The following is a 72089-nucleotide window of genomic DNA, read 5'->3' on the forward strand; positions in this document are numbered from 1 at the left end:
GAATGAACGCAGAGATGAAAAACTAAACCCGAAGTTCTGGATTGGCTTGAGGAACACGCGATGAAGATAAATTGTATACTAGTTAAAGGACAACAAAGCCGATGGGATCGGTTTGAAATGATTTGTGAGCGTAGTGGAACCGGCGCTAGCAAGGTTAAAAAGGGTACTGTATACGTTGGGAAGACCGGGAGAAAGAATAGGACGAAGACGAAGAAATAAATTTCCCTTTCAAGATCGTTTTCAACCTCAAGAATAAGTCCTTGAACAAAGAAGATCAATACTGGATAATGAATAAAGATATGGATTGTCGTCATAACCACCCACGTCCCAAAGACCTGCATGGACATGCAAAAGTAGCGCGACTCAAACCCGGTGAGATGCTAGAAATGGATAAAATGACACGAGCACGTTTGCCACCTTCTAGGATTCTTAGCAAATTGAAGGCGGACAACAAGAATAAAAAGTCGACTATGCAAACTATCTACAATGCAAGACAAAAGATTAGAAGACTCAATTTGCAAGGTAGGATGGTGATACAACTGATGAGTGCCAAATATTGTATATATTTATCCCTTTTTGTTGGCATTTAACTCATCTTTTGTGCATTAATTCTACATTTTATCCCATATTCTGTATTTTCATTGTTTTCAAGAATAAATATTTTTATTAATTAATTTTGCATTTTTAGGTAATAAATAAAGTTCGGATGAGTCGCGGAGCGAAAAGAGAAGAAAAGTAGTGAAAAGCCGGGAGAAATTACGCAAGGAAGCCGCGAAGAATGGTGCGCACAACCTCATTTTCTACACACAAAAGCGCCTCCGTTCTCAGCCATCAGATCAGTTCTCAGAAGCATCCGATGGTCGCTCCTTCATAGAGCATCAAAATCTGAAGTCTCTGCCAAGCACCACAGCGCTGAAATTCCAAGCCTTCAGATTAGATGGTAGTTGAATCCAACGGTTGCTCCCTTGCTGTTCATCAACGTTTGATATCTCCGCCTTACACTACAACACCTAACCCCATCTAGAGCAGTTAACTTCGTTGTATCAAAAAATCTGACGGTCGCTACCAACCTCTTCAGGAGGAACCATCCGATCCACCTACCAGCTTCACATCCCACGGCCCATCTCACGAAACATCACAATTTGATGAAGCCGCCTAACACCCTAGCAACCGAACCCTACCACCTAACCAAACACCCCCCTTCTCTCCCAAACCATCGAGCCCCTCTCCTCCATCACCTCCCCTCTGCAGCTCTGTAGACACCATGTCCGCCACCATCTCCTCCACCTGCTATCCCATCTGCTCCACCATCACCTCCACAGCAGAGAACCACCTTCTTCCCCTGCAACCGTACCACCACCTTCTTCACCTTCACTGCCACCACCACACCTCCACCAACTCTCTGTCACCACGTCCATCAAAGCAACCAATACCATCTGTTCCCTTCTCCTTAGCCACCTATTTTCTCAATTTTTGCACGTTCTCTATCAGAAACCCTAGCGTGCAAAATTGGTAAATTAGGTCGAAAGTGAGAAGCAATTGAAGGCATAGAGAGGTAGAGAAGGACAAATAGAAGCATGGGTCGACATCAAAATGGAGTGATTGTATCAAATTGGGTGAGTAATCACCAACCCTAGCTACTGATATTTTGGGTGAAAATGGGTAGAACCTTAATTGTCTGTGGGTATAAATAGGTAGTGTGGGAGTGATGTAAAAACTATGCTTGGATTAGCCGGCATCTAGGACTTTCATGTCCTGTTAATTTTCAATTTCAGCTCAAACTCATTTCTGTTCATGTGTGTTAATTTTAATTTCATTTATTTTCATATCCTGTTTAAGTTCCTGTTAATATGTTTGGACTAGCCTACATCCAGGACTCTCATGTCCTGTTAATTTTCAGTTTACAGCTCAATTTCAGTTCATGTTCTTGATTACTATTTTTCTGTTAATGTTGTTTCTTTTTAGTTCAATTTGCTGCTCTGTTAATGCTCCTGTTATTTATGTTAATGTTCATGTTCTGTTAATTCCTGTTTAGTCTGATGTTTCTGTTAATGTTTTTACTTTCATCTCCTGTTAACATGTGTCCTGTTTAGGTGTTGTTCATTGTTAGTTCAGTTAGTTATGTTCATGTTTGTTGTTGCTCACTGTTAGTTAAATGTTCCTGTCATGTTTAAGTTTGCTGTCACAATTGATGGAATGCTAGGCTAGGTATCTGTGAAGCTTTGAACTAATTGTGCAATGGAAGAAATCAGTGCTTATAGCAAGCTGATTTTCTTGCCATTCCTTGTGTATGCTTGTATGCAATGTGCTGATTGTGCAATGGAAGAAATCAGTGCTTATAGCAAGCTGATTATCTTACCATTCTATGTGTGATTGCCTGTATTTTGCCTTAGCCTAGCCTTGCTTCATTTCAGTTTCTTTATCACCCCTGCCCTTGGCTTAGGACTTGGTTCATCTTGTTTTGTTCTTTGCTTTTGCCATGTGTTGCCCTGTTTGTGTTTCCTTTTGTTTATTTTGTTAGCCATCTTCTTATTGCATTGTCTTTGCTTCCACTGCCCTGCAACTCTGTTGCTTCTCTTATTCCACTGCCCTGCAACTCTGTTGCTTCTCTATTTTCTTCCTCTTGTCTTGTTTTGCCCTGCTATTGCTTCCCCTGCTGTTGCTGCATTCATTGCTTATGCTGCTGCTGCTACTTGCACTGCTTGTGCAGCTGCTGTGCAGTCTTGCTACTGCTGCTGCCCTTCTGCTGCTGCTGTTGTCGCTGTTGTCTGCTGCTGCACCACTGCTGCATTGCTTTCTTTGCTCTGCTGCTGCTGCTTCCTCCCCAAGCCCACAGTTCACTAAGTCCAGCCACAGTTCACTAAGCCCAAAGGCCTAGCTAAACCAAGCCAACTGAATCCAAAGCCCAGTTCACATCAAAAGACATTGAGCCCAATTCACAAGTGAACTGTTGAGCCCAAGTTCAGTTCCCTGTAAGGCCAAAGCCCAGTGCAACTCTAAAGACCAAAAGCCCATAAGTTCACATTTAATCCAAACAAACCCACTAAGCCCAAAGCACAATTAGAAGCCCAATAGCAACTAGAAACCCAATTAGCTAGAAACACTCCAAACACACCCGATCTCTGTGGATCGACCCGTACTTGCACGAGCTACAACCGACGACCGTGCACTTGCGGTATTACTGTAGGCCCCCATTTTTATTGCGCTTAATTTATACATATCTCCGGGCCCACCAAGTTTTTGGCCGGGGATAATTTTTAGGAACTTTTCCAAGCCTACCAAGTTTTTGGCGCCGCTGCCGGGGATTGGTGATGTGTTTTTCTAGTAGTTTTATTAGCTATTTTTGCATTTCACTGCATAGCATTTGCATCTGCATCTGCTTCACTTCATTTGCTGTTGGACCTGCTGTTCTGAACCTGTTTTTCCTCTGCTGGGACGCCACCAAGGAAAAGAACCAAAGCCCAACTGGGTTTTTGCAACAATATCAGAGCAGCTGGGCTGTGCTAAAACGGTAAGCCTAAACCCATTCAATTGAGAGAACCCAACCTGTGGGCTTCCAAATTTATTTAATTGTGGGCTTGTAATAATTAACCCAATTTTTTTGGGCTTTTTATTTTTCTATTTTGGGTTTGTAATAATTTATTTTTGGGCTTGTTTGTTTAATTTGTGGGCTTGTATTTATTTTGTGTGGGCTTGTTTAAATTCTTTCATTGGACTTGTATTTTGGACTCTGGGTTTAAATCCAGCTGAGCTTGTAACCGATTGTGGGCTTGTTTCCACTCAAGAGTGGACCTCGAAACCAAAGTTTTAAAACAAACGTCGGGCCTTAACCAACTGGGCCAAATTAAACTTTCAAAATTAAAACTTAGTGTTTCGTGGGCTGCAGCCTTCCTTCCATTCCATTAGAGGACAACAGTGGGCTTGCTCCCATTCAAAAACCAAATTTTATTTTGTTAAAAAAGAAAAAAAAAGAAAAAAAAAAAAAAATTTACTTTTTTCTCCCATTCAAAAAAAAAAAAAAAAAAAAAAAAAAATTATTTTTCTCTCATTTCAGTCCAATTTTAGTGTTTTGAAACTTTCCATGTCTCTACACTTTTTCTTCTGGGTTGATCCTCAACTCTTTAGATTGTTAGTGTATGGTGAATTTTTTGTATATAATCCAGTAGATAAAATTTTTTTAAAAAAACCCTTTTGTTCCTTTTGTATATATTTTGCTAATCCAATATGATCTCGGCTGAAATATGTTGGATTTTTGCCTTGAATAACGGAGTTTTAATTCTGCTTTCGCCGAAATCGGGTATTCTCTCCTTTTACTCTACTCAGCATGTTCCTCTTCATATTGTTTTAAATTCTTTCCATATTTTGAAACATTGAGGACAATGTTTAGTTTAGGTTTGGGGTATAGAGTAGATACCATGAAATATGCCATAATTGAAAACGAACTCCTTCTTTTTTGAAAAAATTGAAAAATTCCAAAAAAATTGAAAAATCAAATTCAAAAAAATTAAAAATTAAAAAAATCATAAAAATGGAGCTCATTTACCTTGAAATGTTGACTCTTGTGCAAATATGTATTTTTATTAGGAGTCTTAGTCTAGATATTTAGGCACCCTGATTCTAGCACAATTCACATAGTGATAAGAAATTTGCACGCGCACGATCTACCAATACATGTATGGCCTCGATCTTCAAGGTGTTTGATAGGAAGTTACGATTTCCAATCACTTTAGAATACTGAACGAAACTTGACTAGCTTGTTCTTTGGTTGGTTGGGATAGAAGGTGGAGGTTACATTAAGAAAGACAACCATCGAATTTAACTGGGTGCATCAAAAAGGGCTACCTCTTGCAAAGTGTCATGTAATCTTTTATTTCCTTTTGTATTTGTATCAAAAGTGTTTCCTTGTTCTAAAAAAAAAAAAAAAAAAAAAAAAAAAAAAAAAAAAAAAACGATGTGTATATTCAGAAAAAAAAAAAAAAAAAATCAAAGAAAAATACAAAAAAAAAAATCAAGTATTTATCAATTCCATCATCTCTTGTTCCAAAAATAAAAGAGAGTAGTCAATGTAAATAAGAGTCATGTTAAAGAGTTATTTTTGTTGTTTCATTTAATAAGCAAGGAGGGTGTATGTATGCCATTGATGTACAACGCGAGAAATTGTGAAATACCTCCAACTCATTCACAATTCTCGTAAAGTCCGGACAGCTAGCTAGATTTCGACCTCAGTTCTTAGCCTGAGAAACTATCTCTTGGTGATTAGTAGTCATGACTTCAGATCTTTCTTTACACATGTGTAGATACACTTTACACTCTTATCACATGTCTTTTTTTGTTATCAGTGCTAGGATTGTGCCTTCGATAGCTAGATTGACATCTCCATTTGCTGTGAGCTTAAACTGTTTGAACATGTCACATTGATGGAATATGAGCTTATATTTTGTCTTAGGTTTGTAGGCACACCTCTGTAAACCTTCACGAGACTTCACTCGTCCTAGGGACACTTAGTGGTTTAAAAGGCTTAGTGCATACGCTAAATGCATTCGAGAGACCAGCGACAGTGGTATAGTTAGGATTTCCTTAGTTTTGTTTTACTTGAGGACAAAGTAAAATTCAGGTTTGGGGGTATTTGCTGAGTGCCAAATATTGTATAATTTATCCCTTTTTGTTGGCATTTACTCATCTTTTGTGCATTAATTCACATTTTATCCCATATTCTGTATTTTCATTGTTTTCAAGAATAAATATTTTTATTAATTAATTTTGCATTTTTAGGTAATAAATAAAGTTCGGATGAGTCGCGGAGCGAAAAGAGCAGAAAAGTAGTGAAAAGCCGGGAGAAATTACGCAAGGAAGCCGCGAAGAATGGTGCGCACAACCTCATTTTCTACACACAAAGCGCCTCGTTCTCAGCCATCAGATCAGTTCTCAGAAGCATCCGATGGTCGCTCCTTCATAGAGCATCAAAATCTGAAGTCTCTGCCAAGCACCACAGCGCTGAAATTCCAAGCCTTCAGATTAGATGGTAGTTGAATCCAACGTTGCTCCCTTGCTGTTCATCAACGTTTGATATCTCCGCCTTACACTACAACACCTAACCCCATCTAGAGCAGTTAACTTCGTTGTATCAAAAAATCTGACGGTCGCTACCAACCTCTTCAGGAGGAACCATCCGATCCACCTACCAGCTTCACATCCCACGGCCCATCTCACGAAACATCACAATTTGATGAAGCCTCCTAACACCCTAGCAACCGAACCCTACCACCTAACCAAACACCCCCCTTCTCTCCCAAACCATCGAGCCCTCTCCTCCATCACACCTCCCCTCTGCAGCTCTGCAGACACCATGTCCGCCACCATCTCCTCCACCTGCTATCCCATCTGCTCCACCATCACCTCCACAGCAGAGAACCACCTTCTTCCCCTGCAACCGTACCACCACCTTCTTCACCTTCACTGCCACCACCACACCTCCACCAACTCTCTGTCACCACGTCCATCAAAGCAACCAATACCATCTGTTCCCTTCTCCTTAGCCACCTATTTTCTCAATTTTTGCACGTTCTCTATCAGAAACCCTAGCGTGCAAAATTGGTAAATTAGGTCGAAAGTGAGAAGCAATTGAAGGCATGGAGAGGTAGAGAAGGACAAATAGAAGCATGGGTCGACATCAAAATGGAGTGATTGTATCAAATTGGGTGATAATCACCAACCCTAGCTACTGATATTTTGGGTGAAAATGGGTAGAACCCTAATTGTCTGTGGGTATAAATAGGTAGTGTGGGAGTGATGTAAAAACTATGCTTGGATTAGCCGGCATCCAGGACTTTCATGTCCTGTTAATTTTCAATTTCAGCTCAAACTCATTTCTGTTCATGTGTGTTAGTTTTAATTTCATTTATTTTCATATCCTGTTTAAGTTCCTGTTAATATGTTTGGACTAGCCTACATCCAGGACTCTCATGTCCTGTTAATTTTCAGTTTACAGCTCAATTTCAGTTCATGTTCTTGATTACTATTTTTCTGTTAATGTTGTTTCTTTTTAGTTCAATTTGCTGCTCTGTTAATGCTCCTGTTATTTATGTTAATGTTCATGTTCTGTTAATTCCTGTTTAGTCTGATGTTTGTTAATGTTTTTACTTTCATCTCCTGTTAACATGTGTCCTGTTTAGGTGTTGTTCATTGTTAGTTCAGTTAGTTATGTTCATGTTTGTTGTTGCTCACTGTTAGTTAAATGTTCCTGTCATGTTTAAGTTTGCTGTCACAATTGATGGAATGCTAGGCTAGGTATCTGTGAAGCTTTGAACTAATTGTGCAATGGAAGAAATCAGTGCTTATAGCAAGCTGATTTCTTGCCATTCCTTGTGTATGCTGTATGCAATGTGCTGATTGTGCAATGGAAGAAATCAGTGCTTATAGCAAGCTGATTATCTTACCATTCTATGTGTGATTGCCTTGTATTTTGCCTTAGCCTAGCCTTGCTTCATTTCAGTTCTTTATCACCCTGCCCTTGGCTTAGGACTTGGTTCATCTTGTTTTGTTCTTTGCTTTTGCCATGTGTTGCCCTGTTTGTGTTTCCTTTTGTTTATTTTGTTAGCCATCTTCTTATTGCATTGTCTTTGCTTCCACTGCCCTGCAACTCTGTTGCTTCTATTCCACTGCCCTGCAACTCGTTGCTTCTCTATTTTCTCCTCTGTCTTGTTTGCCCTGCTATTGCTTCCCCTGCTGTTGCTGCATTCATTGCTTATGCTGCTGCTGCTACTTGCACTGCTTGTGCAGCTGCTGTGCAGTCTTGCTACTGCTGCTGCCCTTCTGCTGCTGCTGTTGTCGCTGTTGTCTGCTGCTGCACCACTGCTGCATTGCTTTCTTTGCTCTGCTGCTGCTGCTTCCTCCCCAAGCCCACAGTTCACTAAGTCCAGCCACAGTTCACTAAGCCCAAAGGCCTAGCTAAACCAAGCCAACTGAATCCAAAGCCCAGTTCACATCAAAAGACATTGAGCCCAATTCACAAGTGAACTGTTGAGCCCAAGTTCAGTTCCCTGTAAGGCCAAAGCCCAGTGCAACTCTAAAGACCAAAAGCCCATAAGTTCACATTTAATCCAAACAAACCCACTAAGCCCAAAGCACAATTAGAAGCCCAATAGCAACTAGGAACCCAATTAGCTAGAAACACTCCAAACACACCCGATCTCTGTGGATCGACCCGTACTTGCACGAGCTACAACCGACGACCGTGCACTTGCGGTATTACTGTAGGCCCCCATTTTTATTGCGCTTAATTTATACATATCTCCGGGCCCACCAAGTTTTTGGCCGGGGATAATTTTTAGGACCTTTTAGAAGCCTACCAACAACAAGGAATGTGGTTAGGGGTGAAGAATAACTACGCTTTCCAAAAGAAGTTGGATGAGTTCGGTTAAGTCACACACCTTTTCCTTGCCCACCCGGAATGCGTCCAATTGGCTCTATGCTTCCCACAAGTTATTATATTGGATTGCACTTACAAGACTAATAAATATGAGATGCCGTTGATGAACATTGTGGGGAATACTTCGACAAAGGCACCGTTCACCGTGGCTTTTTGTTTCTTGAAAAACGAGAAGAAAGAGAGTTATGTTTGGGCGTTAGAACAATTGAAGTTAATCTTCCGGGAGGGTGCTCTTCCTAAAGTGTTCATTTCCGATCAAGATTCATCGTTGATGTATGGTATTAAGAAGGTATTTCCGGATGCATTCAATTTTCTTTGTACGTTTCACATATGGTGCAATGTGAGGAAAAAATGCCAATCGAAAATTCAACCACTTAAGTTGAAGGAATTAGAGAATATTGCTAAAATCCAACCGGAGGAGACACGAGTAAAGAAAAAGAAGGAATTCTTGAAAGAATATGAACATAATGAGATGTTGTGGGCTTCTTTCCAAGGTGAATGGGAAGCTTTGGTATGGTCAATCACCGAGGATGTCTACGAAGAAATTTTTAAAATGCTTATTAAGCATTGGAAGACTGGCTACCCCGATGTCATTACTTACTTGGTCAAAGATGTGTTGGAACCTGATAAAGAAAGGTTCGTGTTTTGTTTTACAAATCGGCACAAACACTTCGACAACCAAGCCACAAGTATGGCAGAGTCGGCTCATTATCGGTTAAAGAAGAACCTTTTTGGATGTGTTGACACTTTTGTCACGGTTTTTTATGCAATTGATGAATATTTCAAAAGTGATGTTGTGAGAATTAAAGCCGCCTTCGAGCATATCTTATGTTCAGACACAAGAATTATGGTAGTAAATGGCTACGGGAATTAACTTATAGAGTCTCACATCTATGCATCGACTTGTTGATGGAAGAAGTGGATTTGATTAAGACATTAGGCGCCAACTTGGAGGAAGAGTGTGTTTGTAAAATGAAGACATCTATGGGACTTCCATGCCGCCACGACCTACTTCAGTACAAGGATGGTATCATACCATTTGAGGATATTGATCATTTTTGGAAACAATTAAGCTTCGATCCTCTCCCAACCGAAGACGAAGAAGATGATCTAGAGATATGGGAGACGACAAATGGCAAAAAGTTGGCGGAGATGTATAGGAATATGGGACGAGGTAAAAAGAAATTCCTATGGGACAACTTGATGCCGGTCATGTATCCTTTTGTTGTAATAATTCGATTTGCGGTAAATACGGATTCGATGCTCGGACTTGAAAAGATTTTTAAAACAAAAATATATACACAATATGTCACAAGATCAAGAGGAACCAGGACTCAGGATTCCAATGTGTTTCATATTCAAGTGGCTCAGAAAATAATTCTAGGCGATTATAGCTCAAAATAAAACAAGTATTAACTCTATCTTTGCCAAATTAGATTCCATAAAATATTACTTGTATATGATAAGCATGGAACATCAAGAATCCCTAGGACTAAGCATGTTCCATCAAACAAAATCACAAGTAATTAATTGAAATCATAAATCAATTAAAATCGGTGCAAAAAGTGAATTAAGAATTATTTAAATAACCACATGGCTGAAAAACAGCTTCCTCCATCATCCCAGTATTGGGGTTTAGCTACTCATAATAATCATGTTCTTAAAATACATACTTGATGCTCAAAATATGATTAAAAGAGTGAAAAATATAATATAGTGAAACTACGACCCTCTTTAAGCGTCCAGAGAAGAACGATAGAATACCACTGCTGTAAAAACGATACCTCACGGCTGCTGTTGACGCTGTTGTTTTAAGACCCTCGGATGCTAGTCGTTGACACTGTTGATAAACGACTGTCTATGCTGGCGTGTTCTTCGTGTTCTTCGAGCTTTGTTAATGGCAGCAGCAGCAGCAGGTACAATTCCTGCAACTCCTCCTGCGCCTCTCTGCTGGCCTCCCAATCGATCCCTAACTCTTGATAAAACTTTCTCTCACTTCCCACCAGCCTTTATATACCAATAGGGTCCAAATAACTCGATTAAATCCGAGTTTATCTCCCTTTTTTCTTCACGTGCAGTTGAGAGAGAAATCTCTTTTCTGTTGCTTTGTACGCGTCTTCTGGAAATTTCTTACGCTCCAAAATTCTCCTAATCCTTAAACAAGACTAGATACTCTTTACTTCAACGTAAAACTCTCCCAGAATCTCTAAATATATTTGAAAACTTCACAGAGAACACATATTCTTTTTGGACTTTGATCGCTTCTCACGGCCATTCCAGCCCAATTCGATCAGCCCAATCACTTGCATAGGGTCTGTTTAGGTCTAACAGGATTATCCCAACTGATTTCCGGTGTTTAATCGCATTAAAACTCCTCCAATAATCGAACCAAAATCTGCCAGACGATGCATGCATTTTCCCGCCAAAATTTGTTTTTAAATTTGAGAAGTTGACCTCCCCTTATCTGTGGCTGGTCTCCCTTTAGCAGCTGCCTGGAAATGGGTCACCCCTTAGTAATTAGGTTACCCCTTATCCAAAATCAAGGATCCGTATAGCAAGTGTCCTCTGGGGCATTTTCCGCACTTTTTCCGGGGTTCCTCCGGGGTATTTCTGGGGTACTTCCGGTACACTTCTGGGGCGCTTCCGGTACTCTATCAACAGAGGTCCAAACGCCGCATTTTCAGCCAATTTCGCCGCAAATCCTTATTCTTCTAAAAACACCTACAAATAAATAAAATAACCAAATAAGTACAAAATTGAGCACTAACAATATATACAAATGAGCTATATTAGACACATAAATGCGTCTATCAAATACCCCCAAACTTATTATTTGCTAGTCCCGAGCAAATCAAAACTACAAAATAAAATCCTAACTCACTGTCGCAGGCATCGTCGATTGCATTTAGCGTATGCAATAAGCCTTTAAACCCCTAGGTGGCCCTAGTGGCCGAGTTATAGTCTCGGGAGGGCTTACCAGAGATATACCCACAAAACCTGTACTCCAGACCTTAGCTATCTACGCAGAACCTTGGAAGGCACTAAAGAATCTCCTTGGTTGGCATACTTATTGACTACAGGAAGAAGTACCCTGATGCGAAATTCCAATTGCTGTACACGAGTTTGCACTCAAGCATACTAAAATTCATAAAGTGACAGAGCTCTACTCAGATAGTTGCACTATGGACATCATATTCGGAGTCAAAACTAATCACATGGATAGATCAAGAAGATGGATATAGAAAAACATAGATGGTTTTGATGTTTACTAAGTGAACGGCGTTTCCCATATCTGTCTGAAGGCCTCCGCCAAAATGAACCTATCCTAATGGATTGAGATACTAGTCTGACTAATATCAACACATTGGCATATACAAGGGTACCAGTGGTCGATAACCTAACTCTAGGTCAACACAACTGGCATATACAAGGGTACCAGTGGTCGACTTTATTGAATTTATTCCTTTTGGTCAAATGGTCTGGTCTCAATTTTTTTTTTTTTTTTTTTTTTTTTTTTTTTTTTTTTGGCTGAAGGTATCTCAATCACTCTAATTCACCCAAGAAAATATTTTGGAGCCGGAGAAGAGTGAACCGAAAGGTAGGAAGAGTAAGAAAATGAATAATTTTCAAACTAGACAAGCCAACAAGGAACTATTGGGTAATAAGAGGGATCCATCCGGCGTTGACTACCATGATGCAAGGATTGAAAAGGCAAAAAAGGAAATTGAGAAGTTGATGAAGGAGGAAGAAGTCAAAGTTCCAAAAAAATGAGGTCGTCCAAGTATTCAAAAAGCTGAAACAAGTAACAAAGAGGTGAATAATAATGATTGTTCGACAGAAGCAAAGGATAGTAAAGAGGATGTCAATAGGAAGGCTAAGATGTATCCTTCACAAACTAAGATAAAGGAGAAAAGGACCGTACATGAAATTGGTAGGATGAGAGGACCTAGAAGAGATCAGTCCGGTAAGTATTTGAGGCCTATCAATTTTATATACGCTAACTACTTGGAAGATCTATCGCCAATAATTCATGAGCATATTGTAGCAATGGACGACGTGCAAGGTGATGGAAATTGTGGATATCACGTCACGGCGGAACAACTTGGTACTTTTAAGGAAGAGAACAATCCCGTGCCCCCTGAAAATGAAGTTAACTATATTCGGCAACGAATGTTACAAACCCTACATAAAAACAAAGATTTCTATAAGACAATGATGAGAACAGGTGCAAGAGGAGATGCAGGGGTGGAAACGGAGTACATTGCATTCAAACGTCGTTTGCATGGGGATTTTATCATTACCGAAGAACATTGGATGTCAATGCCCATTTGTGGGTTTTTAATAGCGGAGACATTAGATTGCGTCGTACATTGTTTCTCATGGACGGGTAGTAGCTTTACTTACGCGCCTCCAAAGAAACCTTGCAATGAAGGTGTAAAGGATAGAAGACTTGTTCTTGGATTTGTTCAAAATTGTCATTTTATCGGCCTCAAACTTAGACCCGCTTTCCCATTACCACCCTTGATGAGTGCAGCCTTTTGGCCTAGATTTGAAAATAATTTTGCGATGGATTGGTGTGAAAATTATGCGACGGAAATGGATATTTGGATATATTTGAATGTGCAGCCTCCAAGTGGACAAGTAATTACGTTTTCAAGTGATGAGGATGAAGATGATAAGCAAGAGGTCAGTGAAGATGATGAGAATGAGGTCAGTGAAGAGGATGAGAAAGAGGTCAGTGAAGAGGATGAGATTCGTTTAGGATCTCCATAAAAATGTTTTATGGATTTATCCCCATATTTTGTGTCTTTTGATTTTCGTGTATGATGAGGATGATCTTTTGACTAGAATTGCAATTACATGTACCCATCAAAACAAAATACTTGAATGATTTACTTTTTGGTTATGGAACGTGTTGTTTTCTAGAAACTGGAACCATGAACACATGAGATGGTTCGTGTTGTAACTTTAGTTCAAGGAAAGCCGAACCCGACAGAGTGATGAAAATCCAGAGTTTTTCTGTCAGGTTCGGCTTAGAGTATTATTTTGATGAAAGCCGAACCTGACAAAAAGAAAAAACCAGAGTTTTTTTGTCAGGTTCGGCTTATAATATTATTTCACTGCAAGCCGAACCTGACCAAAAAAAAAACCTGAGTTACTCGGCTAGGTTCGGTTTGTATTATATTTTTTAAGAAAGCCGAACAATGGATTTCAACATTCGGAACATAACTGGAATTACAGGATAAGCCGAACCTTTCATGATTCATGAACACAAAAAATATTATATCATTCCAAATATACTTTTCAAATTCATAGAAAATGTGGAATACACACCCGTTACATAATAGCGTTACAATAAATTTCTAATCGAATTCTTCTAATATCCTAAACGGGTAATGAGAAACCTTCTAGTAGTGATCTTTGTATTTGAAATTCTTTCCTTTCCATCTTCGCCATTCCTCTAGAGCTCGATCTTCAATCTCAGAGTTTGTTTCACCCTTGAGACGATATAGACTCACAATCCGAACTAAAACTATAAAGTCTTTCACCGTTTCTTTAATAGTTCTAATTCGGCAAAACAAGGCCGCACTATCCCGGTTGTGAGGATTACCCGTTTCGGTGCTGAAGGATTCATGAATTCTAACCAAGTAGTACATACTCATCAATCCCTTCACTCGTCGTTCTTCACCCTTCTTTGAATAGTATGCTACGTAATTAGTGCAAAGAGACAAATCTTCTTCTAAAGTAAACTCATGAGTTGAGGGTGCCATTTTTTTTAGTATATTCTCTGAAGATTATGAAAAACCATGTATGCCTATATATAATACAGGTTACAACGGCTATATATTTCAAAAAAGAGTTGTTCATAGATTTTTGTGCAAAAATAGACAATGTTCGGCTCATAAGAAGGTTTGAACATAAGCCGAATCCGTTTATGTAACGATTAGAATTTCAAATTTTAAAACTTCTTACAGATTCGGCTTATACGATTTTGAAGATCTAAGCCGAACCTGAAGGACAAAGGATTCGGCGCGTAACTAACATTACAAGATACGCCGAACCAGAGTTAAAACATGAAATCCAAGGTGTCCATAACACAATCCCAGCACCATTAAAAACAAAGTTCAGCACCTAAAACCAAAGGTGTTTGCAACATCATAAAAGTGTACTTAAAACTTAAGAAAACATTAAAAGGAACTTGGAAACATAAAAGGGCATTTAACCACGACCCCTCTTCTTAGTTGCACGACTACCTCTTCTTCCACCTTGTTCTTCATCTTCCGACGCATCATTACCGGGTTGGACGGTAGCACCATCTTGGTTTGTACCTTCACCAACTTGTCGAGACCTCTTAGTGGTAGGCTTTTGTGTGGGTTCCTCGGGTCCTTCTCCTTTGTTGATGATTGTCCACGGTCATTGGTGTTTTGCAACCAAGTTTGGCCTTCATTTTTTTCAACATCTCCCTACCCGCGAAAACCTATTTTTTCATTTGTCAACAACTTATAACCGTGAGGTTGAATACATTTTTACCATAACTAATATATGAAAATAGTATAAAGTGAAGTCATTCTTACCATTATCTTGAAAGCGTTGATTACATCTTCGTAAGTAGAAATGTTGGTGATCTTGATTGCCTTCGCCTTCCCCTTATCAACTACCTTTTGACTTTTCTTATTGATAATGAAGGGATGAGAAATTTGGTTATACCAATCCATATAGCCCGGATCCTCTTCACATGGATCATCAAGTAAAGGTGCTAACTTGGACGCATCTAATGTGTGATCTTCTAAGTTATTCCAGAACTCAAGGGTGGGATCAGGATCATACTTTGGTTCCCAAGATGAAGTGGTGCTTTTAGTTCCAGTACCACTCTTTGGTAAAAACCTGAATTTCTCATCAAACAAAGGAACCTTTTGCACACATCCTAATTGACGGAGTACTCGTCGAGGATCTTATATAACATAACCATCGGGATACCACAATGGCCCATGATACATACCTACCGGCATATTCTCATCTTCAACAACTTCATCTTCTTCATCTTCCTTCTCATATGGTTGAAAAATGACATCATCAACACCCAGTAGGTCTAACGTCTCTCTCAAACTTGCCACCAAGTGTTTTTTGTTCCTTTTCTTCGAGTCCTCGTACTCGTACCGTGTTGCAGTTGGCTCTGTATCAACATAATCGACATCCTTCTCAAATACTTTGTCCAAGTTCAAAATTTGGAAATTGTCATATATCCACACCTACATCCAAAGAACCACATTCAAAAATCAAAGGAATTGAAATGATAGAAACAATTTTTACTTGGAAACATCAAAGTAAGAATAAAGTTTACAAACTTAGAGAACTGTTCGGCTTATATGGATCAAGTAGTACAAGCCGAACCAAATAAATTACAAGTTCGACTTATACGATTTTATGGTTATAAGCCGAACCATACTCTGAACTCCCAAAAGTTACCTGGAGTAAAGTGAAGTTCCCTCCGATGTTTGTACTTGTCAACCTAGACGCGGTGTCAAGTTGTTCCATCAGGTAAGAGAGCGTAGCCGTTCCCCAATCATACTTGTTACAAGTTTCAAGATTCTTTACCAATTGGAGATAATTAGCATTTACCTTGTTTCCGGTTGTGTCGGGAAAGATGTCTCTACCAAGAGTATAAAGCAAGTAGGAAGTTCCAGCTTGCTTCACTTTGACGGGATCCATTACTCTTTGCTTTATGTTCTCAAACTCCTTTTTCAAGTTAGTCAGCTTGATCTTCTTATTCTTCTTATTTCTGCCATTGGGAGTGCATACGAAATTGACATCTTTAACGGATCTAAAAAACTCCAACTCAGTTTTGTTTGAATCCCAACCAAGACTTTCCTCGAACAAATTGTAGAGCTCATCCCAATTCATGTCATAAAAATCAGCATCCACACTTCTATCCCTTGCCTTAAGGCATGTAATCTTTCTAGCTTCATCAGGAGTGATTAACATCTCTCCAAAAGGTAATTGAAATATGTAAGTTTCTGGACAAAAGCGCTCGGTAAAGGCAGAGGTCGACACACTATCATATTCCTTATGTCCATAATTGATAGCAGGCCATAAAGCACTGGCTTGTACGTAAGCAACCACCTCAGGAACCTCTTCAGAAAGTTTCCATTCCGCTTCCCTCTGGTGTCTCAATACTCGGACTGCACGGTTGTGATCAGGAGTCTCATAAATTCTCCTCGCCCAAGATTCGGCATAACCAATCAACACATTTCCTCCATCTTCCGGAAGACCACGAGGCAAACCATCTGATCGAGGTGTAATTACGTCATCTTCATCTGGAATGTGTAAACCAGTGATCCGTCGATCATCATCGTCCTTCTCTTTCTCGGGTTCTGCCACCTTCTTACCTTTCTTGTCTTTCTTGGGTTTTCCTTGGGGTTGTGTTTCTTGATGAACTTCTTGATTATCATCTCCAGCTATTCCTTCTAGTTCTTCATCTTCAGCTATTCCTTCTTCTTGTCTTTCAACTCTTACTTGTTCAACTTACTCTTCTAAAATGCCTCCTCTACCTCCCGCTCCCAATTTTTTCTTACCTCCTCCTCGAGGATCGGGAGTTTTAGAAGTAGAAGGTGTTACCTCCATCTTCTTCCTCTTTTTAGCTACATCAGTCCTGTCACAAGTATGAAAGTTATAAAACTACTTCGAACAAGAAAGGGATACAAATTATACGAAATGTGGATTTCAAATGCCAAAAACTTGTCAACAAATAAGAAGGCTCGGCTTACCCGAAATAACACATATGAGCCGAACTATGTCTTAGAATTTTCAATAGCTTACACAGAGAGTGGTTCGGCTCATACCACAAACTATTAATAAGCCGATCTCATTTGTTCGTCTCACAACCAATACTATCGAATAAGCCGAACCTAAAATTATGAATTCAAATATTTATTCGGCGCAAAACTAGTACTACCATATCAGCCGATCCTATACACATGCAGAACTTATGAAACTGAAACAACATTTATTCGGCGCAAAACTACCATACAAGACGATCCCATACACATGCAAATTTTTTTGAAATTTCCACAACACAAATTCGGCGCAAATCTAATGCCATCGAATAAGCCGATCCTAAATACAAGGCTCTATGTCACTAGGTTCGGCGCAAAACTGATATGCATTTTAAGCCGAATCGTTCATATGCAGTTTCAGGGTTGGGTTTGAAGAACAGTTCGGCGAAAATCTAAACTTGATTTTACGCCGAACCCAACCCTGTAACCGCTGCACAAACCATGTTTTTGACGAATTAAACCAATCATACCAACCAAAAACATCAAATACGAGATGGGTTTGTAGAACTAACCTTCTTATTCTCATTTCAGGAGTTGGTTCTTCTTCAATCTCTTCCTCCGGTTGCATTTGTGGTTGATTTTCAGTTTCTTCTTCACTCTCTAAATCTTCTTTTTCTTCAACAGGTTGTTCAATTGATCGATTAGAACGAGATACTTGCTTACGACGACCCATTATATAGATGAGTTTAATCGTCGATTAACTTTTCACGAATCGAGGATCAAATTTCGGCGATGATGCGATGAATTTTTTTTTGGAGAAGATGAACGGGTTCGGCTGTTATGGAGAGAGGAAGAAGAAGGTGAATGAAACTGATTTTAGGTTTTTGTATTAGGATTAGGGATAGATTAGTAATTTAAAAGATTTAAGGGCATATAGGTAATTGAACTACCCATAGGGTACCCCTTATAAGGTCACCCAAATTAGGACTATTGCTTTGTATGCCTAGAAAGATTTAGGTATGCCCAAAATCAGGAGGTTCTTCGGAATAAGTATGGCCGAGTTAAATATGGCCCAATTAAGCGGTGCTTCCTAGCTCTCCCCAAAAGCCCAAAGACTACTCAAAGTACTCTTATTTCGGAGAAACCAAACAGCCACTCGAAACAAGAAGAGAGAAGAGACAGAGTCGGAGTAAGATAGTACATGAACTCTCTTTCAAGAACCAAAACTCACAATTAAAACCCTAACTTCATTCAACTCAAAAATTAAAAACCCTAGCTTGAATCAACATAACCAGATTATTGATTTGTAAAGTAACCCTAAGCTTCCTAAACTTTTAAAGGTTTGTAATATCATTTCCCATTTTCAATCAATTTCATTTTCCGTATCAATTTCACTCTCCTTCACAGTCTAATTGTCTTTGCTGTTTTCAAATTATTACCAATCAGTTTTTACCCTTTCTTAATTTGTGTTTTAGGGTTTATGAAAATTAGACCTGTTGTTGTTTGGGAGAAGAAAATTTGATATTTGTATGATTTATTGTTACAGATGACTCGCAAGTCTACTAGAGTAAAGCCTCCAATGAAGCAGCAAGTTGCAGCTAAGGTAGGTTGGTTCAATTTACAGTGTTTTATTTTGTTTTGAAAATTGTTGAAATTGAGATATAAATCTTTTATACAATGTAGGCTGCACCACATAAGCCTGCACGATCCACTGGAGTAGTGACGAAGCCCCACAGATACCGCCGTCCTGGTATTGCTGCTCCTCGGTATGTTCTTCCTTCAAATACCTGACTATGTTCTTTTCCTTAATTGTATTTTGTTATTCGGTGATGCATATGTAGATGATTTTTGAGGTACTTGTTGAGAGTGACTCTCTTGAGACTGTCAGATTTTAGGAAACACATGAAAATTAGTTTGTGGAGACTAAATACACTGCTTACCTTTTAAAAGCAGGATGGGCAATATCATGGAACACGGTGCAAAGGTAACTTGTTATTCGAGACCAAACTGTATTAAAGACTACACAAGAGAATTGGATGGAATATATCTTAAACTGCTGGAAGAGAGTTGCTTTGGGCGTCTTATACACTTACCAAATCTTAGCTTCTGTCCAAATGTCGTCCACAATGTATTGTTGAGGATATAGGATACTCCTAAAAAGGACAAGGAGGAGGAAGAGGAGAATGCCATGTCGTTTATTATTGGCAATCAGGAAATATGTTTTGGCGAACGAGAGTTTGCAATGATGTCGGGATTAAAGTTTCAGGGTAGTGAAGAAATAGACCAGAATCCTAAAAGGATACCTCTCATGGAAGCCCATTTTCCAGGTCAGGATAATGTTAAGTTCGGAGATTTGGTAGAGAAATTCTATCAACTGCAAAACAGTGAGGACAAACTAAAGCTAGGCTTGCTTTTGATCGCCGAGGGTGTAATTATGGGCCATGGGTTACACAAGAGCTTAAATAAAGGTCATTTTCTCCTAGTTGACAACCTTGAGGAGTTCAACAGCTATCCTTGGGGAAAGCTGTCGTACAAAGCGACAATAAGTTCTCTCATCAAAGCGTCGGAACATAAACATGTTTCCAACGCAAAACACACACTTGGCAAAATGGTTTATAACCTATATGGATTCCCGCATGTTTTCCAGGTATGGATAAGAACTCCAATTAGTTAGTGTAACCGTAGGAGGAAGATTATGTTGTTCAATTTTTATTTTTACTGTATTTTCTTTTTGAGCCGTCTAGATGTGACGAAATCTCTCTTCTCCCCTTGCATCTTACATTGTTGGTCACCTATTTATTATGAAGTTATGTAGCTTATTTAAGTGAAGTAATCTGAGACCTGAGCTCTGAGCTCTGTACTCTTTCTTTTTTTGCAGATTAAGGTTTTGTCACCGTTACACCCTACACAAGAAGAACTAAAAGAATGCTACATGACTGGACTTTTAAGTGAGGGTGAGGATTCGGGAGTAAGAGGACATGAAAGTGATTCAGGCATTAAAGAGCTAAATGGTGAAGCTGAAGCTAATGCACAATGGGAAGCGAATCATTATTCCATCCCCACGAATTCCTCGGTAAGATCACATCACAAGAAAGCTCTTTGCCAGTATGTACGTCTCTTAATGTAAAATTTATCATAATGGTGAACCAAAACTCACGTTTTTCAAATCCTAACTTGAATCTCAACTTAATCATACAGTCATTCATTGGATGTACTAACTCAACCACAACTTCTAACAACTGCTCTAGGAAACAGGTAAGTAATTGCGTGTTCTTTCTTATTTACAATTCTATAGTAAGTAGTAACCATGATTCTAATAAGAGAATCTGTCTGGATCAACAGAAAAAGAAGCAAAAAAGTAACTCTCAACTTCTAAAGGTCTGTAATATCATCATCTCCATTTTCAGTCAATTTCATTTCATCAGTTTTTCGCTGTCTTGTTTTTTTTTTTCCTTCATTTTCTCTCTGTGTCTGTAGAAGGTTGATAAGAAAATTGGCACCAACACCAAAGAATATATAACTTTATCAAATGATGAGGATGAAGATGTTGAGTCTCTAGAGAACTTGAAGTTGAAACTTCGAAGCGAAATTGAAATCCCTAAGAAAGAAAGGTCTGCAGTGGAAAGTGATGTCAGATTAATCAACAAAAAAAGGGAGGAATTGGAGACCCATCGTTATAAGCTCATAGAAGAGAAGGCTATACTTAACAAGGAGAAATTGAAACTCGGAAGAGATATTGAATCACTCAACATAAAGAAGACTAAATTGGCTACTGATACTGACTTGCTCAATAAGGAGAAGGAAAAATTGCAAAGTGATTTTGATATTCTCAACCAAGAGAAGACTACAGTGGAAACTGATCTCAGGTTACGCTGCGAACAGCAGAAGAAATTGCAATGGGGTTTTGAGATTCTCGTCAAAGAGAAGACTAAGTTGGTGAGTGATACTGAGTTACTCAAAAAAGAAAAAAACTACAGTGGAAAGTGATATTGAATTACTCAACAAAAAGAAAACCACACTAGGAAATGATATTGAGTTGCTTAGATTGGTGAAGTCTGAAATGGAAACTAGTTTTCAATATCTCAAAGATGAGAATAATAAACTGTGTGGTGGTATTGTAATTCTGAACAGAGAGAAGATTTTACTAGGAAATGATATCGAACTACTCAACAAGGAGAAGACTAAAATGTATAGTGACATTGATTCACTTAACAATGAGAAGACTATATTGGGAGCTGATATTCGTTTGCTCAATGGAGAGAAGACTATTGCACAAGATGATATTTGTTCACTCAATGAAAAAAAGACTGCGGGACAAGATGATATTTGGTTGCTGAATGAAAAGAAGACTATGGTACAAGATGATATTTGTTCGCTCAATGAAAAGAAGACTACTGCACAAGATGATATTTGTTCGCTCTATGAAAAGAACACTATGGTACACGAAGAGAAAACTAAACTGGGAATGGATGTTGTGCTACTCAAGAAAAGAAAGTGTGAAGTGGAAACTGATTTAGGACTCAGCAACAAAGAGAAGGATAAGCTGCAAAATGAAGTTGAACTTCTCAATATGAGAAGGTTAAATTGCAATCTGACATTGAATTTTTCAATGGAGAAAAGGCTGAATTTATTCGTTCTGTGACGGCTGATGTTAGCAAATCTTTTTATGAACATGAGAAAACATTGTTTGAGAATGAAAAAATGTTCATAGAGTTTAAAGAGATGAACCAAACATTGGTGGCCAAGGAAAGGTGTTACACTGAAGAGCTTCGGGAAGCTTGCCAAGAACTTATCAAGGTATATCTATATAATTGTGTTCTATTTCTGAAGCTTTGTTTTCTTCTCTGTAATTGTGTTTTATAAACTAGTTTGTGTTAGCTTAACTTTTCTCTCTCCTTTTTTCTCTCCTCTCTCCTTTTTCTCTCTCCGATTAACTTTTTACTCGGAAACTAAATGTCTACCTGAATTCTGTATGGTTTTTGACCGTTATAAGACCGTTGGACCTTAGCACCGGAAGTGCACCGGAATTTTAGAAGACCGGATTCTTATTGATGAATTGAGCGCTTCTTTCAATTGTTTATGAAGACTCAAAGAAGTCAATCTGAATTCCATAGATGAAACACAATTACATAGATATCTATCTGAATTATATATGTATATATATTTTTTGAAGCATGTCAAGACATATCTATCTGTATTGTTATGATTGCCAAATCTTTTTCCTTTTTTTAACTTTTGGTTAATCGAAACATAAGATTCTGATCGATGTAAATGTATGTGATAACTATAGGTAATGGTGTCAGAGAAAGTCACCAGAAATACAGTGATTGGAGTGAAAAAGAGAAAGAGAGGAGATCCAGTGTTGTGGAATTTCAGAGAGCAGAAGAGAGCCACGCTGAAAGAAGTGATTAGTTTTCAACTGAACCGCACAGATAAGTTGAAGAGACCAACTTTTACATGAGATTTATGCAAGTATTCCTTTAAACGGGCCGAGAATATTCAGCTGTACAGTAAGAATGTGGTATAATGTCTAGTTTTAGAGGTTTTCTGGGTGCACTAGTGGGAGGATGCTAACATATAAATGTGTACGTAAGAATTAGATGATGAGAAATTGATACCACATGACATGGAAGGATAGCATAGAGATATTAACGGTCTGTCCATGTTGACAAGCTGAATTTCTAACTTGTAAATGTTTTGAATTAGAAAGATAAAACTACTGCGGAATTAGCCTTTTGCAGAATATGCTTCATCCTGTCCTATGTTGGGGGTGTTCTTATGCAGTTGTTAAGTTTTACTTAAGAAGGATCATTTTTCATCTGTTTGTTTGGACACATGTCTCTTTCGTGTGGATCAGTAAACTGGTGGATAATCCTGCCCTGGTTCAATGTTTTAGTATCAGTATATTTTCTGTTAGAATGTCATGTCTTTTGCTCATTTCAACTAGCAATCGTTGCACTTTTGAGCTTAAGATTTATAGCAGCTGATTCTCTTTAAAATATTATGCTTATCATTTGGGCTAGATTCAGTTTACATATTCCCTCTATACTTTTCAATGTATTGTTTCTTCTTAGTCGATATTGAGAGCCTAAAAATTCCAGCTTACAAGCTACTCGTTTCGAAGTTCATTGAAATAGCACACTTTGTTTCTTTATTGTATGCATTGCCACTGAATTGTAGGGATTTGGAGAAAGTTCAAATTGCCTGAGTTAAATTGGGGATTTAGAAAATGGGAGAGTTAGATTCGGAACTGTTTGGTTATTCATTTAAAGACATTTGTAGATCATCTTTGATGGATAAAGTTTCTAATCACTCTGTCCTGCTTTGCTGCTATTTTGGAGGAAATTCTCGAAGACCAAGCCTTTTAAATTACCTTGGGTGATGGGGAACATCAGGTAACATCTCTGTCTGTTGCTCTCTCTTGCTACTAACTTCTTAGTTGAGTTTTAGAATTGGTGAGGATGCTAACATAATATAAGATAGCAAATATGTATGAAAGAATTAGGTGACGAGATATTGATAGATAGGGAGTGACACAGTAGAGATGTTAACAGTCTGCTCATAATGTGAAGCTGAACTTCGGAACTTGTTCACGTTTCGAATTTGAACTGTGGAAACTGTTGACGAATTAGCCATTTTCAGAAAATGTTTCTTCTTGTCCTATGTTGGGGTGTGCTTATTCAGTTGTTACCTGTGGCAAATAGAATCCTCTAGAATCCTCGTGTCTGTTTAATTTCCTTAAATTTGTGCACTTGACTGTGAACCCATCTGATGGATATTTTTCTGATCAATTTGATTATACACATCGATTTAGAGTTTCTCTTGTTTAATTTGGATCAAGGACAGTGCCGCAGCCAAATTATCCAGATGAAGTTATGTTGGGGGAAGAAGGGCTGTGACAAAATCAAAAGTGACTCCTGCTGGGATTCCTATCAGTATTACCAGGTGTGCATAATTTGATTGCTTATTCGAGTGCATGGTCAATATATCACGAGTGACTCGTCTTTCTATCTTGAAATGCACAATTCTTTCATACTTGGGTACCATTTCACAAACAAACCTTAAATCTAGCAATGGATACGTTGAGTTTATAAATTTTTTTTGATCAGTCTGGAAGTATGTTGCGATCTGTGAACGTTCACTATCAATTATTCAATAGCAAGAGGTTGTTTTGGTTAAACCGCTATGAGACACGTGGTTTACAGCAGATTAATTTATACAACCATAATTGTTGAATCCTTGTTGCTTTAAATATGCAACGATAATAGTGCCACAAGTAGAACGTAACTTTTGCTATAACATGTTTTCTGCACCCATTAGCAGTTTTCCCACTTTGATGCCAGAGCTGCAAGTATTTGACATTACAAGTTGGGATGCATATACCAAACAACCAACAAAGAAATTACTACCCAACAGAAATATTTGCCAAATAGAAAAACCTAACAAGATCTTTTCATTCTAAACATATTCCTCAAACTTCCATGTTATCACCTCCAATGCTGTTACCGTTACCAGATTTTTTCCCATCAAGATGATCATACAAAGCCTTTATATCAATCACGTCATTGTGGTACCTCCTGCACACATAATACAAAACGCTTTGGCCCGTCAACCATACGAAATTTATCCCGGTCATTATGATCACACAGCACACGATCAACAAAATTCTAACTACGATATAATTATCATAGTCCATGACCATAGCCAAGCCTTCAGTAAATTGAATTACTGAAACAGCAAGCAAGTAGTGTGCTGCAAAAAGAATTGCAATGACAGTTTTCCGACGTAAGAGTAGTTTGCTCATTTTCAGAGCTGATACCGCATGAACATTTGGTTCAAGAAATGAAATTACGTTGGCTAAGTTCCATATTGCCATGATATATGCATTGACAACTGTGACGAAAAGACCATAGATGATAGCAAAAATGAAAGCTACAACATCTTTGGGTATTGCATTTATCAGATACAGTAAAGCAAAGTTGGCAATGTAGGCACCGATCATGAGAGGTAAAGCGTCAAGGAAGGTGATGAAAAGATGTTTTGATATACGGGGAATAGCGAAAAGAGTTGAAACACAAGAGACGGGTTTGGAAACGTAATGGGAAGCCATGGTGAAGATCATAGCTGAGGTAGAGAGAAGATAGAAGGTGAGGAAGAAAACCAGATAGACGAAGTTATAGAAGAAGTATGTGCAAACATCCTGTTTATGAGAAGGTTGAGAAGGTAGTGATTTCGAATATGGATATTCAGGTGATGAAATCACTGATATGTCACTTAGATTACTAACGAGGATAACGAGCTCAAGTAGATTATATTCGAACAACATCTGGAATAACGAAAGTGGAAGTATTAAGATGAAGGTAATGAACAAGAAGTTCCTCAGAGATGATTTTGCTATGGCTTTTACTGTCTCTTTCATAGACAACTCCATTTGCTTGCTTAGTAATTTCACTAATGATAATATGAGAACAGATTATGAGAAGTTGATGCATCTATTGGCTGCATATATATAGCGGACTGAGAAATACAAGAAAGGCTCTTGCTTGATTTTTCCGCAACTTAAAGAGTACTTGAAATGCCATACTGTATAAAATACTACTTCATGGTTAAGTTAATTTGATCTGTTAGCTGGATTTGCGTGTAATGGCCATTAATAACAAAGGTAGTGGTGGCTGTTGAGGCATGAGTTGGTTTACTAAAAAGACATGAAATCTTGAATTATGGTATGAGAGAAAAGAGAAAGAGAGTGAAGTGTACAATTAATCTTCCCAAAGCTAATTGAATGATTAATCATCTACAACTCATAAAGTGGAATTTTCAGTTATGTCTTTTTTAGCCTATAAGAACAAAACAAGGTTGTGATTAAGCATGAGACATTTTTCAACTCAACTGCCAATAAAATTGTTAGGCGTCATGGGTTGCTTGTCATTTTCTAACTCAACTGCGTCGTCTCTAACTTAAGAGTGCGACTTTGTTACCCATTTGACGTGGTTTAAATTTCTACTTAAATTCATTATGACTGCTACTAGTAGTGCTCATGTTTCAGACTTTCAGTAGGACTCGTGCTACTCACCAGCCTATAATACAGGGAGGAATGTGCATTTCTGGTTAAAAAGGGGTGTAAATAATTAAATCTGACTCTTACTTGAAGCTAAATCTGACAAATAAATGATTACTATATAATAGTTATAAACGATGTTCGAAATATGTGCCCACCAAGTTAAGCACAAAACTGAAAAAAAAATGAAAAACGAGGTAAACTTGAAACTATTCAACATCGAACTTTTTCATTTGCTCTGGAATATATAAACTTGAAATTGTTCAACCCCGAGTTTCTTGATAAAGACTAGCCATTATTACAAACGTAGTGGTGGCAGTTGAGGCTTGAGTAGGTTTACTAAAAAGAGATGAACCCTTGGATTATGGTAGAAAAGAGAAGCGAGTGAAGTATGCAAATAGGTCTGATGGTAGCTATTTAAATGATCGTAAATGTGGATTCTTCAATTGTGCATGCCACCGTTCTGGTTTAACATTAGACTTTTCCATAAGTACTTTTTCCACATGTGTACCTTAATAGCTATAGAGCCGATAATATTTTTCTAAAACATGACATTGACATAGTCGTAGAGTCTACAATGTAGACTTGCCTCCTGCAGATCTGAACCGATTGACCTCATACAATTATTAGGCATCAACGTTGACGGTCAAGACTAAATTCAAATTGTCCAGCAAGAATAATATAGTGTTTTACGGGATTACCAAATTTCACTGGAAATACCAGTTTTAATGAGAAAAGTGTTATGGACATCGAACTCAAAACCAATTGACAATGAATGGCATCAACGTTAACCATCTAGAGTTTTACGGGGTTACGACCGTCCAGACTAAACCCAAATTCCACTGGAAATACCATTTTAATGAGAAAAGTGTTATGGGTATCGAACTCAAAACCAATTGGCAATGAGTGGCATCAAGGTTAACCATCTAGAGTTTTACGAGGTTACGAATATGGACATCCAACTCAAAACCAATTGGAAATGAGTGACATCTAACCGTCCCGACTAAACTCAAATAATCCAAAAAGAACATTAGTGTTTTATGGGGTTACCAGATTTCACTGGAAATATTACGGGGTTACGAATATGGGCGTCCAACTCAAAACCAGTTGGCAATGAGTGACATCTAACCATCTATACTAAACTCAAAAAATAATCCAGCAAGAACAATAGCAATAGTGTTTTACGGGGTTAACAAATTTCACTGGAAATACCTGTTAATACCAGCTTTAATGAGAAATGTGTTACAATACGGGTATCCAACTCAAAACCAATTGGCAATGAGTAGAGAGGCCAAGAGAATTATAAACCGCAGGATCTTAGATAACCCAGACAATGTGGGACTAATAATCTCAACAAAAAGTTATTATTAGAGACCTTGTACAACACCCGTTTTGCAAAAGAGAGGTTCCGGGTTCAGATGTGAGTAAATCCAGCATCTTCAGGAAGTTAATAACAACATTTGAACAACAACAACAAGATTACTTAGCTTCACTGATGTAAATATGTCCAAACTCTAAACTTCTACATCAAATCCGTTCTTATCTACTGAAGTGTAGTTTATCCCATTCCTCCCAAATTCTTCAGACTAAACAAACTCCTTGTGCCAAACTGAGCAATCATCTTTTCGCGAGAACTCATCAGACTATTCTCATCATGTAGTCTCAATCGGACGAACATATTATGCATACTGCAAATGCTTGTAAGATTATATCTACCTGTGTATTTATCACCCTATTTTTCTCCTATACAGGACATTTTACAGAACGCATACGAGATAGCGTACTTTTTGTAGATTTGGGTTAGTAAATGATTGAATTTTACTAACAAACAGGTTACGTTGGTTCAAACCTGCTTTAGTTGTAGTGCCTTTGCTCAGTTATTCGTCCAAGCATTGAAGCTTGTGGATGTTCTTAAAACTGGGAGAGAACTCACAGCTATGGGTATTATACAAGGCAAATCCATAGTTTCGCCCCAGCTAAAATAACCACGAGCACGAAGAAGAGAAAATTAGGCGAAGAGTAATTATGCGACAACAAGAAAGAAACGCGAGGATCAGTTACACAACGCCTACCACACGACATTCATCAAGAAGAACACGAAACAACAACTCGAGAGACAGTGACATTTCCCCAAAGCCTGACGAATAAGACATACTGAAATACAGCCAACAAAGATTTTGCATGTGATCCTCAATTTTCTTCTACTGATGTATTTTAAGGATTCAAATGGTAAAGATAGAGAGAGAATTCATTCAAGTAAGAGATCTAAAAAAACACTTAAAGAGAAAAGAGATAAGCCATTTAAGTTCAACCTTAGCTTTAGTTCTTCCATTATTGTGTATCAAACACCCTTGTAATCGTTGTAAGAACATCATACAATCAATACAAAGAGTTCAAGAAAGATCATACCAGTGGCAAAGTGATGTATAATATCATTAATGTTTGAGTTATTTTCCATGACTTAGGCTTTGTGTTATTATCATTTCAAGAGGTATAGTTATGGGATTTTCGACAACTACATTTTGGCGCTAGAAACAGGGAGGGTTTATCCTCATTGCTAATCTGCTAGTATTCAACAAGAAATCATCATTTGTTATTTTCACTACTACCATTCTTCTGTCCACTGCGAGAATTCGCTTGTTGGCCGTTTGGAGTCATCATTGTTCTGAAACCCCTATTTTTACACCACTCTCCTCCCCTGACACATCACGAAATATCAACCAAATATCGTTGCGACTTTGCAAAACTTCTAGTAAACTCAGCTTTACTTTCTCTCTCTATCGTAAAACTGTGATAGACACAACACAATTTCCTTACTTCGCTCAGAAAAGTCCTTAAAGATCGTTCATCATTCAAGGCGCTATACCTCCCCTCCCTTCGAAAGTTGAAGATTCTAGTGATGCAAAGAGGCAACTTTAACAGTAGATGCGGAAAGGAATTGGCAGCTGTCACGGAAAATCCGCAATACTGGACGGAATGGGTCAAACCGTATGATCCGGAAAGGCCAATGCTAGATGTCGATATAGGTAGCCAGAGAAAAGAATACCATTTCTGTTACCAAAATCAGAACGAACAGATTTTTGCTCTCCAGCACGAATATGAAGCAAGGCTCGCACAACGGAAAGAAACAGAAAAAATGCTGGTAAAAGAACGAATCAATCTCGCTCAAGAGAATGGGAGGTTAATGATGGAAAACCATAACCTGAAAATAAATGTGCGAGAGCACGAGTTGGGGATAGAATACGACGAAAGTTACAAAAGAACCCTTAGGGAAAGGAACATCGAAAGAAAAGAAAGGGCGAAACTAATAAATGAACAACCGTGGAGCGAAGTGCATCAGCACGAACGAAGAGGAAATAAGATGACCAGAAGAATGTTGTACCAGAATGAACGATGGGAAAAGGCGGCTCAACGTGAGAGTCGCATTCAAGCCAGGACAAGGGAAAACCAATGAACCAGCGGTGCGTTTCAAACCACATCTACACTAAGAGAGGTTGAAGAATCGCATAATGGAATGCTAAGACAAACCAAAAAGTGCGACAACAAAAAAAAAAATCCGCTGAAAGACAAATATTTTCCCAACTCTGAAGAGGGGAAAAAAGGAAAGCGGAAAAGGTCATCTGTTGCACCCACTCATCGCGCGAAAACTATGTGTGAAGGAACATCATTTAAAATGCTGAAATGAAGAAATCAATTCATGTATCGATTCAAGGAAACTTTACTATGAGGCAAATTTCTTTCTATAAGAAAGCAAACAAAAGGCGAAAACAAAGTCTACCCGATAAAGATACAAAATGTTCTCGTAAGACCTCAATAGGGGAAGTAAGTTACTATTACAAAATCTCTAACTAGGGAGGCTGGGACTACGATTGTGGCGCGTTAACTTAGTTCGCGTGGTCGTGCAACAACATTTTAGCACGATCACGTAAGAGGCGACCATAAGCCCTAACGAGCGTCGCAATTGGGGCATCCTGGAGAAGTCACTGTAGGGGCGAAATGAAAGCCTATCCGCGGGGAGGAACTGAGACCTCAATGGGGTGCAGAAACATAGCCAGTGGAGATAGCAGATGGACTGGCATGTTCCTCACTCGGTCTAAAGAAACCCCACTTAGGGTGTGATCTCGCGCCCAGAGCCACATAGGCGAAAGACAACATGTCACGACAACATTTTTCATTGAATAACTGGATGGGAGGAGCCTAACTGAAATGGTTAGGGTGACTTCCTTGAAAGGGCGATTCAGGGGGAATATAAATGGAAGGTGCCTTCTATTAAGGTTGTGCCGAAGACGGCAATGTGTTGGGGCTTTCTTACTCACGGGAGTATCAAAGGCCTGGTTTATTGTAGCATAAATAACCTGAGGAGGTAAAAATACTAACAAAGATAAGGCGGGATCGATGGAAAATGACTTGCAAGAGCACATGGAACTGAGATTTCGTCGCCCAATGATGAAGACCCTACCCAAGGCGACCATAAGTCCTTTAAGTTCTCTATGTGGGGAGGCAATAAGACCTTACTTAGGAGGCACATAAGACCTACAAAAGTTCATGTGAATGCCAGCACTAAAGGAGAGCGAAGGAAGCTGAGGCAAAAAAAGATCGCGCCAGGACAATGAAAGTCGCACTGAGGCACAAACAAGCATGGAGCGAACACATCTTTATTCAACTAAGTATTGTTGAAACTCAAAACAAGTCTTAAAATTTATTATTCAACAGAACATGATTAGCATAACTTCATAAAATTCGACCTTAAAATACACCTCCTACCGCATATCTGTATACGTCGCGAGAAACAATATGGACATCTGCCATAAATTTACAGAAAATCAAGGATAGTATTTAGGGTTAATATCTTCCTTCAAAGATGGAAAGCAGAGGTAAGTATGGGGATGTTAAAATTTATGAGTGACACAAAATATTAAATGATAATAAGGCATTTATCCGCATATATACACCTGCATTGTTTTAAAATGGTAATAACTGGAAGAAGAACACAGATCGAAAATCATTCCCCCCAAGCTTGGGAGCGCCCAGAAATAATCATGCAACCATGTAGTAATACTATGACATTGTATAACAATGATCAAGAGCTTTTGTTTTCTCATTGTTATGTCTACGAAACTTCAACAACTATGATGCGGAATTGAACATCTATGATATCATGGGAGTACTTGGAAAAGACAAAGTTTTCGAGTAATGTTGAAGGACCAAGAGGATCAAGCATGTGGATAAGAATCTACAAAGTTTATTTATTTTGTAATCCATATGTATTGATAGTTTTGCCACTAAAATTGACAAAGGGGAGATTGTTAGAGCATTGATCGGTCGAACTCTCATGCGTATCTCAAGCATGTTTGTCAAGTTTATTTGTCAAAACTATATGTCTTGATTTCTAGACTACTTAAAGCTAAGTCTCGGTTAGGACAAGTTAGTGCAATTGAGCTCCAGACTCCATGGCGATTATCTTGTGAAGACGAAGAACTACTCAAGGAACCAGTGGAACTTCATCCGACCAAAAAGGTATGTGAGACTTGAAATTAGCTATCACTCAAATGTCCACTCTATCTCCTACTCTTGAGACAAAGTTTTATAAGTATGATAGTTTTCATACAAACACATTTGATATTTCGAGCCGAGTTTACTCGTCTATCTTTTATCTCGAAATAAGTGTTGGTAAAGCTTTCGCTTTAGCCGTTGTTCATCTTTATACCGTGACGCAAGTCATGAAGACATTTAGATATTGAAAATAGCTTTGATGACGATAGTCGTGATTAACGATTATTATAACATTATAGAAGAATGTTTCAATGATTGAAATGTAGAGTTGAGAATACGTAATCAACTATGGGTATAAGCATATATAGTGTGTTCGCGCATTAGTGTATAAACCCATGTGCCAGAAACCAAGTGTGTGCATTCGTGCATACGTATTGGCGAAGGACACAGGTTGGGTACGCGTACCCGCGGAAGTTTTCTAACCGAAAATTTCTGCTGAGGTTTGTGAACTTTGCAAACTGGAAAACCGTCACCTTAGGTATGCGTACCCAAGCTGGTTATATCTCAAATCGGTAGCTCATGAACTAAAACCAATAAATCAATTAGGAATACAATCTTTGCAAACCGTGGCTATATTGTTCATGATTTATTCAAGTGAATCAAACCGATTTCGTTTCAATTGTGTCTATTATAAAGATCTAAGCAATTGAACAACTCTTGAACTAGTTCTTTTGAAGTCATTGGAACTAGTTATTGAAGAAGATGAATATGGTTAATAAGAGATTTTAGTTTAGGTACGGTTACTCAAACCTAAATGAAATACATTTCATTTGTGTGACAAGCTAAGTTTCGATCTAACGGTTGAAAGATATTATCTTGGAAAAAATCAGGTTGATCATCTAACGGTGAATATTGAATGCTTTGTTACTAAGATAACTTAGATTGCAAACCCTGATGTGAAAACTATATAAGGAGGACTCTAACATCTGTGCAAAACTAATCCACACACCTCCTATGTGCTACTAGTTAGGTTTGCTAGAGTCGTTTCTCCTTTAAACGTAGGTTTCTTCTCGAGACCTAGTCGGTTAAACAACTGAAATACTTCATTGGGATTGTGAAGCCAGGCGATACTACTTCTCTTATAGTTTGCGATCTGATCTTGCCATTTTCTATCGTACGAGTTCAATTGTAAGATTGGCCTGAGATTTATCTCCGATAGGGCAAGATAAAAATAAATCACAAACATCTTCGTCTCATCGTTTGTGATTCCGCAACATCCAGTTTCGCTATCATACGATTTAGATTGTTGTGAGGTGATTGATAACTCTAGGATGTTCTTCCGGAATATAAGACCGGATTATCAATTGGTTCCTGTTCACCTTGATTTATTAAAAGACGGAACAAGTTTTATTAGGTTTATCTGTGGGCGACAGATTTATCTATCAGGTATACTTATCTTGTGTGATACATATTTGTCTATTCAAGTCTTTGACTTTGGGTCGTAGCAATTCTTAGTTGTGGGTGAGATCAGCTAAGGGAATCAAGTACGTAGTATCCTGCTGGGATCAGAGACGTAAGGAGCACAACTGTACCTTGGATCAGTGTAATATTGATTAGGGTTCAACTACAATCCAGACCTAAGTTATTTTGTAGTAGCCTAGTGTCTGTAGCGGCTTAATACAGTGTGTGTTCAATCTGGACTAGGTCCCGGGGTTTTTCTGCATTTGCGGTTTCCTCGTTAACAAAATTTCTGGTGTTTGTGTTATTTAAATTTCCACATTATATCGTTTTATCTTTATAATTGAAATAATACAGTTGGTGCGTTGAAGATCATCAATTAGAATATCCGACCTTTGGTTGTTGATTTAAATTGATTGATCCTTGGATACTGGTCTTTGGTACCATCCAAGTTATTCCTTGTATTTGATAAAGACTCGCTGATTATTTTTATCTTGAGTAAAGATCAAATCAAGATAAGAGATATTAACTCCTTGATATACTTTTATCTAGATTGAGTCTGACTGTCTGGTTGATTCTCTAAAAAGCATATCGGAGTTAGTCCATAAAGATTTCTAAGCGAAATATTCGGTGGTGTTGTTAAACCCCCGCTTTTTCACCACTATCGAACATCTCCAACTCTCGTTGTGACTTCTCAAGTTTTTCCGTCAGAGAACTCAACTCAGCCTTCAAATTCTCCTCGTTTTCTGCGAAGAATAAAAATAAATCAGAACGTTTAAAGGAAAGGGTAAGTTGCAAATTTAAGATGGCCTATCAGGGATACCTTCTTTATGTATAATCACAGAACCTAACGGTACCCAACTTACATACTTAGTCGCTGCGACCCTATTCTCCTCAATTTCACCTAAGGCCTTATAAAAGTCATCATTGGCTTCGTTTCTAAGACGATTTCGAATCCTCTCGAGAATCACGCGAAGCTCATGGTTCTCCTCTTGGAAATCTCGGAGAGCCTCCGCTCCCTCTTCAATATCCTCATTATTTTCATCGATCAAAGTTGCCTTCCCATCTTTCAATTACCTGATGATACCCCGAAAACGTCGAGCACGATACTTAGAAGATCCTACAACTGCCAATAACTTCCTCAACTCAATCTTAAGATGCTCATACTTCTTATTATAATCCACAATATCCTCTTCAACATCATCTTCTTCATTCTCAGCCAACAAAAAATCTTCCCTAAGAGAATTAAAATGCACCAAAAGAGCTTCCGTATCTACGTTCGCGGCAACGGAAACGTCAGACAGGCCAAAGACTTCTGCAAGGAACCTCACGACCCTCAACTGAAATAATGATCCCTATAAAAAGAATAAAGGGCAGAATGGAAGAAAAAGAACGCGAAAACACACCTGCTAACAAGTCGTTGCGAACTCGGGCAACATTCACCGCGCTCACGCTGGCAGAAAGCTCATCATTAAGTCTGTTGAGATCCTTCTGAAGCAATAAAACCTCGCTTTCGAGACTTGCAACTTCGGATTTAAGACAAGAAATCTGGGCAGACTGAACACGAACCAAGTTCACCACCTTGCGATAGTCCTCGACCTGAGAGATTATGCGACACATATTCTAAAAAGCAATACGAATAACATTAGTCGGACGACAGAATCAGTCGAGGGAAAAATCACAAAGTATTGGACCTACCAAGTAATCAAACGCAAGATGTTAGTCAAAAGAAAGTTCAGAGTTAAAATCCCATCCAGACTGAGAGGCACCATCAAAAGATTGTGGAACAAGGTTCAGTGCTAAATAGGGAACATGAGCAAGACTAGGATCGGACATGGAGAATTGATCAACTTAGGTTATCTTGGAAGCAAAATTCGCAGCAACGCCCTCAAGGGAAGATTCTCCAGATTGAGTTGCGCGAGAAGAATGAGTGAAGCCACTCGAGCCCATGCCCTTATCAACATCTGCAGTTGAATACTTCACAATAGAAGACGTCACAACAAAATCATCAACCATGGCTGAGGCAGACACCTGAGCAGACCCCGGGGTCTAAGGATTAACCATGTTGATGAGGGGCTTACCATTTGACACGCCCCTGGACTTGTTTCTACTATGACTAAACTTATTGATCTTCGCATTCTTATATTTGTGCGAAGTTGGTGAATCTTCGCGATCGAACTCCCTATCTTCACCCTCAAAACCTTCACCTCCCTCTTCCTCTCCCTCATCCCCGGTCTCTTCCTCGTCAGAAAAAGACTAAAAGAAAAAAGGTTAAATTAATGGGCGAAAGCAATGAAACTCGTCTACAAAGCGATGGTTCACGCTACCTTTTTTGAAAGCGAAGGCCTTTTCCCCGATTTTGCCTCTGCAAGCTCCTCCTTCTTCTTCTCAGCAGCAATATTCGCTTTATTCTCAAGCGAAGTAAGTTCTTTCGCCATATACAAAATTCAAAGGAAATACATGAGAAAGAGTCATGAAACGAAATGGAATAGAGGACAGAAAAGAAAACATACACAATCTTCTCGGTCAGGCCAATTGAACTCCAAAGAATGGTACGCAAGAGCATATTGCCCAACAAATGACACGTCTGGAGCGGCACGAGGACTCCCACCTGGATTACGACCCCACAAAAGAGGACCCTCAACAATAAGATAAAAATTCATCCAACTAGGGTTACTGGAGTGACGAAGAAGGCTGTTCGTGTTACTATGATGATCCACATGATCCAACAATTTCTTTACACTATCCTCCAACTTCGCCCTACTCAAGAGAACACCACAACGCGAACCATCTTTCATAACCGAATTCACATTATACTGCTGAAAGAAGGACTCAACGGTGTAATCCGCGGGATCATATGGGTCCACTATATCCGGACAGAGAGACTTTCCTATACCAGTAGCGCGAAGCGCAAATTCAAGGATAATACGAATCGCGTCACCACTTAGTTGATACGCAACACGAAAAAATCCTGCGAGGATCTGATAGAATAAAGGTACTTCCGGATCAAAAAAGGAAAGAGGAAGACCAGCCTTTAGTTGTCCCAGCGCGACAGGCATACGATTCGCGCTCCATGTCTCTCCTAATATCTTTTCCTCACTTAGAGGAATGGTATAAGACGAACCATGGGGAACAAATATCTTGAAGCCTTTATCCTTCAGCGTCGCCTGGAAACCTTTGACAACATCATCCCATTTTTCACAGGTTTGCGCTTTATGATGCAAGAATTTTATGGGGATGTTAGAATTATAAAAATCCAAAAGACAGTAACAATGGCGGAAGAAAGACCATAATCATACCATGGAAAGAACAAAATGATAACCAAGGAAAAACTTACCGAGAAGATGATGAAACAACATCAGCAGGAGCAGGTATGTCTTGATCCGCCATGAAACAAGAAACGAAGAAGCTGAAAAGAAGATTTCGAAAGAAGAAGACGAACAAAGAAGAGATTTCGAAAGAAGAAGACGAACAGAGAAGAGAGAAGGAGGAGTAAAAAAAATAATAAAAACTTTCTTCTTTTTTACCTCTATCCTAGATATTTATCCGAAGGAAAGCAGTAAAGACGTGCCTCTTAAAGAGTTAGAAACCGCTAACACGTGTGACAGTTACGGGGAAATTACGGCAGCATGTCGGGTAAGAGAAAGAAAACGAAAAGACAGGCCTGACACGAAGCATTGACCAGGGATTCTCGCATTATTCCACTTGCAGAAGAACAACGAGAGAAGAGGCAAAATGTAGGGGCGAAATACCGCACAAGGAAAATCCGTAGTTTCGCCCCAGCTAAAATAACCACGAGCACGAAGAAGAGAAAATTAGGCGAAGAGTAATTATGCGACAACAAGAAAGAAACGTGAGGATCAGTTACACAACGACTACCACACGACATTCATCAAGAAGAACACGAAGCAGCAGCTCGAGAGACAGTGACATTTCCCCGAAGCCTGGCGAATAAGACACACTGAAATAAGATCAGCCAGAAGAGATTTTGCATGTGATCCTCAATTTTCTTCTATGGATGTATTTACCTATATAAGGATTCAAATGATTAAGAAAGAGAGAGAATTCATTCAAGTAAGAGAGCTAAGAAACACTTATAAAGAAAAGAGACAAGCCATTTAAGTTCAACCTTAGCTTTACTTCTTCCATTATTATGTATCAAACACCCTTGTAACCGTGGTAAGAACATCATACAATCAATACAAAGAGTTCAAGAAAGATCATACTAGTGTCAAAGTGGTATATATCATTAATGTTTGAGTTATTTTCCATGACTCAGGCTCTGTGTTATTATCATTTCAAGGGGTGTAGTTGTGGGATTTTCCGCAACTACATTATAGACAGGATGTTGAGTTGTCCGGATGATTTCCTCCCTGTGCCAGAGTTTGTTATCCATATGGATCCTGCTGTTGCTGCTTTGAAAGAGCCATGGGCTAATGACTATAAGTGTGAACGCTCCAAGCCGAGTAGCAAAAAGCAAGTCCAGCTCAGGGCGGCTAGGCTACTACGGGCATATACGGCGACTACCTAACCCAGGCGGTAAATACCAGGTTACTTTCCAGTCAATTTACAAGTAGTAAATTAAACACCGAAAAACCCTGAAAGTTCATAGAAAGCCAAGTAAAAATTAGGGCAAAGCTTCAATGGCGACGGATATTTCAGATGAAATCGTTGCTTATAACATCATAATAAGGTTACCAGGGAAATCGATATCACGATTCAGGTGTGTATGTAAATCATGGTGTAACATATTGAAAGAACCTATATTTGTTCTATTGATGAAACGGGAGCAACATGTAATCAAAAGAAATCGCTTGGAAATCGAACTGAAATCGTTGGAAATCGAACTGCATTCGTTAAAAGAAAAAGAAAACGAACAGCTGCAGGTAATGTATATATATATATCGTACGACATGTTTTGCATGATGCTTTGAACCTCTTGATGATTTTTGTGTATAGATCATTGGGTGATGATACTGACGACTTGAATTGAAAACTTGTCATTATTTAAATCCTACTGAACATTTAAAAAAATGCAGAAAAAGACACTTCCGTATATATTGATTATGCTTTATAAATATTTTGGATGCAGAAAGTGATTCGTACAGAGATTGAGATAATAAAGCTGGAGGTGTTAGAGAGTTTGCTTCGGATGAGAAAGCTTCGCACTACTATGGATAGCTAGCTACATTGGCTAGTTATTATTCAGAAATTAGGATGTTCGTTTTGACTTGAAAGAGTTTACAACCAACGATATCAGAGGGCCGAGAAAATGACTATATATTGTTCTTTTAGTTAATAGGATGTTCGTTTTGCTGATTAGCTAGTAATTTGGCGAATAGTATATTTTCTTGATGATTCACCCTTTGTGTATTTTGTTTTATGTAATTGCAACGAGGAACAATTCACTTGAGCATGTTTAGGAATGTATTCATGTTTGTGGAATTGGAGCTGCAATTTTTGAAACAAACTAATAAAAAGGCAGTAAAATTCAGAAATAGTTTATTTCGATGAGAAAGCTGTAAGCATTCGACACTACAAACTAGGATGCATATACCAAACAACAACCAAAAGAAACTACTAGCCAACAAAAATGTTGGCAACATTGTCAAACCTAACAATATCACTTCATTTTAAACCCATTCCTCAAGCTTCCATGTTATCACCTTCAGTGCTGTTACTGTTACCAGATTCTTTCCCATCAAGATGGGCACACAAAACCTCTTTATCGATCACACAGAAAGCAAACAAAAGAATCCTAACTATGATATGAATGTTGGTGACCTAATCAAGCCTGCAATAAACAGAATTACAAAAGTAGCAAGCAGGTAGACAAGTACAAGAAAAATTGGAACGAGAGTTTTCCCCTGCAAGAGTTGTTTACTCCTTTTCATGGCTGATAAACCATGAACATTTGGTTCGAGAGCCGAAATCACGTTGGCTAAGTTCCAGAATGCTATAATATACACATCAACACCAGTGACGAAGAAAATGTAGATGATAGCAAACATGATAGCTATAACGTTATTCAATTTGGGTACTGTATCTATCAGATAAAAGAAAGCAAAGTTGGCTACATAGGCACCGATCATAAGAGGTAATGCGTAAAGGAAGGTGATTCAAATACGTTTTGATAAACCGGGAATAGCGAAAAGAATGAAAACACAAGAAATAGGTTTGGAAACGTAATGAGAAGCTATAGTGAAGATCATTGCTGTGTTAGAGAGAAGATAGAAGATCAGGAAGAAAACCAGATAGATGAAATTATAGATAAAGCACGTGCGAACATAATGGTTAAGCAAAGGTAGTGATTTTTCATATCGATCGGTAACGAGGATAACAAGCACCATTAGATTAGATATGAACATCATCTGTTATAATGAAAGGAGGAGTATAAAGATGAGGGTTATGAACAAAAATTCTCTCAAAGATGATTTCACTATAGTTTTCACTGACAGCTCCATTTTGATTGCTTAGTTTCACGAGTAAGTGATCGATAGATAACAAGAGAACAAAGTGATAATGACAACTCTCTTTATTGATGTTTAGAAAATATCTCAAAACTAAACACAAGCTCTAATCTTGCTTATATTATCAACCACAACTTTGGTGATCATATATATATATATAGAACTATGAATTCCTTTTTCTAGTCCTATTACCTTATTACATGTCTTTCCTTTTCTTAGAACTAGATGACTTCTAATTCCCTTAGGATTACATCAATTTCCTAATCTTGTCCTAACCAGCTTGTTAGTGACTTCTATGTTGAAGTTAATCCAACATTCTCCCCGTTAAGCTTCAACCTTACCCGTGACATATCTTGTACTCCAATCAATTGTCTCATTTCTTCAAACTTGATCCGAGCTAATGCCTTTGTCAATATATCTGCTTTCTGCTCAGTTCCTGGTATGTGTTCAACGTTGATGATCTCCTTCTCGATACATTCTCGTATGAAATGATACCTTTTGTGAATGTGTTTCGTCTTCCCATGAAACACTGGATTTTTAGTGAGTGCAATTGTAGACTTATTATCAATCTTGATGAGAACTTTTTCAGGTTCTCTTCCTTTGATTTCACCCAACAGTTCTTCAAGCCATATTGATTTTTTAGCTGCTTCTGTTGCAGCCATAAACTCAGCTTCACAGGATGAGAGGGCTACAGTGTCTTGCTTCTGTGAACACCATGTAATAGATGCTTCTCCTAGATAAAATATATGACCAGTTGTATGTTTTCCATTATCTAGGTCAATATTATTTATGCTGTCACTATACCCAACAATTTCTTTTGATCCTCCTCGACCATACTTCAATCCATAGCTGATTGTTCCTCTTAGATATCTCAATATCTGCTTTATTACATCACCATGAGACTTGTGTGGACTCTGCATATAACGGCTTGCTACTCCCACAGAGAAAGCCAAGTCTGGTCTTGTGTGTAACAAGTATCTAAGGCATCCAACATTTCTTCTATAACTCGTTGGATCAATCTCAGCTTCTTCTTGTGCCTTTGAAACTTTAAGTCCAAACTCCATTGGTATCTTAGTTGGATTACAAGTTTCAAGTCCTGCTTCTTTCAGAATTCTCCTTGCATAAGCTTCTTGTTTAATCTGAATCCCATCTACTCCTTGATGGACTTCTATGCCAAGATAATAAGTGAGTTTTCCGAGGTCTGACATCTCAAACTTTGATGACATTTCTCTCTTGAACTCATTGATCACCTTAAGGGAGTTGCTAGTCAAAAATATCATCTACATAGACTGCAATCACAAGAAGCGTTCCCTTTTCTTCTCTTCTGTATACTGATGTTTCTTTAGAGCACTTAACAAATCTGATTTCTCTTAAGATTTGATCTAACTTTGTATTCCAGGCTCGAGGAGCTTGTCTTAGACCATATAGAGCTTTTGATAACTTATAAACCTTATGCTCTTGTCCTTTTACTTCAAAACCTTCTGGTTGTTCAACATACACATCTTCTCGCAATTCACCATGTAAGAATGTTGTCTTAACGTCTAAGTGGTGAATTTCCCATGAGTTTGATGTGCTTTGCTATTAAGAGACGAATTGTCTCTAGTCTAGCAACTGGTGCGAAAACTTCATCAAAGTCTATGCCTGATTCTTGAACGTATCCCTTAGCTACAAGTCTTGCCTTATATTTGTTACAGTTCCATCAGCATTCTTTTATTGAAGATCCACTTGACCAATCACTTTTACCCCACCTGGCTTATCAACTAGAAACCAAGTCTTGTTTCTGTTGATTGAAATAATTTCTTCTCTACATGCTTGTGTCCATTTAGTCGAGACCTTTGCTTCCTGAAAATTCCTTGGTTCCATTAACAGAAAGTAGCATAATCTCACATTCTTCTGCAGCTTGAAGAACATAATCCTCCAGATACTGTGGCTTTTGTATCTGTCTTGTTGATTTTCGCAGTGGAATGGGTTGAGTTATTTCATCGATCTCTCTTCTTCTTCTTCTTCTTCGTTATTCTCAGTGTTTTCATTATTCTCTTCTTCTTCTTGATTAACATCATTGTTTCCATTGGTATTGATGATTATGGGTCCTTCGCCTTCATCAATTACTTGACCCCATCTCATGTGAAACATTCCTGGATCCCTACTTGGTCCATCATTAGTTTCTTTCCAGTTCCAGTTTGCTTTTTCATCGAATACCACATCTCGACTCACTATCACTCTTTTCGTTGTTGGATTGAATAATCTGTAAGCTTTGGATCCAGGCTCAATTCCTAGATTCACAAGAGTCTGAGATCGATCATCCAGTTTCTTAAGAGTTGCAGAATCAACTTTTGCGTATGCTTTGCAACCAAACACTCTTAAATGATCTATGTTTGGTTTTCTCTTTCGCAAACTTTCATATGGAGTCATTCTTTCAGAGATTTCGTAGGTATCCTGTTTATCAGGTATGTGGAGTGTCGTACAACTTCTCCCCATAGATAATTAGGTACCTGCATAGCCTTTAAAGAACTTCTTGTCATCTCCATTAGAGTCCTGTTTCTCCTCTCCACCACTCCGTTTTGTTGTGGTAGCCCTCGAACCATCTTGTTCTGAGACATAGTTTTTAAGGTTCTGAAACTTATGTGTCCCAACCTTGCGTGCCACTTCCATGTCTGATATTCCAGTCTCATATTCAGACACAATGGCCTTCCAATCATGAGACTTATCTTGTAGAGTCTATTCTGTGAGCGTGAAACTCTAACTAAAAGTCTTCCACTTGGGTCATGAACTGTTAGATAATCTTGTCGCATTCTAACATTACATCCAACTTCTATAGCTTGTCCTAAACTTGGAATGTTGCTTTGTAAGTTTGGGATGAAGTAGATGTTTGTGACAAGCTTCTGTTCTCCGGTCTTTCTATGAAATAAAATTGATCCTTTCCCTTCAATTTCTACAGAAGATCCATCCCCAAACTTCACTTGTCCTTTGATTTTCTCATTGAGTTCAGAAAAGTAATGTCTCTTACCAGTCATGTGATTGCTGGCTCTATTATCTAAATACCATATTCCTTCTTCTCCATCCTTTGATTCGTAGTTCTTTGGTATTAGTTTCCCTTTGTTTAAGAATACAACTTCGTGCATGAAAAGAGATGTATCTGCTTCCCTTGTTTCATTCTTGTTTGCTTCTTACATCTTTTGTATTCTTTCAGGGCATACAGAGGAGAAATGTCCTGGTTTATCACATCTGTAACAAATAATGTTTGATCTATCCTTCTTTTCTTTCCCTTGGTTTTGATCATTCTGACTTGTTGTTCTATCTTGTGAGTTAAACCTTCCTCCCCTTCCTCGGCCTCTGTTTACTCTACCACCTCTTCCACGACCTCTTCCTCTTGTCGAAGAGTTTTGTTGATAAGAGTTTGTGTACAAGAGTTTTCCTTGAGTTTCTCCATTGTTTTCTTCATCAAGGATTCTCTCTTCATATGCTTTCAATATTCCAATTATATCTTCATAGCTAGTCTTCTTTAAATCTAAGACTTGTTCGAGAGAGGCTATGATATGAATATACTTGGATCTTGGTAAACTATTGAGAAACTTCTTTACCAGTTTATCTTCATCAATGGATTGTCCAAGTGACGCAGCTTTTGAAGCTTTCCTACAAAGCTATCAATAGTATTAGTGTCTTTCATCTTCACTCTTTCAAATTTAGACATTAAGGTTTGCAAACGGGCTTCTTTAACTTGATCAGCTCCGAGATTACGTGCCTTTATTGCATCCCAAATTTTCTTTGAAGTTTCCTGTTCACCAACTTGTAGAACAAGACATTCTGGTATTGCTTGAAAGAGTAATCCAATGGCAACATTGTTTTTGTATGGGTCCAATGTACCAGGATCAATTGTTTCCCAAACTTTGTAGATTTTCATCTGTACCTTCATTCTCATGGCCCATACTGTGTAGTATGTGGCGTTGAGGATTGGAACTTGTATTGATGGTGGCATGAACTGCTTTGCACCCACAATGGTGGTTTCGTTTTCCATGGGTCAGAAACAAGCTCTGATACCAATTAATGACAACTGCAAGATGAAACTTAGCTTATATAAAGACAACTCTCTTTATTGATGTTTAGAAAATCTCTCAAAACTAAACACAATCTCTAATTTTGCTCATATTATCAACCACAATTTTGGTGATCATATAATATAGAACTATGAATTCCTTTTCGTAATCCTATTACCTTATTACATATCTTTCCTTTTCTTAGAACTAGATGACTTCTAATTCCCTTAGGATTACATCAATTTCCTAATCTTGTCCTAATCAGCTTGTTAGTGACTTCTATGTTGAAATTAATCCAACAAGTGAGTACAATGCATCTATCTGCATGTATATATATTAGATTATTGGTTGGGAATAATTGTAAGATAAAGCCTCTTGCTTAATTCTCCCGCAACTTAAAAGACTTCATGAAAATGCGCCCTATAGAGTAGTATAGCTACTTCATTCTTAAGTTTTATGGGTTAGCTAGATTTGCAAAAATGTAATTGCCATTAATACAAAGGTAGTGGAAGCAGTTGAACTAAAAGGAGATAAATTCTTAAATTTTGGTGGATGGAAAAGAGAAGAGAGTGAACTGAGTCATGGAGTACAACTGTTCTTCTCAAAGCTATTTGGAAGAACAGTCATCTACAAGTCATACATGTGGATTTTTCATAGTGCATGCCAACCAATGTAGCCTACAACCAGCTAGTCTTTTCAATAGCTTACTATATATAGGAAAATAAAACAATGTTGTAGTCAGCATGAGACTTTTACATAATATTCCCGGCCCTTAATAGAATAAAGCCAATAAAACTTGAAACGTATGTCTAAAACAAACAGTGATTTGTTTGTAAAAAAAATGATGGATGCAGGAACTTAAACGAATCTTCATTTCATGTTGCTGAAACATACAAATTGAAGAAGGTGGGTCATGAGTTATATTGTTCGATTGAGAAGCTTCACGCTATTAAGTCTGCATTAGCTAGTGTATCTGCAGTCTTCCCTTTACAACCAATGCTCCCAGTACCAAAGCGCCTAGAGAAGAACATTACATTTCACAAACAGAAAACTATTTTGGTAAAGCATTTCGTTTAACAGAAAGCTAAGGTCGTTCGTTTTAGCTTATTAGAAATATACTGTTTTTTTTTATTGGTAGTTTCTGAGTGCAATGAGGATTAGACTCAATTGAGCAGGTTGAGGATTTATTGAGGGTATTATTTAGAGCAGTAATTTTGAAACAAATGAATGAAACTGCAATAGAATTCAGATTTATTTTACCAACAGTTTCACGTGGTGACATGTTTTAACCATTTGCTTCTCTAACGCATTATTGTCATTAATCTCAACCAGGGACGGATCCAGGAGGGTTAAAAATGAAAGTCATGTCCCATATTCACATGTAAGCCATATATTTATGGCTTGTGAAAACTACAGACAAACCCATTCTTCATATTTTCTCTATTGTGAAATCCACGCCCAGAAATCTAAAGGCACGTACCGATTTTCCCAATGAAAATTTCTCCTGCACCCAGATTTTCTAAAATTATGTTATTCCGAGATTTCTTTTCTTTGTTCATAAAATGAGAGGCAAAAAGAGGAACTACGAGATCAGAGATAATCATCTAATGTTAATTTTGAAGATTCAATCTTTGGAACAAGAAATATGACGACGAAGACACCATTAACAATATGTTTATTTTGATATCTTTCTATCTTATTCAATCAAAACTCTTGAAGGCATAACCTAAAACTCAATTCAATCTTTATTTTGTTGATTCATATTTTGATGATTTGATTGAATCTTTTGGGCTTCCACTGAAACCCAATGTCGTGAGCAAAGCCAGATAAGAATTGTGTCTCTCTGCCGCAGCTGTTGTTGATGCTTCAAATCTTGTTGCCGTCATTAGCCAAGGTTCGATGTGTATTTGACATGGGTGCAGTTGTTCTATTCAGGGTCAGGGTCTCTATTTCAGACTGAGAAGCAAGGAAATGGATCTGTTGCGATGTGGATGGAATTTAGGTGAATTTGTATGTGAAATGATATGAATGAAGGGGGATCTAAGGCTGTGTGGATGAATTAGATGGTTTGCAGTGGATGTTCTTGGAAAGATAGAAGGATGTTAACATTCAAGACATGGAAGAAAATTGAGTCAAGACGAAGACGCAATAGAGGGCACAACTTTCTTCCTCTCTTCTTTGTCCGTACATATACGAGAGGCATTGTTGTGGTTGATTGTGGCAGGAAATGGTGCAAATTCATGAAGATTTGAAGTCCTTGATGGAATTTGAGTTATGGGTTTGTGATTGAACTTGAATGTGCAGGAATTGGAGAGCTGGAGATGGGGGTTTCTTGATGCACAACAACAACAACATCAGTTTCTGCTCAAGAGGTGTTTGAGAAAATGCTTGAATGTTTTTGATATTAAAGATAGAATTTAGGGGTTGATTGTTGGTTACTGAGAGTTGCAGGAATCAGTTGGTGTTCTTGTAGTTGCTATAGTGCTACTAATGGAGTTGTTGTTGACAGTGGTTTGATGGATGTTAATGAAGCGGTGATCCTGTTATGACTGTATAACATGTCATGCAGTCGAGAAAATGTCTGCATAAACTATTATGCAGTCAAGAAAATGGATGCATAACACATTATCCGACATCTTTTTTATTAGGTATGAAATCAAAAATTGTTGCATAACTTGTTATGCAGTCAAGAAAATGGATGCATAACTTGATATGCATCCAAAATATGAATGCATTATGCATCGAGAAAATGGATGCATAACATGATATGCATCCGTAAATATGGTTGCATAACGCATTATGCATCAATCTTTTCAGTATGCACTAAAATCAACCAAAACAATGGTTGCATAACTTGTTATAGATGCATAAAAAATTTATGCAGATGCATAACTTATTATGCAGTCGAGAAAATGGTTGCATAATTTGTTATGCTTCTGTTTTTTCTGTTGGATTTAGGCATATACAACATTTTAGTGGTTGTATAACCAAAATAATTGATGTATGAATAAAAATATGGTTGCATAACGTGTTATGCATCTTTTGTGGTGTATGCATATTGTGTTATGCATCCTTTTTGGAGTCTGCATAATGAATATGTAGTTAATTTTCGAATTTCTTCCTTAAAATGATGATCACCTCCGATTTTTTTATGAAAAACAAAAATTTGATATTTTTATTTGTACTCGTTGTGTAGCTTTCTTTAAAAGATTTCCAACGATATAAAAATTGTAAAATTTCAAGGCGCGGTTTTTCAGATATGTTATATCCAAGTTGCGTTGCCAATTATACTCCTAAAAAATTAGGAAATATAATCCGTCGTGCAGACATATAATTATGGGCATCACGGTATCTAAAATTAATTATGGCCCTGACAATGAGAATATTTTTTTTCTTTTGGGCTTGCGCCTAATTTTCTCGTATGGTTCTTGTGTTACTTTTGTTTTGATGGGTTTTTTGTAATTGGATAGTGACACCTTTGGGTTATAACTCATGGCCCGGTTAGGTAATTCTGAAATCTCAACGCTTATAAATAGAAAGCAATGCGATAAAAGACATTAAAAATCTAAAACCCTAAAAGCAGCTAACAAGCAAGTAAAATCAGGGGAAAGCTTCAATGCCGACCTATATTCTAGATGATATCGCTGGTAGCATCATGTCAAGGTTACCAGGGAAATCAATATCACAATACAGGTGTGTATGCAAGTCATGATTGATCTTATTGAAAGAACCAATGTTTGTTAAACTGGTGGAGTTGGAGCTACGAAAGATATTGGAGCTACAAAACATTGAATGTACGCGCTTGAAAAACGAACTCAAGCAGGTAATATAAGTTTAAAATTTGGCAGACATGTTTTGCATGATTTCTACTAAATCCCACTGTCAAATATCCTACTATAGTTCTTTCTAAATATATGTCGGATGCAGGAAGTAGGCCTGCACAGAACCTAATCGATAACCACAACTGAACCGATAACCGCACTAACCGAATCGTAACCGTACCGAAATGATAATCCAACGGTCGGTGTCGATTTTAATTTTGGTAACCATTGGATATTCGGTTCGGCTATCGGTTCCACTACTAACTGCACCCTAACCGAACGGATAACCGATTATTATAGGCCGTTGATTTATTTCTATTCGGATTAATCCTAGCTGTGGCTAACCCTAGAGTATAAAAACTGGAAACCCTAAACTATTTCTGCAGCCATTTCATTTCTTCTTCTCTTCCTCTCCGACTCCGTCTCTCTCCGGTCACCTCCATTACCAAAATCTTCTCTTCCTGCATATAGTCGCCTGATTCGCCTCCTCCACTTCCATCATGATTCAAGACTTAAGAGCACCACCACCTCTATGATCTAGTGAGTTGTTTTATCTTTGATTTATTTTTCTTAATCAATTTCTAGAGTTTTTTATTTTTATTTTAGGGTTTCTTTTGATACTCGAGATGGTTTGAAATACGTTTAATCAATCGATTTGTTTAGTCAATCGATTATTGTTTATCAATCAATTTAGGGTTATAATTTTTGTTTTTTGTTTTTTTTGGTTTTATGTTCTCAGAACTTGAAGAGTATTGAATTACCAGCAGCTGGAGTTCTTCATTAAAAGAGTATTGTCAGATCAAACAAGTAAAACCCTTCACTTGACTTGTTCTGTTTGATTTGAGTTCAATCTTCAGTGTTGATTATGTAAAAGGTTTTTTTAATGTAAAACCCTTGAAGTGATTTATGATCTGTGAGTTTGTGACTATGAATCTATGAGCATAAGGGTTTTAATGGGTGTTTAAATCTATGAGGTATTGTTGTTATATGAATTACTCTTTGAGAAATTGTTGTTGGAACTGTTTGTGTAATACTGTGAAGTGAGATTTTGGTAACTGAGTTATTAGAGTTACAAATTATAATGCTGATTAGTTTAGTGGCTAGGGTTTGATGATAAAATCCATGATTGTAATGCTGATTGGTTCCCAAATTGTTGCCTGAGCTTAAGTAGAATCCTTTGTTCTTCCTTATATATCTTCTTGAGTAGTGATATGTGTGCTTGTATTGTTGCTTCTTGAATTTAATGTTGGAAATGATGTTTGTTGCAGGTGTTAATGCTTGTATCAAGTTCAATTTCATTATCGAGCTGCAAGATGGAAGGTGCATCTCCAGCCTCTCAATCCCCTGCAGCTGAGTCTACTCAAGTGACAGCTTCTGCAACACCAACACCTCAAGAGAATCATCTTGTTCTACCAGATCAAGGGTCATACTGGAGTGGATATTGGGTAAACACTTGAAAAATGTTTGTTGGATTGGGGGATAAAAGATCTTTTTGGTGTGACTTTGGACAATGTCAGTGCAAATAATGTGGCGATCGAGTATCTTCAAACCAATGTCATTAATTAGACTGGATCAACAGTTAGAGATGAATACATGCAGGTTAGATTGCTTTTCTTCTTGCTGTTAGTTTAATTGTTTCATTTAGCCATTTGAGTACTGCTCGTTTCAACCATGAAATGTATTAATTATGTAAAGTTGTAGAGTATTTTTTCATCTTTTGATGCTATTTTGCTTAGTCATGTTGTATGGAATGAAGAATATGTTTGAATTTGTACTTAAGTTGTAGTGTTATTTTATTCTAAATGTAGCTTTAGAAAGCATGAGTACTTGGATAATCAGTATGCAACATGTTTATATTACTGTTACAAATTATCAATAACATTGGTTGTACACTTGTATTTCATTGTTTCATGCTTTTTGTATATGCAACATGTTTATATTTCCTTGTTTCATTCTTTTATCAGGTAAGGTGTGCTGCGCATGTTCTTGCACTTGTTGTTAGAGATGCTGTGTTGCTGTATCACAAGTCAGTTACCAGAATCAGATCAGTTTTCAAGTATGTCACTGGATCTCCCTCTAGGTTGACCAAATTCAAAGAATGTGATGCTCTTGAGAAGATTGATTGTAAGAAGATGGTTTTCTTGGATGTGAAGACCCGGTGGAATGCTACATATTTAATGCTTGAAGATGCCATTCCATATGAGAATGTATTTAAGAGGTTAGAAAGAGAAGACAGGAGCTTTCGAGATAAGTATATTTTTAAAGAATCTGAATGTGAAGCTTTACCTAATCCTGATGATGACACTGTTGTAATTGATGATGAAGCTTATTTTCTTAAATCTAGTGAATCTGAAAGTGAATGTGATGTAACTAAAAAGAGGAATACGAAGAAAAACAACAAGCCCCGTCATCATTCTCCATATGCTGCAGATTGGTCAAATACTAGGAGTCTTGTAAAATGTTTACAAATTTTCTTTGATGCTACTGTTAAATTCTCTGCTTCAATACAGGTTACTACACATGAGTTTTTATGGCAGTTAGCTTTGATTCATGAACAGTTGGTTCGTCTTAGAGATATAGGAAACCGAGATGCTCATATTTCTAAGATGGCAAAATTAATGTTTAAAAAGTACAACTCATATTGGGGGGATTATGAAGACATGAACTCTGTTATTTTGCTAAGTTGCTTGATCCTCGAGAGAAAGAGTCTGGTTTGAAGTTTGATCTTGAATGTTTGTATGAGCAAGAAGATTTCAGGGTTGAGACTATTTTGAAAGTTGTGAAACAAGACATGGGTAGACTTTATGAAGAGTACAATGTTTACAAATCTAGGAGTCTTGTAAAATGTTTACAAATTTTCTTTGATGCTACTGTTAAATTCTCTGCTTCAATACAGGTTACTACACATGAGTTTTTATGGCAGTTAGCTTTGATTCATGAACAGTTGGTTCGTCTTAGAGATATAGGAAACCGAGATGCTCATATTTCTAAGATGGCAAAATTAATGTTTAAAAAGTACAACTCATATTGGGGGGATTATGAAGACATGAACTCTGTTATTTTGCTAAGTTGCTTGATCCTCGAGAGAAATAGTCTGGTTTGAAGTTTGATCTTGAATGTTTGTATGAGCAAGAAGATTTCAGGGTTGAGACTATTTTGAAAGCTGTGAAACAAGACATGGGTAGACTTTATGAAGAGTACAACACCATGTATTCAAATGCTAAAACAGATGAAGGTGACATCAACTTTTGAACTTTAGTTATCTGCTTTTGTTCTACTGTTACATACTTAGATATTATAAATGTTGTTATCATCATCATTTCCTAATATTGATTGTGCATTTGTGCTGATGTCTTAGGTACTGGGTCAACAACTGCTGCAGGTGTGGATGACATGGTAGTTTGTGTGCAAGAAGAGAACATTGAGGATATGGTTGAGTTGAGGAAGTAAAGGAGAAGAATGAATGTTCACTCTACTCATCCAAAGTCTGAACTGGAAAGGAATTTTCTTGATGACTGTGAAACATCAACAAGGGATTTTGATATTCTGGCATGGTGGCAGGCTAATAGTACCAAGTATAAGGTACTATCACTTATGACGAAGGATATTTTGGCAATACCAGTGTCCTCAGTTGCTTTAGAGTCTTCATTCAGTACCGGAAAGCGCATTCTTACTCCATGGAGAAGCTCGCTATCTGCCAGGACAGTTGAAGCACTTCTTTGTACGCAAAGCTGGTTGCATAAACCTATCTCTCTTAATTTCATATGTGACTATGTACCAGATGACAATGCCAGCATTGAAGAAGGTAATGGGATTTCTTTTCTTATTTGACTTAAAATTTATATAGTTGAATGAATCCAGTTAGAACTGTTTGTCACTTAAATGAATCCAGTTAGAGTTTCACTTGAATGAATGCAGTCACCTTTTACATATCATGATTGACTTCTTATTTGACTTAAAATTTCTATAGTTGTTATTTCTTTTGCATATCATGATTTATGGTTAGTGGAGTTGTAAACTTGCAGTCAGTTGCACTCAGTTTCATTATCTATGATTATGTAATTGCTTAGGGTTTGCATATGAAGATTAAAGAGAAAGTGGTTGATACTTGCGATTCTTCAAGTTGTGTGGTGCTGGTCCTTTTTATGTTACTTTTGTAATCCCTGTCCTTTTTATGTTACTTTCTGTATTCCCTCATTCCTTGTCCTTTTTGAACTTGGAGTTTTAAGTTGTGTGGTGTACTAGTTGTAAATACTTGAAGTACATTACCCATGATGTGAAAAATTTTGATCTGACTTTTGAGTTTTTCTCTTTGCAGACATTTTGGGCAGGGATGAGGATGAAGGGGATTGTTGGCTTGAGAATTGGACGGATGGACAGGACTCTGAAGTCTTTTACTTGTCTTCGAATCTTCGTGCTACTTTCTTATGTTAAACTTTAAGAGTATTGTGTGTGTGTTTGATCTTTAGAGTTTAGACTCCTTGCTTTTGGACTTCATTATGTGTGTGACTGTGTGTTTGATCTCTAGAGTTTAGACTCTTATGGAATGGATCTGTTTAATCTATTAAGTATGGTAAGATGTTATTTCTTAAGTATGGGATGGAAGTACACTGTACAGTTGCAGATACAAAATCTGTCAGAATTTCTGACAAATTAATTTATGGTAAAAACCGATTCAAACCGAAAAATAACCGAACATAGTCAGTTCGGTTAAAAATACTATCGAGTTCGGTTACGGTTTAAAATGTGCTAACCACACTATAAACGGTTAGTTGAACGGTTTGACAACTAACCGCACCGAACCGAACCGTGTGCAGGCCTAACAGGAAGTGTTCACTCCAGGACAGGGAAGGATGCAGGAACTGCGGAGTCAAGGACCAGGACTGGGAAAATCAGACAAGTTAAACGAGTTGATCATGGAGCTCGATCGTTCGATTATGAAGCGACGTAAAACTGCGGCTAGATTAGCTAGTATGTCTGGAGTCAGCTGTGTACAACCCGTGATATCAAACGGCCGAAAGAGGCAAACTATATCTTTTTCCTCCTTTGGTAACTAACCATTTCTTTCATTGATCAACGAGAACCAAGACGTCCATTTTGCTTATTAGGTAGTTTTTTGGTATATGTACTTTTTTTTTTTGATAATTCCAAGTACAATGAGAATCTTATTATCTAGTAATATTATCGAATGGTATTTTGGTATATGAATTCCTGTTTTGATTGAAGTTGTTTCACTTTTATTTTTTATTTTTGAAGCATTGTTTCACTTAATCAGATTTAGGAATGTGCTCATTTTGTTTGTGGAATTTTGGCCTGTAATTTTTGAAGCAAATGAAAGAAATTCAGTGTTCCTTTTACCACCAACTGTTTGACATCGATGTCGTTATCATGTTTTAACTCTTGATCTCGCCATTGTTTGTCTCGACCAGGGAATTCGAGGTGCGGGTAGCATCGTTGAAAAAGAATACCTTTGGGAAGCAATACGTCAGGGACTCGGGGGTTCGAATCCCTGGATTTACATGATTTTTTGTTTTTTTAAATCTCTTTTTTTTATAGTACAACACAGTTTTGGGCTTGTCGCATTAGAAAATTTGATCACCATGGCTGCGAACCTGGACTCCTCGATGAAGTTAAACACAATTGAACGACAAGAACAGCATTTAGCTTCACTGGTTCAAAGATGTCCAAACACTAGACTTTTAAACCAAATACATTCGCACCTCCTAAAATGCAACTTACCCGTTCCTTCCAAATTCTTCGTACTAAACAAACTCCTTGTTTCTGCACTATCACCTCTTATCAGCGATATCGATTACGCTCGAAGAATTTTCTCACAAATGCCAAACCCCAACATCTTTACATGGAATACAATGATCAGGGGGTGTTCACAAATGCAAAATCCAACTACAGAACCGATTGTTATGTTTCAGAAACTGATACAAAGAGGTTATCCGAATCCGAATAGTTTTACTTACGCATTTGTTATCAAATCATGTGCTGTGATTTCTGGGTATATGGAAGGTAGGCAGATTCATTCACATGTTTTGAAATCTGGGTTTCATTCTAGTCCATTTGTTCAGACTGCGTTGGTGAATTTATATGCGAAATGTGAAGAGATTGGTTTAGCAAGGAAGATGTTTGACGAAATTCCTGACAAGAATTTGGTTACATGGAGTACTATAATTAGTGGGTATGCAAGAATTGGATTGGTGAATGAAGCATTGAGTCTGTTTAGAGAAATGCAGTTCTCAGGGGTTAATCCGGATGAGGTTACGATGGTTAGTGTGATTACAGCTTGTGCGAGTTCAGGTGCTTTGGATTTGGGTGAATGGGTTCACAAGTTCATTGAAAAACATGTGATTAAAGCTGATCTTGAACTTAATACCGCACTTGTTCATATGTATGCAAAGTGTGGGTGTATTGAGCGAGCGAGAAAAGTATTTGAAGAGATGCCAGAAAAAGATACTAAAGCGTGGAGTTCGATGATGGTCGCGTTCGCTATTCATGGACTTGCAGAGGAAGCATTGCAGGTGTTTACAAGAATGTTGGAAGCTAAGGTGAAACCTAACCATGTAACTTTTATCGGTGTTTTATCCGCTTGTGCCCATAGCGGACTAGTATCAGAAGGCCAAAGGTACTGGTCAAGCATGCTCGAATATGGGATTGAGCCGACAATGGAGCATTATGGTTGCATGGTTGATCTACTTTGCCGAGCTGGACTTGTAAAAGAGGCATATAAGTTTGTTGAAGACATGCCAGTCAAACAAAATTCAATCATCTGGAGAACACTGTTGGTTGGTTGTACGAGAAAAGGCATTTTGGATGAAGGTGATATCGTGGCCGGGCGACTTCTAGAATTAGAGCCACTGAATCCTGAAAACTACGTGCTCCTCTCGAACTTGTATGCGGCTACTTCTCAATGGGGGAAAGTGAGTCTTGTCAGGAAAAAGATGAAGGAGAATGGGATCCGAGCTACTCCCGGTTGTAGTTCAATAGAAATTGATGGATTTGTTCATGAATTTGTGGTGTCAGACACATCACATCCAGAGGGAAATGAGATAAGGGAAGTATTGAGAGATATGGCTGATCGGGTTCGTTCTGTTGGGCATGATCCATGGACATCTGCGGTTTTACATAATGTGGACGATGAGGAGAAAGAAAGTTCTCTTTGTGAGCATAGTGAGAGATTAGCCATTGCATATGGGCTATTGAAAACAAAATCTCCTACTGTCATTAGAGTTGTTAAAAATTTAAGGGTCTGTGCAGACTGCCACGAAGTTACAAAGATCATCAGCAAAGTCTACAGGAGGGAGATCATCGTTAGAGATAGAGTAAGATACCATAGATTCTTAGACGGGGCCTGTTCTTGCAAAGATTATTGGTAATGTGTTGCAAAGATTACTACTGGTAAGATTCCACTAACACCATCACCTTCTGCTTTTATACTGTCAGTTTCGCAAAATATGTTTCTTAGCTAAACATTAGATGTGCATTCTACTGGAACACATCTCAAGTTTTTTAAGAGGAAACACAACACCCCGGTGAACAAAAAAGATAAGATTTTCATGTGGCTCTTAGGATGACTTGGTGAAAGTAGTGGCAGTAGCAGCTGGAGTATGGTACTTTCAAAGGCGATGAACAAGAGCCGCCGCACCTTCCATTACAGTCGCTCTCCTTTTCTCCTTGAAGTTCCAGAGTTCTTGAACTGGATTTCTACCGCTTGAGTTGTACTCGTTCATCTCCACAAGTGCATTAACAACTGCGGTGTATGCTCTCTTACCCCATTCATTCTTTAAGCCTTTCAATAATTTATCTTCCTCATCGATCAATTCCTGCAGACAAAAGGAGCTATAGCTGCCAAATACTAGCATGAAGTCTACGCTGGTGTTAGTGGGAAGAGAGAGTGAATGATATTTCACTTGATGTTTGTCATCCACCAAGGTGACCTGCTTAAAAGGATGCCAAGCTTGGTTTTTGAGCGTTTGCTCCCAAAAGTTTCAAAGCAGGACAGTCTGATCTGCCGAAGTTGAGCTGCATTTGCGTTTCAATGCTTTACCAAACGGCTTCGAGTCTAATTCCCCCATTCTCTTCACCCGAATTGAACTCCGAGAATTTGCACTCTCTCCAATTCCCTGCAATACAGTTGAAAAGCAGACAGTTAAATGGAAAGCCTGGCAGAAATGAGTAGCATGGGACAAATTTATTAGTAACTTACTTGGATTAGTACTTTACGAGTTTTTTGTAACTCATCATTGTGGCGATGTTCATTGACAGTTAAGATTTTATTAAGATCTTCCAAACTCTCATTATATTCTGTTTTCGCACTCAGTGATTTTGTTATCTCTTGTACTGTTTCTTCCAATCTCTTCACTTCATCAGTTTTATCGTCATCTTGCTTCTCTAATGAAGCAAACTTAGTTTGAAGCTTTTCTAACTCAGCCTCTATTAATTCCACTTCATTTCGTCATTCGGTTTTGCAATCGACTTCCTTCTCTAACTCACCAACCCTTTTCTGAAGCTTCTTTATCTCACTCTCTTTCAGTTTCTCCATATCAATTTTGTTTGCTTCTCCAATTCACGGATTCTTAATTGAAGCTTGTCTGATTCACTAAGCCTTAATCTAAACTTCTTCATCTCACCCTTTTGAAATAACGAAAGCTTGATCAATGCATGCAATCTCCAAAGATGTCTTGGGGATATGCATATCATGTAACACGGATTGTATTTGTATTACTTGTCTTTCCAGTTCATGAAGCATCATCTTCTGTTTATCATCATCAACATTTAGTATCCCCTGTTTTAACAAAACAGAGAGATTCATTCAATCCAATAGCAACTGCAAACATCAAAAAAGAAGAAGACAAAGAAGTAGTAATTTTAAAGTGTAGAGAGTTCTTAATTACCTCATTTTCTGCAAGGATTCGCTTGTAAGAACCCATTCTTATGGCACTAGTTGACTTGAAATGTAAGAAGTTTTAAACACAGAGGAAAAAGAATACTTGAGTCAAACAATGGCACATTCTTCCTCAACAGTCAAATGTACAGTGACTTGGTAAATCATGTCAGCCAAAATTATAAAATATTTTCGATCTTTCTCAACGTTAAATTGAACAGTTGAACGGTAAATCATGTCTGTCAAAATTGTACAATGGTAGTATGGTGTCACATGCCCATTTATATATGGTACCGTCATTCTCAAAACTCCCTATCTGTGACCTCTACTGCAGGATGCAGCTGCACGGGCTTAGCATAGCCAGTAGCTGCCTACTTGTTAGTAGCATTCGACGGTTTAAAGCCTTGTAACAATGGTATATCCGAGTCTCTTATACCAAAAATTAGATGACTGCTTCAGCAGTGCTGGGACGACCAAAGCAGGGGACTTGATTTTTGTGACGCAATTTGTAACAGATTTTGCAACAATATCTGTAACAGTGATTTATAGTATATATGAAAGTAATATTCGTGTAACACTTATATTGTAACAATTGTAACATTTCTGTAACAGTTTTAGATCTGATAGCTGAATTTTGTTGGCAATCAACGATCAAGATTAAAATTAAAAGTTTATGTGACGGTTTTTTGACAATTATCATGCCGCATTTGCCGTCAGTTGGCTCGGCTTCCATTCGTTTTCATCGCTCCTAACCGTAGTTGGGGACGATAACTTTCCGATTGTTGACTCAATTTCGAGAAAAACGATTAATTCCTATTCAATTGAATCAATTAAAAATGAGAAAAAACGTTGTAAGCAATGCATTTTTAGGCCCATATTGACAGCATAAAAGGGACTCCCTTCGATCGTCCCGATAACAGAAACTCTTAACAAACCAATACCATGGCAAAACTATCAACTCACATTTATTGGAAGTGTAAGGGCCAAAGGTGGCCCCCTGTTAATCACCCAAGGGGTGGGCCCGAAAAAACGTGTGAGAAGGGCAGGTTTCCCTTAGTTTTTGTTCAACAGTTCGTTTAGATTAGAACTACTCTAATAATAAATGGTGTCCACTTCACAAACTGATTGCATGCCTATAAATGTTTGTTACTTGCAATTTGCATGCCTATAAATATTTCTTTTGCGAACATGAGAAAAAAAGTATAAATGTTTTCATTCATTTATATAAACTGATTGCTTCACTTTTGGTGGCATTTAAACCATAGAATGGAAATTAGTGATTTTTTAACCAAAATATTTTTATACCAGAGTTGAGATGGTGGAGGAAATTGGAAAAGATACATGATCAAAGTTGAGCAATGGATCATCCAAAGTTGAGAAAAGATACATTTAGGTTAATACATTTTGGTCCGTCGGTGGTTATTTTTTGTAAAAAATAACATGCTCAAATCATGCTTCGAGAAGTTGATTGCTTCCCCTGAAGATGAAGATCTGGACTTCTCGGTATTATTAAAGCGCAAGCGTATTCCTCCTGCAGTCGTCATTATGAATTGGGCATTTTTATACAATTTTATTTCCACCAGATGTATGTTAAGAGATAGAGGTATACAGGTCCAGTCTGTAAATGCTGGGAAGAATACCCAATTGGGCTTCTTAGATTTCATTACATAATTTTTTTTTTCCTTTTTAATTGAATGCATTGCATGGCTTTTCCTTAAAAATTATATTGGTAAAATGAATACTTAATTTTTATTTTTTTAGAAAGGATCGCCACAGAGGGCTTTTATTACGAAAAGTAACAGTGTTTACAAAGAGCTGGTTGAGAGCCTAACAATAAGCTGAGTCCCAACACCCTTCTATGCGAAGAAATAGAAAAATACCTAACCTAGAAAGAGGGTCTTTGCTGGCTAAACAATTCTTCAGTCTCTTCAGGAAGGCTATGGTATCCTCACTGAGTTCATCCAATGTGGAGAAAGCCAAGATAGCAAAACCGTAGCCATGGCTACTGCACTTGTAAAGGCACTTGTTGCGTTCACGGAGGATGGCTGAGGAAATAGCCAGACCAGGTGTAAGATTTCGTGTCTTGCTGTTGGTGAATGGAGAGACACCGATCACGTCAAAACATGCATCTTTTCCGTTTTCCCAATTGCACTCGAGTGCTTGTTGGCTCCCCGCCCCGAGTGGTGAATGATAAGCCAGATTACCTCTTCATGCCCGTGTCGTGCCCAAATTGGTTCTTATATTGCCTATTTACCGAGAAGATATCGATAGTGCCCCCGTTCGTTGCTTAATCTTACCTATCGTTGGTAAGATAGATCTTTCGCGCACAGCATGCCCGCTTCAAACAACTTGTTCCTGGTGTTCGTGCTCGCCTGGTCTTAAAAGCTTGGCTGGCTTGTTGTACTAGAGACGATCGTTTCTTAATGGACAATACGTTTTGGCGTATGAGTGGTGTTTGGTCTTAGGTGTTGGTTGGCTCCCCGTTCACCGCGGCGACAACAAGCCCGACTACCTCTTCATCTTCTTCTCTGAGTCGTCTTAGAGAAAGACTCGTTTGGTTCCTGTGCCTATCTTCCGAAAAGGTATCGATTATTGTCCCTTGAAACGGTGAACATGTGAAATCATCCTAGCATATTATGAAGGGAGGGACTCCCTCCTGTATTTATGCATGCAACATGAACATGAAAGGGGGGACTCCTCCCTGTAGCCCAGCAAGCCCTGGGCATGGATATAGTCGGTATGGTATTTTAACGGTCGCGAATGCGTAACCCTACTAAAACAGTGTGCCCACTCCTTGTTCCACCCGCGGCACAGAATATGCCAAGGATTTACTACTGCCTCTGTACAGGTTGCTCAGGTAAGCAAGCCGGCGTAGAAACTTAGCCATATTTTGGAGATAAGATCTTCACGAGATATTATCTCTGCCCTGTCTGGTACTTTCTAGTGGAAAAAGGGCTTCGGTTATCGGTTATCGGATGTCAGCTAGCCACAACGCAGTGTTATATAAATAGGTATACAATTTGGATAAATGCAAAGGTTATTGAGATAAAGTATAACACGACATAATACAAAACAGAAGAGAATTGTCTAAACTAACTTTGACTGTACGTTGAATTAGTTTTTCATCCCCCTCAAGCCTGACACAAGGGAATTCTATGTGAGAGCTTGCTAGTTAAGAACATAAACTGAGAACCCAGCAATCCTTTGGTAGCAATCTGATCATGCGAGCGGATATAAAGAATAATTAAGGCCTCTTGGCAACACGCTCGGGTACAAAGTGATAATCTATATGAACATGTTTAGAGCACGAGTGTTGAATTGGAGTTCGATGATTGTCGCGTTCGCTATTTATGGGCTTGCGGAAGAAGCATTGGAGGTGTTTAGAAGAATGATGGAAGCAAATGTGACGCTGAACCATGTGACTTCTATTGATGTTTTATCCGCTTGTACCCATAGCGGACTAGTATCAGTAGGCCAAAGGTACTGGTCAAGCATGCTCGAACACAAGATTGAGGCGAAAATGAGCATTATGGTTGCATAGTTGATCTACTTTGCCGAGCTGAACTTAAAAGAGGCATGTAAGTTTGTTGAAGACATGCCAATCAAACCAAATTCAATCATTTGGAGAACATTGTTTCTTGGTTGTATGAGAAAAGGCATTTCCGCTTTTTTTTTTCTAATATACTACCTAATTCAAAAAAATAAAAAAATAAAAAATAAAATAAAAGATGGAGTAGTTCCCATCTTCATCCTTAGTGTCTTTGCTACATGTTTCATGGAAGCTTAGGTGAAATTTATCCTAGACAGCATCCTGGTAAAGTATTGTAAAACGAACCAAATCTATCGGTCGTACCAATCGCATCCCGTTTACCTAAGCCATTGGAGTCTAATCTGAGTAATAAATGAAATGAGAATATCTACCCAAAATCTCCATAGTTTCGGCCTGAACTTCAGCAAGAAATTCATGTTCAATACTTGCAATTTGCATTCAAGAAAATGTATCATTTGTGAGCATCAAAGAAGGCTGGCAAAGGTTGAACGTTTCATTTATCTATAAATTGCAAATTTGCAATTGCTCCACGCTCCACATTCAGTGGCATTTCATTGTTAACAATCAATAGAAATATAGGATTGCTCAAATATATTACTGATGTTCTACAATCTACATTTTCCGATTAGTTATTTTAAGATCCAAGAACTTCAAGAACTGAGATGATGGAGGAAATTGCTAGGTAAAGCTAATTTAATACCAAGATTTTGAAAGCAACTCCATAGCACCCCTTCGAAGGTGATGTGTTACGAATTTGGTTGGGGGTGTATATTAAGAAATGATGGAAGTTTTGTATTATATAAAATTTGGTCACCAAAAATATAATGGTACCCCATATTAATATTTTTTTTTCCTTCACAAAAGGAGGTTTCCCCCAATATATTGATAGAAAAGGATCGTACCCTCCATACTACTACATCTTCATTCCAGTTTTGAATGTTTAGATAACTTAGGATAGCCCATAAGTTACTATCATTCCATACATGTTTAATTGCATACTTATTATAAAACACAGCTATTTTTGCTACCCAGATGATACTAGTTCTCGTAACTAAATTAAAGTCCTGAACTAGAAAATTTATCTCAAAGTTAGTTTTATTTTTAAAGTCTGCACTGATCTCGTATCGTTGTTGTCTTCCTTTTGTGTACTTTCCAATAAGCAATAATAGAGTCGGTTGGGAATCGCTCCTAAACGAAATGATATGACCACTCCACTGTGTTGCCCATCTGAAAGCTGCTTCAGCTCCCACTTCCTTTAGTTCTTCTCTGGTTGAACAATCAGCGTACAGACCCCTGGCTTCTCTGGTGTTACCTACATAGTTACAAAGAGTTAGTCCAACAGCTGCTTCTGCAGTGGAGTCCATCATAGTCAAGGAAATATTTATTTTCAGACACAGGTTCTTATTTTGGTCTTTTGTTTGTTGAGTAATAATCTGAAGAGCCTCATTATTGTTTGGGTTATAATAGAGTGACTGCATTACGCTGTAACCTTGTTTATGAACTGTCATATAAGCATTAATGAACTTGATTATGTTGTTCACCGTAAGTGCACTATTTTGAGGTTTTTTCTTGAAAGTAATGTCACACCTTGCTTTCCAAATATGCCAAATGATAATACTGCATTTCACATGCCAATCTATTCCATAGTCCTCTCTATCAGGGTTTTCAAAATAGTCATTTAACCATTCATGAAATGTTGTAGTTCCATTTGTAACAAATTGTTTATCAAAATTAAAATGCATCCAAACCTGTGTATCATAGTTGCAGTCCAAGAAAAGGTGTGTTAGAGTCTCTTGTCCCTCGTCACAGAGATTACAAGTTGTGTGTATACCTGGTGTGATAGCGGCTACTCTCATACTATTGGGGAGAATTGCATGAGCAGCTTTTCAAATAAAGTTTTTCACAGAGGGAGTTGTATCTATGCTCCATATCCTATTCCAATTCTGATATGTATTTCCCGAATTGTTAATCTTGTTATATAGAAATTTCACAGAGAAAATACCTTTTTTATTTAGAGTTCAGTGAGCCGTATCTTCCTTTTCAACATCAGGTAATTTTATTTTCTTTATCTTTTCTACAAAATACATGGCCAGCTTTTCTAAGTTCCAAGTATAGTTTATAGTGATCAAGTCACTAACTTTTATTAGGCCATCATTTCCCAATTGAGGTTTATGGATTGGTGGCACTGTATCTGGGATCCAATAGTCATCTCATATATCAACAGTAGCTCCATTTCCAATATTCCAGAAACAATATTTCTTTAATCGTGTTATTCCGGATAGCACTCCTTTCCAGATCCAGCTATCTTTCTTATTTGGGGTTTCATTGATGTGAAGTACATCACAATCCGGGTAATACTTAGTTTTGAGGATGGCGAATCCAGATTCTCTTTTAAATTCCATATTAATAGTTTTGATCATCTTATAAGCAGCATGCATCTGGTATACAACAAAAATATCTTATGTAATGTTGATAAGCAGTAAAAATGAAGTTGAGATTGTTTATTCTTTGATTCTGCCCCTTTCCCAAAAGAAATTTTTTTGAAAATGAAATGGAAAAAACATTTTCTGAATTTACCTCTATTCCAACAAAAAAAAAATTGATAAGTAGAATAGGGATCCCTACTGACAACAATAATGTCATCAACACAGGTGCATGTAGAGTTATAAATTCATATTTGTACTAGGTACCCTTACAGCCGGGTTAAACCTGATCTAACCCGTTTAATCGGCGTATGGCCATTTTACGTTTGTATAGTAGTCTCAGATTTGGTGATCAGCAAACACATGAAATATTTCACTTGGAAGAGGAGATATATAATTGATGTTATGGCATATTATAGAAAACAATGGCATATTAAAGAAAACAAAAATGATCGAAAATTTGCGTGAACTATTATAATTCTGCTATGATATGGGATGGCCACGTTCGACTACATGCCTTACTCCCTCTCTCAGAAAACTTGCATGGGACGTACTAGTATACAAGTACTAATTAGTACGGGTTAATGCTAATTAGTATGAGCGGAAAACTAAGCAGCAGAGCAGAGAGTTGGTTTCATTTCTTGTCATTCCAATTCTGTTCGAATATACATCATACATGTATATATAGGCTTTTCAAATGAAGATGAACATGCCACGTGTATGTTGACGTGTCATTGCAAGGTCAAGTTTAGATTAACTTAACCAAGTGAATCTTATCACAATTAATCAATATTTATCCTCTCAAACGATCTCGTGGTCAGCCACACTTTCAAATGCCAACAATATATTACACTCCCCTTGGATGACCACGGTTACTATAGTAAAGTTAGATTTAGAGTGATGACGGACATCACGAATATTCTCCATCCTTAGAAAAAAAACCATTTAGAGTGAGTTTGTTCGCCGCTATGAGATACTTCCTCCGTCAGGATTGTACCAAGAAAACCACTTGGACAAAACCTAAACGCCTTTTAAGAAACTTTATGGATATACTCTTCTTTGTTGATCATTGTTCTAAGATTGTTATCTCATTAAAAACCTCGTCAGAAAAACCCAGAGGGAAAAAACCTGAACGTAGGAAAACATGAGTTCTCGGAACTATGATAAATCCGTAGATGTTGTCTCGTTAAAACCTTGCTCGGAAAAACCCATAGGGACAAAAACCAGGACAAAGGAAAAATAGTACAACATGTCGAACTGCGGATATTGGACTCGCATTCCTCATTAAAACCTTGACAAAGAAAACCCAGTGGGATAAAACCTTGACTAAGGAAAAAGAGTACACGACGTAATGTCCAACAATCCCAATGTCCATAGTCTTTTATGGATTTACTCCCCCTGATGAGAAGCCTTCTCAGTTGATCATTTTTTTTGATAATACTGCTGAGAGATCATGAACCATCTTGTAATGTCTTCATTCATTTCTTTTACCTAAGAAAACTTGGTTTGATCTTCTTCTGTATAATTTCTAATGATCATCTGGTTGTATCAGCTTTTATTCTCCACTAGCTTTGTCTGAACAATCATAATCGATCGGAGGATAAACAAGTGTCCTTTATTACCAGACCTTTAGTTAGGAAAATATTTAGCTTCTTTAACAAACCTGCCAAAAATCAAAACTTAAAACAACCCGATTAGCTTTTCTCTGTGGGTGACATCCAGCGATCTTTTATGTAAAAGATCTAGCTTAATGGTACCACGAAGATGAAGAAGTTTTCTTCGGACCAATGTATCGATATTAGTGCTGGAAAGAACCAGACTTTCATTTTAAATCCAATATTATTCGTACATAGCATATTTCAGCTAATGTACCATTTCCACATCTCTTTTGTAATACAAACCACAGAGTGATACATCTCTCTTGTTGAGATGCAAATCGATCAATCTTGTAAGTAAGAGATTGAATGACTGCAATTATGCCAATTTATCCATTTAAACATTTTTAAACCTTGAAGGTTGACAAAATTGATGGACTGTTAGCTACAATGTTCAGACTGCAATCTGGTTTTACCGAGATTCTCATCCCCAACTTCTTCTTTAAGCATTTTTGTGCTTTGGAGAATTCTTCAGAAGTTCCAACAAAATACATGTTGTATTCATCAAATCTAGTGAATGCACAGTATATGGTCACATAAGATGGTTCACATATCCCTGAATAATATAAGCATTCACTCAGATGATTGACCACTTTCGTCCTTATTGAGCGAATGTATATGACGTGGTAATTTCAACTGATAGGTAAAACCCTTCAGGAATTTGTATGCAGTTATCTGTATCTAGTCTTTCATACAGATTTGCAGTAACCACGTCCATTAGATGCACGTCGATCCCTTAAAAGACTACCATACAAATACCAACACTAGTACAAAAATGTCCTTTGGTCACAGTATTTTACCGTGTCCATATGTCTATGGTCACGGTAATTCATTTTTGGTAAACCGTGACTAAAGCCTGCGAGGCCAAAAGTCCAACATTTGGTCACGGTTACTTTCGTGGCTACATGTCAAGTCCACCGTGACCAAAACTTCAATGGTCACGGGTTTTTGTTGTACACCGTGACGAGTTGGCTCTTTAGTTACAGGATGCTGAAATACACCGTGACCAAAGTTGATCAATGGACACGAATTGCTTATTAAAATATTTAATATCCAAACTATCTAAAATACTTGGATGTATAGGCACATCTTTATGCCTTGCAAAAAATAAAGTGGAGCAATGGTGAAATAATCTTAATTAAAATTCTAACATGGCATTGAATCCGACAATATCTTACAAAATCAACATAGTTTACATTTATCTTGATTATGGATTCTACTAGAGTTGATAACAGCGACATATCAATATAATTAGCAAGTATCAAAACATATAAAAGCATTCGCATAGCAGAGTACGAAGCTCCAACAAATTTTCGGAAGCACAACTGCACTTCCTTTGCGTGCCTAATCCAAGTCTTGTTTACTGAAGATGCATGTGAACACTCACACTGCAAGAGCTCCTCCAAACTCTGCGTCTAGGATGTCGCTTGGCTGCAAAAGATAAAAGTAAAACAAATTTATTAGTAAAGATACAACACACGATCTTATCTTACATAATTCACATTGTGTTAGTGACAGAGACATCCGAACACCAAAAATTAAAAATAGGGAAATAACAGAAAAATATCCTTAATTTATATTGCAATTCAAACAATTTATACAGAACGTGCAAGTTTTTAGTCTCAAGTCACAAAGTAAGACTCCGAAAGTATTTCTGGAGCTTTATGTTCCTCCATTATTCCAAGTGCCACAACTTCCCATCTACAAATGAAGTCAGATGATTAGCCTGTGAGATGGCGGAAAAGCATTTGAAGATCAACCTAGAAAAAAAAGGAAATATCTAGCAGGAAAATAGAGACCAGATTTCCAGTACAACACAAAACAAAACTGATGAGCAGAATCTCTTCATGTCGACAAAAACAAGAAGAAAACTTGCTTTAAAAAGAAAACTATCAATTTTTCATTTTTCATATCTTTCTCGTCATTAGGCAGTGGAGTTTTGTGTTTCTGGTTCACTGTACTTCTAAGGTTCTAGTAGGGATATATATACCTAGTTCATGCCCCACTTCCAAATTGCCAGTTCCAAGTGCTTGCTACATCTTTGTTTACAGGACTATTGACAATCAGTAGCTTGATCATTTCCTGAAACTCCTGAAATCCAAAATGAAGTAATAAAGGATGAGCTAAGAAAGCCAGACAGACATATAACAATTACCCTAAGAGAGAGACAGGGAGTATAGTTTTTTTTCACTGGAAGTCGTTAGAAGCAGGACAGGAAGATATAATATCACCAAGCAACTGCTTTATCAGTTTAACAAGCAGGCTAATATCTGCATTTCTAGCTTCACACGCAGGGTAACAACTCCTTTTTTTGGCTCCAAGTGGGAATCTATCAACTGATATACTGTGTCAGAGAATACATATTAGTAAGGCTCAACAATGGGATACTAGTCTAACATCAGAAAACTCGGCAGGCTTATATTATTAAGGCTTCATGTTCGCTTGATTTAGTGACGTAACCAGCTAGTCAAGAACTGCACGTTCAATACATGGGATCACCTGTAACAATTAGTTCTTTGGTTAATTTTAATCATTTAATTCTAGTGAGCATCCACATGAAAGATATCACCCTTCGGCAGAAAAATCATATAAATTGCATACAAACTTGTATTGAGGTTGAATGGTGGATTAGTGTATAAGTGTTGCTTCCAGAGTGTAAATTATTAGAGTCTTACAGAAAGCTATTGGAAATTGTTATTCATAGAAGTTGAACTAAACCAAAGCAAACTATTGCTTGATATAGAATCATAGTAAATCAACTTACTGGCAATATGGGGCCCTGAGAACAAATTACAGATTGCATCTCAGATGTCTCGCAAACGGCTTCTTCTTTTTTGCCAAGAGACACCAGTCGTGCATAACATTTTACATGAAAAAGAAACAGGAAAGGGTAACCATTAAATCCCACACCAGGAAGACTAAAGAAATGGAGAAAAAAGTAAGCTCACAAACAAACCTGTCAGAATGAACTAAGTTTTAAGGTTATCTTCATCAACAATGCCATAGTTCTTTGAAATCTTTCGATTTGGTTGTGGCCCGCATCCACGAAATAAAAAAACTTCACACACCAGATATAATATCGTACAATAACTATTTAAAGCAAAACTGGCCACAATAAAGGCAGAACTGAGTGAGCTTGTGAAAAGACATAACATATCGCATAATAATTAACTTTCTGTTTCATTAACAAGTTACATAATTAGTTCACAAACCTTTGCAGTTCAACCTAAAACATACTCAACATGTACGAAAGGGATTTATAGTCCATAAAACTTGCATCAATTGCCCTAGATTTGGTATTATGCATCCAAGTTTTCAGATAATTCAGATAAACAGACTGTGTATGATAAGTGGATGAAATACATGCAGGAGAAAAGTAATCACACGACTTGCAAATCAGTACAATACTTCCCACAGAACCTACAATGATATTGAATATCTCAGTTGAGGAGACTACAAGTTACCTGCAATTGAACCACATATAACTGAACCACAAAAAAAAAACATAGCTTTAAAATATCATATTGAAAGACATCGGTAGATATATATACAGGTATTGCTGCGAAATCAAATCAAAGACACATTAGGTTAAGGATATCGAATACATTGAATCAAGCACCAAGGAAGAAGGAGACCAATCTCAGGAAGGGGAGTTCGAATTTCTGAACAGCCTTATAAGTGCAAGAATCTAGTGCCAACTGGATTAGTTGCCATTATGATCTTTGGGTTCACTGTCAAAGAAAACATAGAAAACCAGTTCATCTTTAAAATAGGTATCAACACAATATAAGATGCCAAGGAAGAAACTAACTTACCGTTCACATAAACGGAAAAGGCATGCATCTCCCACACTCTATCAATGCTTGTTGGTCGACTGAAGGGGGACCTTTTATATGGTCACTTGAGATGCAATTGTCAGTCATGCAATTGGTCTCAATTTTGCAAAAAAAATTCCAATTTCATCACAATTGGAAGCCAAGTGATCATTCTTTTTATTCTTAGGGTGCATATTTCTAAATTCAAACACAATCAAAATTGGAAAAATAATGTGCCATTGTCTCAATCAAGAAAACCCTAAAATATAAATAATCTCATTCAACACACTATTACATCTATTGACCAAAAGCGAGTCCAAAATTTAACGAATTCAAAGTCTTACCAGAAAAAACCCAAGCTGCTTGAACTTAATCGAAAATCAGTTTCACCATGAAATAGCAAAACGCGTTGTTCACTGAGTACTCCTCTAATTTTGAACGATAAAATTTATCTGAACTATGTAATTCTGATCCCACAGAAACATTGACTGACTGATTGGACCTCCGATTCAAAATCCATTGGAATAGGAAACCAGATCGAGCAAGATCTCCCTAAAAACATTGATTGACAGATAAAATAAGGTTTTTATTTGGGGAACGACAAGGAGAAGAAGTAGAGGAATGATTGCTCTAAAACATAAGAAGGTGCACGGAGTTGGAGTAGATCGTGTGAGACTGGGAGTGTCCGGGAGTGTAGAAAGTGGGTTAAGAAAACAAAGCAGTTCTAACTTCTAACCGTGTTAAGAAAAAGATGTAAACTAGACACGCGCCGAGTGTACCCGTATCTAAAGAGATATGAAATGGTTACGGACACATATTTGGCCGGGACAAGCAACACTTTAGTCCCGTTTATAGATACAACCGTGACAAGGTCAACCGTGACCAAAGATCATAGTTGTACTAGTGCAAAGGTTAGTTGCATCCATAACATGGATTATGTATCTCTATAATCCATCTCATGTTTCTGTGAAAGATTTTTTGCCATAGTTGACTTTGCTTTTCGCACTATGCGCAAACACCCACCTGTAACCACTAGGGGATACATTATCGGATGTCGGTACTACAAACACCTACTTGTGGCTAAGGTAGCTCACATCATCGAGCGTTCTGGTTGCAGTACCAAAACTATGCATTTTATGAGAAACTTCCTGAATCCCTCCTTTCCATTTTAACCAATCATTTATTTGATGACACTCCTATATAGAGAGTAGCATCATCTATGGCAGCATCATTAGATACTTTGACCGTGTCACCAGTAATCATTGTATTAGGATCTAAGATTTCTCTATTGGACGCATGCTTTACTGGAATCTCCTCATTTTGAAGTTCCACAGCCTTTGCAGAGACGTTCTCTTAATAGGAGAACTATACTCATAGAAATCAAATCTTCCTTTGATAGTCTCTTTAGGAGCACTATCTTTAAATGATTGTGACTAGTTCTTCCTTTTAGGTGGTGCAGAATATTTCAAGTCAACTAGTCATCCACGTTGAAGGTGTGTTTTATGTGACACGATTGTTACTACACTCACAGCTTCTCAAGGAAGAAAATTGATTTGCAATTTCCGAAGACATTAAATCTTCAGCATGTCTTTCATTGCTGAAAACATCAAGATGAGATACATTCTGGTTTATCTTTGTGCAAACCAGGATACTTCACGTTGTTCTTTAGGCAACAGCCTTTCCTCCCCCTAACGGAGGGAAGACTTTCTCATCAAATTTGCAAATCATGTAGTACCAGTAGTAACAACAGTGGATTATGGCATGTCTTAAACAGAAAACATAACAACGGGCTCATGAGTAATAAGTTCAAAATGCTTTATGAATGAATAGTTAATGGCATATTCATCCACATCTATTTCAGTAGCTACGATGAGTATTATCGACAACCAGTTAACAATCAGTTAATAACGATCTTACATCATTTTCTAGAGTATGAGGATATTCTAATCCATTGGTACCAATTCGATTATGCGGATATTTATCGCCATGAGATATCAACGCAAATTTCATGGATATGTTCCTCGTCAGGAGTTATCAACTCATAACTCAAAGAGAATATGGACGTCATCTGATTAGATTGGCATACCTCATATAAGAGGTTTTCGTCTATGCTTCTCAGCATGTTTTCATATGAAACAATCGCTGTGATTCCATGGCATGCGTTGCAAGGACTTAAATCTATGCAGAATCAAGCAAGTGTACTCTTGCTAAATCTAGCAACAGAGTGATCTCCAACACCTCAGGCATTTATCAGTGTGAGAATTTAGATGAGACATAATTGGAGTTAACCAATATCGTCGACGATTCTCCCCTTGATCCGTAGGGGAAATGTCTCATCAACAAAACATCCAGTTCTGCATTACTCTACCTATCAAGGGAGCAACTGGGTGTAGAAAACAACAATAACACGCAGCCCATGAGAGATAACTGATCAGGTTTTCTCTCTCGTTTACTGTCCTGCTGGAATAATTTTAAGAATTTACATTTCCATGTGAAATTAACAGTAAACTGCAAACGAATTTTGTGACCGTAGAAACTATCTGAATATCAGTACCAGTCCTGCCAAGACGACCGATAGAGATTCAACAACAATGAACAGCATTTCAAATGCACATAACGTGTCTGTCACAACGATAACAGAGATGTACCATGCTTAAAGACGGATTCCAACCATCACGCTATCGTCCTGTATTTCTCCACTTCTGGTGGTACGGGTTTTATCAGATTCTTAAACCTGATAACTATTGTGGTTCCCATATTCAAATATGCCTACCAGAATTGTATTTTCCTTCTTTGCCAAAGATAAACTTATTTGCGTAGGCACTGCTGCAAATATAATTCACCATATTCAGGATTTTAGGTAATACCTCAGGCGATGAGAAGACATGATATTAACTGTTAAATATCATTTACAAAAATGCAACCCTCATTATCGCTCGACGGTTGTATATCTACGAGGCGCAGTTAACATTTACAACACTCGTTGTTGTTGATACAACATATACAAAGTGCAAATTAAGCACTAGCTCTTTAGAGATCGTCGATGCATATAATTGGGGCATATAGTGCACGTCGTAAAACTAGAAGGGACACATAAGGGCGCAAAATGTGCGACTCTCCTTATTGCTCCCCTCAATATTATATACGGTGCATATATCTTCTCTAAAATCAAGCCGAACTATTTTCCACAAAAATCAATGGTGAAACAAAAAGAAAACATTCAAAATGTAATATACACGGTTCTAACATGATACCGACAATTCTATAATTTTGCCTGTTACGGAGACAAAATATTAATTTAACGAAGTTGAGATATGAACACATTCTCCATATCACAAGAGAAAACGTCTCAATATCAATTGTAGGCCATTTCCAGGACCTTTGATAGAGACTGGCTAATCGTGTTGACCTGATGTCCATTTTTCATCGAATTCCTACCTTTGGTGGAACGAATTTGAATTTCGGAGATTACTATAGCAAAGGAATATCAAAATTTTGCTACCCTTCAGGATGCAACAATTCCTCGCCATGCTGATATAAAAACCGTTAACACTACAAAAATCATTGATGTACCAATAAAGGTAATTTTACTCTCTACGCTATCCAAAAGGACGCGGAAAAACCTTCCGTTGGTTGACTAAAGAGGAAAATAGCAAAATGCTATAAAACTCAAATATTTGGTTAAATTCGAAAATCGAATAACATCACAAATATGAGTCGTTGCTAACACGTACCTATTTGGATATCTCTTCATACCATATAATTACCTGTGCTCCAAATAGCACATACCGGACACCGTAAGATGTCTAACTTTCTCTTTTAACAAATCCTAATTAAAACAGAAAACAAGTTAGACATAATAAGAATTGCATATACATAACTACTTAACAATAGTTAAATTTAATATGCAAGGATTGAAGAGAATTATCATTTTCCGTCTCATCAGCCCCTGCCGGTTGTCGTAGAGCAATTCGTGCCGATAACGTGTTATAATTCTGCTATGATATGGGACGACCACGTTCGACTACATGCCTTACTCCCTCTCTCAAAAAACTTGCATGGAACGTACTAGTGTACAAGTACTAATTAATTCGGGATAATGCTATGAGCGGAAAACTAAGCAGCAGAGCAGAGAGTGGGTTTCATTTCTTCTCATTTCAATTCCGTTCGAATATACATCATACGTATATATATATAGGCTTTTCAAATGGAGATGA

At 37.8% G+C, this 72089-nt stretch overlaps 3 protein-coding genes across 4 annotated transcripts; 2 read left to right on the forward strand and 1 right to left on the reverse strand.

Annotated features, from left to right (window-relative positions):
- Window positions 1-18379: 18379 nt before the first annotated feature.
- LOC113345075 lies at window positions 18380-22947 on the forward strand. 2 transcript variants are annotated; one of them, XM_026588943.1, is made up of 9 exons: window positions 18380-18542; window positions 18749-18805; window positions 18886-18968; window positions 19156-19849; window positions 20081-20275; window positions 20401-20457; window positions 20545-20580; window positions 20680-21999; window positions 22493-22947. In XM_026588943.1, the coding sequence occupies exons 4-8, from the start codon at window positions 19391-19393 to the stop codon at window positions 21187-21189; spliced, it is 1257 nt and encodes a 418-aa protein (XP_026444728.1). In that variant the 5' UTR covers window positions 18380-18542; window positions 18749-18805; window positions 18886-18968; window positions 19156-19390; the 3' UTR covers window positions 21190-21999; window positions 22493-22947. The 2 variants fall into 2 exon arrangements, with proteins under 2 accessions (XP_026444728.1, XP_026444729.1); XM_026588944.1 differs by having other exon boundaries at window positions 20683-21999.
- Window positions 22948-24673: 1726 nt separating this feature from the next.
- On the reverse strand, window positions 24674-25633 carry LOC113344911. Its single transcript, XM_026588793.1, has one exon. The coding sequence runs from the start codon at window positions 25631-25633 to the stop codon at window positions 24674-24676; it is 960 nt and encodes a 319-aa protein (XP_026444578.1).
- A 27503-nt stretch (window positions 25634-53136) lies between these two features.
- LOC113344912 (pentatricopeptide repeat-containing protein At1g59720, chloroplastic/mitochondrial-like) lies at window positions 53137-55854 on the forward strand. The gene is made up of 2 exons (XM_026588794.1): window positions 53137-54943; window positions 55115-55854. The coding sequence occupies exon 1, from the start codon at window positions 53137-53139 to the stop codon at window positions 54919-54921; it is 1785 nt and encodes a 594-aa protein (XP_026444579.1). The 3' UTR covers window positions 54922-54943; window positions 55115-55854.
- Window positions 55855-72089: the final 16235 nt, after the last annotated feature.

The sequence above is a fragment of the Papaver somniferum genome, unplaced genomic scaffold, assembly GCF_003573695.1.
Source record: "Papaver somniferum cultivar HN1 unplaced genomic scaffold, ASM357369v1 unplaced-scaffold_80, whole genome shotgun sequence".
In the NCBI taxonomy this organism is placed as follows: domain Eukaryota; kingdom Viridiplantae; phylum Streptophyta; class Magnoliopsida; order Ranunculales; family Papaveraceae; genus Papaver; species Papaver somniferum.

Excerpts from the sequence above, each read along its gene's own strand:
- LOC113344912 (XM_026588794.1), top strand. The coding sequence starts at position 53,137 with ATGGCTGCGAACCTGGACTCCTCGATGAAGTTAAACACAATTGAACGA.
- LOC113345075 (XM_026588943.1), top strand. The coding sequence starts at position 19,391 with ATGTCGTTTATTATTGGCAATCAGGAAATATGTTTTGGCGAACGAGAG. Across the intron at positions 19,850-20,080 it reads GATTCCCGCATGTTTTCCAG|ATTAAGGTTTTGTCACCGTT; the intron begins GTATGGATAAGA and ends CTTTTTTTGCAG. Across the intron at positions 20,458-20,544 it reads ACAACTGCTCTAGGAAACAG|AAAAAGAAGCAAAAAAGTAA; the intron begins GTAAGTAATTGC and ends CTGGATCAACAG.
- LOC113344911 (XM_026588793.1), bottom strand. The coding sequence starts at position 25,633 with ATGGAGTTGTCTATGAAAGAGACAGTAAAAGCCATAGCAAAATCATCT.